We start from the raw sequence: 72,089 nt of genomic DNA, 5'->3' as shown, positions 1-72,089 counted from the left end.
CCTTTCTGAATGTGTAGCCATGAGCTCTGTTAATGCTTTGGTTGTGTGTGTATGTATGGTTTGCCTGTTACATAAATATGTAGATGTGACATCTGTTTTGTATGATCTACATGTGTATGTATATGTATTACTCCAAGATTTCACTAGTACATTATAGGAGGTTACCAGTTTCAAGGAACATATCACTTCAAAATATTTCCTGACAAATCTTAGCCTATAAATATGCAGTTATTAGACACTGATTTTCTTTCCTCATCTTTTCATGCCCAGTTGAAAGTGATATCATTCCTAACCTCCTACTGTTCACCAAACCAAATATCCATGAATGTACATAACACAGGTAGCAAGTGGTATTTGTTCTTATAGATTCACCACTTGAAGTTATTAATATCAGCAAAGAACACTGTATTTTTCTGACTATCCCATGAGATTGTGATCAAAACTAAGGACTCATTTCTAAAGAACCTTTTTCTCTTTGGATAACAACATAATGTCATATACCTAACATGGCTTCCATTTGTGTCATATAAATTTCAAAGGAAATAAAGGCAAGACCAACCTGATGCAATGACTGCTTTCTTCATTACTGATGAGGGAGGGACAAAGAAAAAAATATTTCTAACAGGCTTCCATCTGGATATCACAGAACCTGAAGTCTAAATGTTTGCCTGCACTAAACTACTCTTGGAAGTGGTTGTTTTTCTCATTGCTATCATGTTTTGACAGATTATGGCATGACACTGACAAGTCAAACTTATGTATTTAAATAAAATAATGCAAGAAAAATGATGAGTGACATAGTTTTGTTTTTGCAAGCACAAATCCATTTGATATGTGTGTATTGTCTTCATCAAGATCTCTAAAAGAGATTAAAGAACAATTTAAAGATTAATTAATATCTAGGACACATGTTCACTTGCTATCTCATTTAATCCTCAGAAGCAATTATATGATGTAGTTATTATACACATTTTCCAATAAGTTGACTGAAATTTAGATGTTGAGTGATTTTCCCAAAACTATATAAAGCTAGTAATTGTTGGAGTCAAGATTTTTAACTCAGGATTTAAGACACCAAGTCCAAGGTTCTTTCCACAACACCACATTGCATCCTTATACAACATTCAATATTCCTTTTGACAGAAAGGCAAGGCTGAGAAAAGCTCAGCATGTGACTCAACATATGACTCTGGGGTACCAGGGTGGATTTCCAACTTATGAAGTTCATTGGAAGATAAGGAAGCAGCCAGGAGAGCAGCTGTAAATCCCTAAGTGTCATTCAGCAGAAAACACCTAGAGACATCAATTTTAGCTTTGTCAAAGTTGTATTGACTTTTGGTTTAGTTTTCCTTTTCTGGATTTCATTAAAATATTGAGCAAGTGTAAATTAAGAAAAACAAGAATAAATTCAAATTCATTTTTTAAAAAACTGCATGCATAAAGACCAGTATTTATTTTATCAATGCAATAATCTTTATAAAACAAGTTATTTCTAACAAGTTTTACATATCTTTTTAATTAAATTTGTTTCTGGTTCATTGGAGGAACTGATTATGCAAAAAGATACTTGGGTGTATTTTTATAAGCCAATTTTAATCTTTAACATATCTGCCTGTAAGTACAATATAAAACAATACCTAATAACAACTTTAGAGAGAAAACGGCCTAGGATTTTACTAGTGGCTCCTGTACTTACCAGATATATAATCTTAAGCAAGTTACTTAATCTGCTATATCTCAATTTCCTCATTTGTAAAACAAATTGAGAGGTAATAAAAATAGTATCCACCTCAAACATTATTGTGAGAATGAAAACCAGTTTGTGTGTGTGTGTGTGTGTAAAACTTACAACAGTAAGTACTGGCATATGGTAAGTACTAAACATGTTGATTAAACATACCAAATTGCTTTAAAATATACATCAATGTTACAAATTACTCTTTACTTGGAATCTGAATAAACACTATTGATAGCATGATGATGTTAACACAAAATTATCACAACCATACTAACTATACTGTCGGCCTTTATAGTGTATAGTTCTTTGATTATACTCTATAACTAAAGACAGTAAAGCCAGTTTTTCAGATTCATGGGAATAAGGTAGTGAGGAATACAGAAGAACTATAAGCCAAGATGAATAGATTTTTATATAGTTATAGTTACAGAGATATGTAGATGAAATAGACACACAAAAAAGAGAGCATTGCCATAGAGACAAACCCGCCCACTGAAGTGAAGGGACAGTTGGCCTTACCTGAGCACACCAAGGTTTCTTGACATCTTAAAAAGCATGCCTGGGCTGGGGAGATAGTTCAGTTGGTAGAGTGCTTGCCTTGCAAGCACAAGGCCCTGGGTTCGATCCCCAGCACTGCAACAAAAAAAAAAAAAAAAAAAAAAAAACTCATGCCTGCCCAGATGCCAAAGTTTGAGCTTTCAATATTAAAAGACTCATCCTATTGAATAAGCGACCCTCAATTCCTTTTCCTTTGGGGATTATTTTTATTTTATTTATTTTTATTGAAAATTGACTAATTATGGTTGTTTCAATTATTTTTTAATACAAAATTGCTCCCAAGAGAGAGTAAGCACACATAAATTATTTCATAAAAAGATATAGTGACTGGTCAGATTCTCCTTTTTTCTAGGAAAATGGAAGAGAACAGGACAGAAAAGTTGAAATCACATTTAGTAAAATGCATGAGAGAGGAAGAAGAAAGGCAGACACTGAAAGGAAAAAGTAGCAGGAAGGCCACTGACAGAGCACAGGACCAACCAAGCTTGGTTTTCCTCTATTCTCCCCACCAGACCAGGCTTGGCAAATCTTCTCTGTGAGGTCCAAAAAATAAATATTCTTAGCTTTGCAGTCAGATAGTCTCTGTCGCACTACTCCATTTTCTCACTGCAGCATGAATGCAAATCTAGATAATACTTAAACACATGGACGTAGATGTGTTCCAATAAAACTTTATTTATATATACAGACTGCAGGTGGATTTTTCTCATCAAAGAAATTCTGATCTAGAACAGTAAACACCCCAATTTTTTAAATAAAACCCTCTACCATATTGCTTCACTTAAAATTTAATTAGTAATAAATTTACTAAAAATTTCTTCTGTAAAGATATCCAAAAAAACATATATATACACGTTTAAACCTTTAATTGAAGTAAAATACAGGGTAAACATGAAATTCCGTTACACATATCTACATACAAACCTTGCAACATAAGCCCCAGGTGTACTTACACTGATATGGAATTTGTAAAAATTACTCTGGCTCAGAATTTTCTCTTTGAGACTCTCCATAACAGATTTCTTCACTTTAACAAGTAAGGAAAAAACTTTAAAAATATTAAGGAACCCAAATTCAAGCTAGCAAATGGTAAAACCAAATGGGTCTGACTCCAAAGGCCATGCTGAAAAGAGCTTTTAAGAATCCCCACCAACGTGCACTCCCTAGGGCCCATAAGGTAACTCGGACAACAGAAGCAACCATTCTGTGTAAAGCAGGATTACTGTGGCAGGGTTTTCCCTCCAGGGTTTCTTGATAAACACATCTATAATAGTATCAGGTTTCTAATCATAATAGTTACTTTGAATATTTCAAGAAACGTGGAATATATACATTCAGCCTGTTTTATTGTTAATCAGATTATTTCAATCATTGGATTTTGGAAGTCCCCAAGAAAACACTAAATATTATTTTTTAAAGTAGGATATATTAATACAGTCAGTTCTCAGTTTGTATAATTTGACTGTGAATTGAAAAATTCAGAAAAAGAACAGTAGAACAAATCAGACATGACTTTCCTATATTCATATATGAATAAACAACCAATGTAACTCCACATCATGTAACCACAAAAATGGGAAGTTATACTCCATGTATGTAAAATATGTCAAAATACATTCTACTGTCATGTACAACTAAAAAGAACAAATAAAATTGTTTTAAATATTCAGAAAAACACAGAAAGTTCCAAAATGCAAAATATGCATTTGCAGCACATCAAGCATTATTCTGAATCCGTGTGAATGAAATGATATGTGGGCACGCCCTGCTGTAGGCACACCCTGCTGTAGTCTCCCTCCATTTCTCAGATGCTAGTCTCTCGATCCTGTCTGAGAATTGTTTACCTCGTGTCTCATTTGTGTACTGTGAAGTTAAGCCTACAATAGTTTATACTGAGCATGTACAGGTTTGTTTTCATTGTTATTATTCCATTAACAACACAATATGACAACTATTTATAAAACACTTACATTGTATTAGGTATTATAAACAATCTAAAGGTGATTCAAAGTATAGGGGACATTGGACATAGGTTATATGCAAATATGATGCCATATTATATAAAGGACTTGAGCATTCACGAATTATCTGAAAAGTATCCTGGAACAAATCCCTCATGAATACTGATGAACAACTATATTTAACTTAAGGCTGTATATTAATAATCATGTGCCCTAGAGGGAGAAGGAAAAAAAATCTATTCAAATTTTGCTCAACATCAAGGAAAAACATAAAAGGTAAAGCCAAATCAAAATATTTACTGGTCTCTTACTTAAGTAACATGAAACATGTATGTTAATTAAATGTTTGCAGGAAATTCATAATGCAAAATTTAAAAGAATAATCAGTAAAGCAAAGAGGGCTTCAAATTATAGAACCACTTCTCACAAAAGAACCACTTGTCATAATTCACACAGAAACACAAGACATCACAGAGTACATTTTATTTATAAGGGATTATTTGGTTCCATTCTGAGAATAAATACAATATAGCTCAGGTATTCCCCAAGTTGCTGAGATTACATTATGACATTGATTTCTATACTGTCATCACATTATAACCTGGAAATGTGTTGCTTGCCTAGTGTATACCACCTCAGTAATGCTACTATAGAAGAAAGATTGCACAAGGATCATCACAAAAGACATTATTACTGATTACCCACACTCTGAAAATCAATTTTAACTTTGCATAATTTCTATTTTTATATCCAGATAATTTCTAATGACTAAATTAAAAAGCCCATTCTACACAAGACTTTACAAATTGTGATGGTAGGAAACCAGTGACAGTGAACTAATTTGAATAAATGGACAGCTAGAAAAGCTGGACAAAATATTAAAAGACAAATTTTCTACAGTGTTAAAAAGTAAAAAGACAGTGAAGAATTACCAGCATCTGGAGAGAATGGAGGACCAAAGAGAAGAACCTAAGCTACTTGTTCCTTGGGAGATTAGGCATGTCCAGAGGGGTCAGCTGTGAGGCCAAGAGATCAAACAGTGCTTTTCTAGTCTTATAGAACTAGAAGAAGAGGAGTTAGAGTCCAAGGAGTACTAGCTTTCTTTTGGCTAGTTCTTGCATGACATATTAGGATTTAAACACAAGTAGATTAATATTTACATTAAATGGAAACAAACTAAATGTTTTAATTGAGAAAAAATTACCAGATTTTGTATATATATTTGGTAATAAACAGACAAAGAAAAAATGATACAGTAAGTTGAAAGTAAAAGAAGGATAAATGTTATGCTGTTGCTATGGTTTGAATGTCCCCACCAAAATTCATGTGGAAATTTAATCCCTATGTCAAAGCACTAAGAGGTGGAACCAGGTGGAACTTTTAAGAGGTGATTAGGTCATAAGAGCTCTGCTCTCATGAATGGATTAATCCACTCCTGGATTAATGTATTGATAGATATTAATCTATTAATATCTGAAGAGTGAATTTTTTAAAAGACATTTGGTCTTGGTCTCTTCTCATTTTTATTTTTTCTTTTTAGTTATACACGATAGTACAGTATATTTTGACAAATTTACACAAACATAGAGTACATCTTATTTTAACTAGGATCTCAGTCTTGTGGTTGTACATGATGTGGCGATTCACTGGGGAGTATTTATATATGTACATAGAAAAGTTAACTCAGATTCATTCCACATCTCTCCCCCAGCCCTTTATTCACCTTTGTTTTATTCATTGAACTTCTTTTTTCCCTCCCACACACTTGTTATGTGTTAGCATCCACATATCAGAGAGAACTCTCAACTTTTGGTTTTTGGGGAATTGGCTTATTTTGCTTAGCATAATAGTCTCCAAGTCTATCCATTTACCAGCAAATGTCATAAAGTCATTCTTTTAATGGCTAATATTTCATTGTGCACATATACCACATTTTCTTTATCCATTCATCTGTTCAAGGACACCTAGGTTGATTTCATAGCTTAGCTCTTGTGAATTGTGCTACTATAAACACTGACATGGTGGCATCATTGTAGTATGCTGATTTTAAGTCTTTTGGGTATACGCCAAGGAGTGTCTCACCCACACAAAACTCACCATAATACCAGATCTTAAATTATACTACAGAGATATAATAATAAAAATGGCATGATATTGGAAGCAAAACAGACACGAAGACCAGTGGTTCAGAATAGAAGACACAGAGGGTTGGGGAGATAGCTCAGCTGGTAGAGTGCTTGCCTCGCAAGCACAAGGCCCTGAGTTCAATCCCCAGTACCGCAAAAAAAAAAAAAATGTGTTAGTAACAGAATAGAAGACACAGAGACAAACCTACTAAATACAGTTATCTCATACTAAACAAAGGAGCCAAAAACATACATTGGTGAAAATAGCCTCTTCAACAAATATTGCTGGGAAAACTGGAAATCCATATGTAGCAAAATGAAATTAACCTCTATCTCTCACCCTGCACAAAAATCAACTCAAAGTGGATCAAGGACTTAGGCACTAGAACACAGACCCTGTGCCTAATAGAAGGAAAAGTAGGCCCTATTCTTCATTGTGTCAGCTTAGGAACTGAATTCCTTAACAAAAAGTGCAAGAACTAAAATCAAGAATCAAAAAATGGGATGGAATCAAACTAAAAAGTTTCTTCATAGCAAAGGAAACAGCCAACAATGTGAAGAGAGAGCCTACAGAATGAGAGAAAAATCTTTGCCACCTGCACCTCAGATATAGCATTAGTCTCCAAGATACATAAAAAAACTCAAAAAGCTTAACACCAAAAAAAATAAATAGCCCAATCAATAAATGGGCAAAGGAACTGAATAGGCATTTGTGAAAAAGAAATATGATCAGTCAATAAATAAATGAAAAAATGTTCAGCATCTCTAGTAATTAGAGAAATGCAAATCAAAACTACACTGAGATTCCATCTCAGTCTAGTCATAATGGCAATTATCAAGGATACAAATAACAATAAATGTTGGAGTGGATGTGGGGAAAAAAGGTACACTCATATATTGCTGGTGGGACTGCAAATTGGTGCAACCACTATGGAAAGCAGTGAGAGTCCTCAGAAAATTTGGAATGGAACCACCATTTGACCCAGTTATCCCACTCCTAAGTTTATACTCACAATATTTAAAATCAGCATAGTACAGTGATGCAGCCACATCAATGTTTATACCAGCTCAATTCACAATAGCTAAACTATGGAACCAGCCTAGGTGCCCTTCAACAGATGAATGGATAAAGAAAATGTGGTATATAGACACAATGGAATACTATTCAACCATAAAGAGAAATGAAATTATAGCATTTGCCAGTAAATGGATGGAACTGGAGAATATTATGCTAAGCAAAATAAGTCAAACCCACAAAACCAAATGCCAAATGTTCTGTCTGATATGTGGACACTAACTCACAATAAGTGGGTGAGAGGTAGGGAAGAATAGAAGAACTTTGGATTAGACAAAAGGGAATAAAGGTAAGGGAGGGAGAATTACAAAAGGAAAGATGGTAGAATTCATTAGACATTACTTTCCTTTGTGCATATATGATTACACGACCAATGTAATTCCATATCATGTACAACCAGAAAAATGAGAAGTTATGCTCCATATATGTATAATACCTCAAAATACATTCTATTGTCATGTATAATTAATAAGAACAAATTTTTAAAAGCAAAAAAAAAGAAAAAGAATAGGCATTTTAAGTACATGTAAAACTTTTATAAAAACAGACCCTCTTCTGACTTTTATAAAAACAGACCCTCTTCTGGGTCATAAAGCAAGTTTAAATACATATCTAAGGATTGAAATCTATAATGCATTCTCTGATCAACTAATGTAAAATGGATTTCTGAATCTTTAAAAAAAATTCTCTCTGTTAAAAATAAATCCAAGAGGCATACTTCAAGCATTTATAGATTCAACAATCTCAATAAAAATCCTAGCAGCCTTTTCCTTCGTTTTGTTTGTTTTACAGAATTTGAAAAGCTGGTTCTAAACTTTTATGGAAATAAGGGTCAAAATTATTATGATATCAAGAATCATAAAACTACACTAATTAAACAATGTGGTATTGACAAAACAATGGAATATACACACCTATGAAACAGAACAGAGAGCCAAGTTATACTATGGACAGATGATTTCTAACAAAGATGACATTGTAAAACAGCAAGGAAAGATAATCATTCCAAAACCTGGCGCTGAGACAAGTGAATGCCCATATGGATAAAAAGTAAAACTCAGCCCTTACCTCACACCGAACAGAAAAATATGAAAGGCAAATCAAATTGTTTGTAAAAAATATAACTAGGGAAATAGAGAACAGAAAAATCATGAAAGAAAGGGTTAAAAATCATGATACATTGAATCTGGTCTCCTTGTGCATTCATGAAAGGAAGAATTGATATATTGGAGTACAGTAGAGTTCAAAAATTTTAACTTTTCAAATAACACCAAAGAGTCTCAGATCCACAAAAAAAATCAGTGAGGAAAAAAATAATGCGATAGTAATATGGGCAAGAGACTTAAGTACTTCACAACAGAGGATATCTAAATGACTAATAAAGATGGTCTACATCACAAGTAATGAGGGGAACAAAAATTTAAACCACCATGAGATAACAGCAAGCAGCAAGAATGGCCAGAATGAAAAAGTCTGAGTACTACTTATATTTGAAAGTATGTAAAACAGTGGGAACAATAATACTGATAACAGGAGTAATGTTAGTAGAAATAATACAAAAACAATCTATAAACTTAAAATATATCTGTGTTAGCTTTCTGTTAGTGTAACAAATTCTTGAGATAATCAACTTATTAGGAAAAAAGGTTTATTTTGGCTTACAGGTTTGGTCTGTAATCAGTGGTGCCGCTGCTTTGGGGCCTCTGGTGAAGCAACACATCGTGATGGCAGCATGGCAAAATCATTCACCTCATGGCCAGGATACAAAAGAGATGGGAGGGGGCTGAAGTCCCCCCCCCATGACCTAAGACCTGCCACTAAGCCCCTCCTCTTAAAGGCTCCACCACCTCACAAAAGCACTAAGCTGGGACCAAGTCTCAATCACAGGGGCCTTTGGGGATCTTTAAGATATAAACTATAGCAATATGTATACCCTATGGCTCATCTTCTCCTCTTTTAGGTATGTAACCCACAATAATGTCTGTATATGTGCTTCAAGAGACATGTTCAAGAATGTTTATGGCAACATTATTCATGATGCCAAAAAACTGAAAACAATACAAATGTCAATAGAAAATGATAAATTGTAATAAATTCATACAATGGAATTCTATACAACTATGATAATGAAGCAACTGAAGTCAGACAAAAAACAGAATGATTTTTACAAACAAAATCATTGCGTTAAAGGAGTCAAATACAAAAGAATTTATAACAATTTAATTTACAAGAAGTTTTAAACACGGATAAAACTAAACAATAGGGATTACAGACATGTACTTGAGTACATCTGTAAACAAAAGCAAGTAAAGGGCAACAATATTAGTCAGGATATTAGTTAACTCTAGGAGGCATAGATGGGACAATTTTTGGAAGGAGATATGGAAGGGAACTTTTGCGGGAAGGTGACAACATATTATTTCTTGACCTGAGTGGTTTACCTGGATATTTCCTTTGTAATGAATTGTTAAACTGTATTTTTATTTTTACTTTGTAGACTATTCTCCATGCTTGCTATATTACCTAGTTTTAAAGACTTTTAAAATTGCCTTTCACATTAAAACCAAAGTCAAATTGTGTGTGTGTGTGTTTGTGTGTGTACATGTGTAGCTATTTGATTTTATAACAATGTGCTTGAAAATGAGGGAAAAATGGTTATTGCAGAATTAGCTTTAGGAAATATTCAACGACCATTGTACCAAACAAATAATAGTAATAATAGCAAATACAATAATAATAACAGCTAAGACATAAAGCACTTACTATGTGTCAAGCACTTTTCCAAATACTTATATATATTAACTCATTTAATCTTATGTCTTATAAAACAAAGAATAGAAATATCTGAATATATGTGCTCTCTTCTAACCAGAGTCATAAAAATACTGTTTGCAGAGAAATACAAAGCACAAGAAAAACAGCTCTGACTATAATAATCATCACTGCTCCCATGGGTGCAACCTTTCTGAAAGTCACAGGTCACAGCAAACAAACAAAAATACTTGTCAAGGAGTTTATGACAACCAGTCAAGAAGAGATTAGATATTTTAAAAGAAATCAAGTATCCGTCCATCAGCTAAGGGTGGAGCCAGTTAGAAAACATTACAAGTAAGTGAGTGAATTTAGCAGAAGCTTTTTTAAAAATGCAGATTAATAAATCTACCAAAGTTTTGGATATCTTTTCTCTTGTTTTAAAACTTTCATAATATTTGGATATAGAACATATTTCTTCTAATTTTTAAGATCCCAATATAATATCAGAGTGACTTTTTCTTATGTCAGATAATATCTCAAGAGAAATTAGGCTGACTTTGAAGAGTAATAATAAGAAATAGCTATCAAATGGTCCATGGTTGAAAAGATGCATTCCAATCAACTAGGACCTGATTAAATATGGAAGTATTACTGCTCTTTGAGTAACTAGAAAGGTATTTTAATTCTTTTTAATTATGAGATTAAAAGCTCACTGAGCATTATGTTTTAGTTTGTGACAACTTAAAGATACAGACTACTGTTTGGTAAAATAAATCAGTTTTCTTGGATACATGGGTTGGCATGGTCAGTCAACTTAGAATAGGTTGGATACTATATTTTTTCATTCTCTTTTGAATTTGGTATAGACACACTACTTGTTTGAACTCTTCGGCTCTTTTGACAAACAAAATAACTGCAGATGTAGAAAAACATTACTCCCATGACTCTGACTTAGGAAAAAAAATTATATGAATGAGGACCTTCTACACAGCAATGCTTCTTACAGAGTCAAAGTAATAGACATCAGGCAACATGTTGTAAAAAGGATGCTCTGCTAACTTTGACCAAAAGCTCACTGGATAACAATTCTGCTTCATTTTAATTTATTGAAAACCTTTAAACTTTATTTTTAACCTGTGTGTAAGAATATATATACAAGATAAAATCATTTAAACAATATCTGTTCTCTTTGTGAATTTAGGTATTTACATTAGAGAATATTAATTTATTTTCTCTTTTCTTTCTCTTTACTAATATGATATAATGTTTTTCACAACAAAATATTACAGTGATATAGCAAAACCCATTTTTTAGTGCTACAGATCACAATTGTATCTCTTTCACAAGTCAGGATTCTGTACCATATGATCCAAAATTTCAAGGTAATAGACTTAATTTAAATAAGAAAGTTTATAATGTATCCCTGAATTCATCAATTCCGCATTGAGCTATCTTCTGTACATCCTACTATGTATTTTTAATTAAATTTTTGTTTTTAGAAAATTATAGATTATATGCAGTTTTACTAAACAATATAGAGATCACACATACACCTTACCCATTTCCCCCACTGGTAACAAAGCTGTAATACAGTATCACAATCAGAACACTGACATTGATACAGATCATTCCTATCACTACAAAATCCTTCATGTGACCCTTCAATAGCCACACCTACTTCCCCTTGTGCTTCTCCTACCCCAAACCCAACCTCTAATCTGTATTCCATTTCTGTAATTTTGCCACTTCAAGAATGTTACTTAAATGGAATCATACTGTATTTAAATTCTGATAGTTGGCTCTTTTCAGCCAGCGTAATTCTCTTTGAGATTCATCAATACTATTGTGTGCATAAGCAGTTTTTTTCCTTATCTTGCTGAACAATATTCCATGGTATAGTATATGAAGAATATTTTTGTTGCTTCCATTTGGGGAGCTATTATAAACAAAACTGCTATAAACACTTATGTGAACATAAGATTTCATTTCTCCAGGAGAAATGTCCAGGGGCACAATTGATGAGTCCTGGAGCAGTTAGATTTTTGAGAAACTGTCAAACTATTTCCCAAAGCAGCTAACCATTTTACATTCCCACCAGAAATCTACTAATGGTCAAGTTTCTCTACTTCCAGGCCATTGTTTGGTGAATGTTATAATTTGGATCAGAAGTGCTCCCCAGAGTCTCATATGTTGAAGGCTTGGTTAGCAGCCAGTGATGATGGGGAGGAAGTGGAAACTTTAGGGGTAGGCCCAGTGGGAGGAAGTTAGGTTACTGAGGGCATGTCCTTGAAGGGAACATTGGGACCCTGGCTCCTTCCAGATCACAATGAGGTGAGCATCTTTGCTCTATCCTACACTCCCCACCATGATGTTCTGCCTTGCCACAGACCCAAAGCAACAGGACCAACTGACCATGGACTGAATCCTGCGAAACTGTGAGCCAAAATAAATCTTTCCTCCTTTTAAGTTGATTTTCTTGGGTATTTTTTTACAGCAATGGAAAACTAATACAATGAATCCTTATATTTTTTAGTGTCAGACTCTTGCTAGGAGATTAATATTTAGACAATGTATTTGTGTGATTTCATTTCCCTGTGAAATGATTTTTTTCAACTATAGATAAATAAAAGATGACAAGTTACAAAAATTAACAATAAAATCAAACCAACAACTTAGGTGACAATTACATATTCTATATTTACTCGACATGGTTCTCTAATTTTTATGAGTCAATTACTTATCACCCATTTAAGAAAAAATTCTTGACAAGATTACCTTCACCATGTTCACATCTCTTTGCCTTTTCTTAAAGGGGGGCTCATAAAGTCAACCTATTAGCATGAATAGGTGATTAAAAACAAAGCGCAGTTACTATAATCTATGATGATTAATTATACATTTCAAAATAATTAAAAGAAAAAAATTTGAAAGTTCTCAGCACATAGAAATGATAACACGAGATGGAAATGTTAAATACCCTGATTTTTTTCATTACACATTGTATACTTGCATCAAAATATAATACTATACCCCACAAATAAGTACAAAAGTCAATTAAAAAGTAAAAAATTTAAAAATAAATGTCAAAACAGTGCTATCACATGCATGCATCTGATCTGCTTTTCTTTCATTTTCTTTTTCTTTCTTCCCTTGCATATTTATTTTCCTTGTGCTTCAGATTATTCATCAAAACCAGTTGTAACCTCTCAAACACAACTGTCCACAGAAGTGTTACTAATCATATGAAAAGGCTCAAAAAAGAAAAAAAAAAGTTGCTAATCCTTCTAGACTCAACTCACTACCTTAAGAAATCCATGGGATTATATGCCTATTCAGTTATTTAGGGAGTTAAACCCAGGCTTAGTTATAATAAGAGCTTGCTAAAATGTCCTTTGTCCTTTTACTGGAATACACATTCTCACATGCAAAACAGAGAAGCAGGAAGCAATTGGGGGAAGAGGAGAGATAGCAGTACACACTGAGAATAACCAGAACTTGTACTCTTGTGTTTTGAGTTATCCTCTGCTTTCCATACCTTGAGAAGCATCAAATTAAAAGAATGTGACTCAAGACCACAAAAAAAGCAACCACATAGATTTACAGGCCTGCACATAAGTCCATGTAGTTGCACAGCTCCAAGCAGAAGGTTTATGTTCATTTAAGAGTGGAAAATTTTCAAGTTCTTCCAGAAGCACCATCTGTTTCTACTGGCTAGTCTTGGTTTGAATTATTTATTACAATAACCTCAGATTTATCTGGTTAACCTTTGGATTGCCTCCTAAAAATAACAAATATTTAGAATTTTTTAGTAGCATAGTAAAATATAATAATTGATTTTAACATTGTATTTAAGTGCCATAAGGGCTTTATCATAATAAAAATGACCAAATAAAAATTATACTGTTTATCACATTTAATAGGTTTGATCCCTACAGATACATAATTGCTCCACAAGATGGCGCAATAGAAATTTAAAACCTTTAAACATAATTGGTGCAAATTTCAAACTAAAGAAAAAAATTAAAATTGTCCACCAAACTTATCATAAGATATCTGCCTTATCAGTCTGTTAATGAGAAATAGAAAAAAAACAGAGTTCCCAAAATCAAGGCCAGGACTTTAAAAACTGACAAACAGTTTTCTAAGAATCTTTATGGTCTGGTAAGTCTCAATATCTTAAGAAAATATAAGTGACTTCTTAGAGGCAAAATTAAAGATAAACTGCATGCTATGAAAGGATTAAGTATAGAAGCATTGGATAAAATGCATTTCCAAAAGGCAACAGAGATATAGAGAGATGTGAAGTTACATTAATCTCAATGGGAGTTATTTTTCCAAAATGGAAAGAAGAAAATACAATTTTTGCATACTTAAGAATTCCACTTATCTTTGGACTTTACAGACTAGGACAACAAACTTCCAGTTAAAAGCAGACAAATTTAGAAAAGTCAATTGAGGACCTAATTACCACACCAAATTAAGTATAGATATTCCTTGACTTATAATCAGGTTTACACTTAAATAAACCTGTTTGAAGTTGAAGATATCACAGTCTGAAAATGCATTGAATCCACCTCGCCTACTGACCTTCATAACTAGAATCCAATACACTGTGGAGGACACAGTGATCTTGTGGCTGACTTCCCAGTGCAACCTGCTGCCACAGCCTAGTATCTCAAGAAAGTATGATACTGCAGATTAGTAGCCCAGGAAAAGGCCCAAATCGAAAACATAAAGTACCATTTCTGCTGAATGTGTATTGTTTTTACACCATAGTAATGTAGAAAAAAAATGCTAAATCCAAACTTCATAAGTCAAGAACTGTCTGTAGTTAATTTCCACCTTCTTGAACTAAGTCACAATGTTGGGTCTGTGCCAGCCATTAACACTGCCACTCCAATTAAACTGCATTTTCACAAGCCCTGGTGTCAGGAAAGCTCCTAATTGTTTAATGGCATTAGAGAGCTTCTATCTAGTGGCATGGGGCTATAGTTCCTTCTAAATGAAGGTATCAGTTCATTTTTTCTCTATTGGGGTTTTATTTTTTGGTCTAAGCTTTTCCTTCACTCATGCTTAACACTGTTTTTTTATTATTTAGAACCAGCAAAAACTAAGAAGCAATTATTCTCCATTTTCTTTGAAAATATCATGTTAGTGAATATTACCCATTTGAAATAGTGTAAATATTTAAGTTAGCACAAAGTTGCACAAGAAAAGATAGAATGGACTACCAGTGGCTCTTGAAAATATAAAAAGCAACCCAGAAGAGATGTCTAAATCCCACAAGATCATTTTTTTTTCCTAACGGGAAGTGTTTCAGAGTATGAGTCATATCTAACTTAGCTAGGAGTATTAAATCTTTAAATCTTAATCCTTTGGATCTTTATGGAGGAGAGTCCTTAAAGGAAAGCATTCCATACCTAACTCCCAAATTGACCTCTTCTGATTAAGGTTTAACATCAATTATGTGTGGCCATCTTGAAATTCTTTATTACTGAGCAAAATTTTCAGAATTCATTTTTTAATTCCCAAATTAAAGAGTCAATGGAGAGAAACATACATCCCCTTCTCCAGATTCTCCTTCAGTTGAGTGACTGTTCAGTGATATTTATTGGGAAGAGGAAATAATTGCAGTACAGCCTCTCCATTCTTCTTTCTTTGTTCCACAATCATTGACCACTGTTGAACCTCCTATATGTTGAGCACAGATGAATCCAGACAGGAAACAGGAGACCAAAATCAGATGCCCCAACATCCACAGCTGCAGTACAGCCCTGCCAACACCACCAGATCAGGAAGTTAGAGCACCAAATGGACAACACTCAAATGCATTTGAACATGACAGAAACAAAGAAACTCAGGTATTCTGTATTTAAGGATTAATAAGACACTATCCTTGCAAAGAATTAAGTTCCCTTTTGAGATTAGCAAACTGTGCCTGGTTCAGAGCAAGCACCCCACAATAACTGAATGCTCATAAATGATTACCATATCCTAAAAAATGTAACACGTGCTTATGAATTAGCCACAGAAGCTGAACCCACAGAGGTAAAAATTAGTTCATCATTTTAATAGCCACCATCTAAACCTCCTTCATCTTTGAGTGTTGGCAGGACGCAGAGTACTCACCTTCTAGTACAAGAGTGAAAGGGTCACTGGTTTCTCTGCCCAGTGGCAACCAGGACTTAGGAATATGACCTATGTCCAGCCAAGCAAATACATCTAATTTGATCTTTGAAGGAGGGACAAACAGAAACATATTCTAGTCATTGAACTTCTTGTCTCAAAAAACTATCCACGATACCTTTTAAGGCATTTCCTGTTAAGTATCAGTTAGGGATCTGATATTCCTGATGTTCCTTCTTGCCTTGCATTATATCAATGAGGTGAGAGATGGAATTACAGTTCAATGTCAGGTCTGTCCAATAGAAAATCCATGTTCTGCCCTTGGATCTAATTGTTCTTCCAACAAAAGTTATCTATGGTATCTAATGAGTAAATTGATCAAAAGGAATTTAGTTGGCCAAAAACGTTTTTAGTTTACTCTACAATCTAGGGAACTAATTTTATAGTCACAAGAGAGCTCTTCTGAAAATTTTTTAAGGCATGTTTTTAAAATGAGAATTTACTCTCTCATTCATATGAATGTGTTATATGAACTTCTCACCTTAAGAATCAGTTTCTATAAGAAAGCAGTCAACTAGAAAAATTAGCAACAGTGAAGAGTTAATGGATTTGACTGCCCTGCTTCACAAAGCTGATTTGGTATTTCATAAGAGTCTTTATTAAATCTTTATCAAATCACAAGTTAATATATAGTATATAAAAATATTTAAATATTTTAATTGGGTTTTCGTATTAGAAATTCATAAAGAAGAAGAAAAACAAGTGTAGAAAGAGCATTAAAAGGGGGATTTTATAGAATGGAAACAATAATTTCTAATCCAAAGTAACACAATTTTAGTTCAGTTCAATCAGATTAATATAGAAATATGCATTTCCACTGGCTAGTCTGATTTGAGACTCCATTATTGCTCACAGAGAAGGGCAATGAACTTATAGAGGAAAAAAATGAGAGGAAATGTTTATATTTAAATGGATCATATCTTCTATTAATGATGGCATAAACAAAATAATGACAATTCACTATGTATATAGGTCCTATTTTTTTTAGCCTTCAGTTAAGAATCTGATTCTAAGTCCAATATTGGCAACTAAGGAATTAATAACTTAGAAGGTGATTTTAGAGATAATATTTTTCCAAAAATCTCAGTCTAGAGTGATTAAAGAACTAAAAAAAAGGAGATTTTGAATAGAAAGAGACAGAAATAGGTGATACCTAGATATTCATATAAACTGAAAGTTTTCTGACCCAGTATTTAAAATAACACCAATTTTCCTAGATGTAGTTTCCAAGTCATAAGCACTGATGAAATTTGAGAAATATTCCAATTTATAATTTCTGCAATTTATGTCAAGGCAACAGGAAACCACAGAATGGTCCCCTGTGTAGGAAAAGTTTAAGTCATGTCATTAGTTATTAAGGTTGTACAAAACACATGTCAACAGCATTTACCACACCCATCCCAGTAACTACCAGTATTGGTTTGCAACTTAATGGTTGGCGATTTCAAAGGGTATCATGAAATTGTCAAAACAAAATTAATACTCCTAATTTTCTTTTCAGGAGAAAAAGTTGCTTTAAGGCTCTTTAAAAGAACTCAGGGAACATAGCCAAATAAGCAATAAAATATCGCACTTCACAAATTGCAGGAAATCAGTAATCTTTACCTATTACAGCTGAGAAAATTGATGGCTAAGTGTCAGGGAAACTGCTGCTTCTATCAAGAGATTACTCGCCTGATGCTATAGCTCCACCCAGTGGCAGTCGATGATGACCTAGACCGGCAGGAAAAGAGAGCAAAGAGAAGAGCACAGGGGGCTCTGTAAATGGTCAGATTCCAACCGCACCAGGACTGCCTCGTACCAACATGCATTATTTCAGAGTATCCAAAGACTTTCAAGCTGCAAAACCATTTAGAAGGAGGAAACTAAATCATTCAAGACACCACAGTTATGTCTACAATGTGTAAAGAATCCAGAGCAAAGTGAAAAATTAGATCCACTGTCCAGATATTTGACTCTACATAAACACAAACCCTGAGACAGACTGTCCCACTGTACATTCTTGGGTAACATACATCTGAGATTAGAATCTGAGCATTCTGCCATCATTGTGTTTTCTCTAACTGATTTCCATGACATTTCTTGTGAAATGTTATTCTCTTTGGAATGTAAGTTCAATGAAAGAAGAATCTTTATCTGTCTGGTTCACAGTAGTATCCCAGTCTCCAAACAGTGCCTGTCCCATATTATGTTCTCAGCACATATTTACTGAATTAATGAAGAAATGTGATTTCTCCAAAAATACATTAAACACGGGGTTTTTTACCCTATATTCACAAAAGCCTTTGCAAATCTAATAAAAGCAACAAACTCTCCCCAAATATAATTATGCATATGGTTTTAAGGGTTTCTTGGACTCCCTGTGTCTCAAGTTTAGGGGCCACAACCTAACAAGTTCTACCAGAAAGAAAGAGAAAGAAGAAAGAAAGAAAGAAAGAAAGAAAGAAAGAAAGAAAGAAAGAAAGAAAGAAAGAAAGAAAGAAAGAAAGAAAGAAAGGAAGGACCATGACTAAGTTCATAATTGGGTATTTAAGATGATCAATTATGTTATTTGATACCTGCATTACCTTAGCTAATATTATTTCAGATCCTGATATGAGAAGACCAATGCTGAGTTGGTTTTTTCTTTTTCTTTTTTCCAAAGTTAAGTGTTTTTTAATAGTAAAAATAAAACTAATGGAGAAAAACAAATTCAATGTATTTGAAAGTTCACACTTAGCATCAAAAAGTAAATGAGAAGAACACACAAGATAAATGAAACCATTTCATCTACCACTGCCTACTTCTGTCCTTTTTAGGGATGAACTTTAAAATGATCTTAATGATTCATACCTAGGACAAGACTGACCAGTTCCCAAAGACACCCTGGGATTTTACCATTAATCATGCTAGAAGCACCAGGTCAATGCCCAGACACTTCCACAAAACAGTAAGTCTCCTGCTCAAGATGTCTCGTCAGGCCACGTGTGGGCTCACAGCTCTGAACTCCTAATTGCTTCAATAGTTGTTCCACTTCCTTTTTTTTTTTTTTTATTGGCTCTTTTTGGTTATACATAACATTAGGATTTGTTTTGACAAAATTATAAAGCATCCCACCTCCCTTTTCTGTGTTCTAGGTCTTGTAACCTTTTCTTACCTGCATCTTTGTTGTAGAACAAAAGACAATTCTTCTCTCCGAGAGCATTTCTATGCACAGCAACCATCTACTTTAATTCAATTGAACTGTTATATCCACAACACTCTACTAAATATTTTGAGAATGGAAAAATGAATTAAAGGCAATGGGGATCTGTAAATGAAATTACTTTAAATATTCTGAAAAGGTAACTGCATAAGAAATACTTAAGAATGGTCTATCCTTCAAAAAACTGAAGAGTTCTATTATAATTAAAATAAACACTTCCAAAGTGTGTACAGTGGAATTATTTCTCTATTTTTTCTCAAAACAGGATAACTTTATGCTTGTTGGGTAAATTTATCATTTTCCTCATAATTAAACTTTTAATTTAAAATTTAAAATCTGAAAAGGCTGACAGTCATCACCTCAAGTATCCATGGGAGATTGGTTCTAAGTTCCCAACCCCCATGGACACTAAAACCCATAGATACTCAAGTCCCCTATGTAAATTAGCATAGTATTCACATATAAAGTATATAAGTCTCCTGTATACTTTAAATGATCTCTAGATTCCTCATAATACTTTACACGATGTAAATGCCATGTGAACAGTTGATATACTTGATTTTTTAGGGAATAATGACAAAGAAAAAAAAGTCTTCACACGTTCAGTACAGACACAAATTTTCCTGAATATTTTTATATGTGTTGGTAGAATCCACAGATGCATAACTCACAGATATGGAGGATCAAGTGAATAATAGTATAGTAGGGATGAACTAGCTCTAGGATCAAATATGTTTTACATCCAGGCTGCATCATCAATGAGCTATACAATGTAGAAAACTATTAACTTATTTGTGCATCAGTTTCCTTAAAAATAAGAATAATGATATAGCACATATACCATCAGGCTTTTGTGAAGAATAAATGAGATAAAATATGTTCGTGTGTGTGTGTGTATATGTGTGTATGTGCAGAGAGAGGTTGACAATAAAATTTCAGCACATGATCAGTAGTAACAGAACTACTAGTATAAGTCTTTCTCCAACAAGTCTATCATTTTTATTAATGGGAATAAATACAGTTGTGTATTGATTAACAACAGGGATATGTTCTGAGAAACACATTGTTAAGCAACTTTGTCATTGTGTGACCAACATAGAGCAAGCTTACACAAGCCTAAGTGGTAAACCTTAGTATCCTAGTACACAACTAGGCTGTATGATTATACCATCACATATAGTCTTTCATTGACTGAAATGTCATTATGCGGCTCACAACTATAAATCCTTCCTACCTAAGGTCGTTTTCCCAAGCAAACCAAGAAATCCAAATTTATTTACTTAGCAACTAATGCAATTTGACATACCTTTCTATTGGAATTTATAATGTGCCAAATTTTTCTCTGTGTGAAACATCATATTTTTAATCTGTCAGTTTCTGCAATACACTGCAAAAAGAGGTATGAGGAAATTATTCCTGCTACTCCTGCATGATAACAAAAACTTAAAATTTCATCTGAGCACAATTTTTTCATATACCTAGTTCTACAGCCCAAAAGTTCTATATGTTCAATTTTTTTGTGTTTATTTTCTCAAGTACAATCTATTTTTTCTCTATAGCTAGAGTGATTTTTTTTTAAATACTCAATTATAGTACTTACCTGCTTAACGATCTTTCAATGTCTGCACATTGATTTGGTGATAAGATGCTAATTCCTGCACACAGCCACCAAGGCCTGTATGACTTAGTTCAAACCACATTTCCGGCCTCATTGTTGACCACTGTCCCCTTTGACTGTTTATAACCTTTGCCACTAAACCTGCTCCCAGTAGCTTGCTTCCGACCATCAGATATGCTGTTCCTTCTGCATGAGATATTTTTCTTCCTGCCCCTTTCCCTCACTCTCCCTGTATATCTCTAGTCATCCTTCATGTCTCAATTTAAATGTTTCTTTCTCAGCAACAGGTGACATCTTCAATCTTCACAACATTTCATGCTTCTTCATAGTACTTAGAATGGTTGACATAAACTATTTGTATGGAGGGTTTTCTCAATATCTCTTATCCTAGTAGATTATAAACTCCATGAAAACAGCAAGTACAAACATCTTACTTGCTATTGAATCCCAGAAGCTAAACTGGTACATGGCACATACACAATAAATATTCATTCAATAAATGAATAAATAAGTGGAATTTTGTATTTTTATTCCCTTGCATTCTCTCAAGTTAAAACTCAAGAAGTTTTATGAGAGATTTAAATGCTAATACACCCAACACCATATACATACTTAGAGTAGAACAATGTCACACTCAATAAATATTTATTGCTTAATATATATTGAACAATATTATTAAGAGTCGATACTTAGTCATAAAGTTATAAAACATTTCATAAAAATTGATACTAATCTTCACTCCTTTTGAAATATTCCTATCAAATTTCCATTAAAAAGAAGGAAACTTAAATGGAAGCCCTCTATTTTGACATCTGTGGCATTTAATCACTATAATTCAGTCACAATGTAACTAGGATAGCCCATATAACTGGCTTGGAGAAGTTGATTTCATCTGTATTTTTCCACTGAATCACTCCACCTGCCTGTGTTAATAGAAGTCTATTATCTTTCTCTTGAGACCCACCCTTCCTTACTCTAAGCCACAGACTTATGGACTTTAAACACCTGGCTGATGGAGAAAACAAGAAAGCCTTCTGGGTCCAGTACAGCTGTTATTGCTTTCATTACCACAAGATGTCGCAGTTGAACACTGGATGTTCACAGCCTGATCGATGCATGTCTATCTTGCAGCAAAATCCTTTGGTCCCCATCCCAAGATAACTCACACTTGAATATAATTTAAAGATCTTTAATTTCCTACATAGACATTTAGTTTTTTTCCAAAAGAATAATAATCAGGTAAACACTGTTGAGTCGAGAGGGGTTGACAGCCTCAGCTACATCCTAAGCCAGAACCAGCCTATGCCATGACCTACAAGCCAGGGTTCCCCAGTTTGAATATATTTCCTTGATGCATTTTGTTGATCCACCCTGTGTCTGAAAATTCATATGAAATTTTTTGTCAAAAAATCTGGATTTCCAGTCTCTCTTGAATAATATTGCAATACCAAGTTTATATCTGACACAGCAATAACCATCTGAGGGTAAATTGCAAGTAACATCTTTCACCTACTACACAATAGATCATACAAGAGAAGCACTTCCTGACAGGCCCCTACCGGGCTTTGTGCATGCTGGACAAGTGCTCTACCACTGAGCTACATCCCCAGCCTCCACTCTACATTCTCTGATGTTGGTTATTACCTACCTACAGGTATTAAATTTTGGGTGATAGCCATCCAAAGACAACAATCTGGATGTCCCCTTTTCTCACAGGTTTCCACATGTGGACCTGTGGTCCTCAGGTGCCATCAAATGTCAGTCAAGGCTACTTTTGTCCTGTAGAGAGATCTCCCAGTTCTTTCCTTCCATAAGACTTACTGACACCCCCAACCACCCAGTACCAGCTACTGCAGATAAGGTCAGTTACATAATTTGCAAAATGAAAATGTGGGACCTCTTGTTCAAAAAACAGGAAAATGTGTCAGCAAAAGTACTACAATATAAAACTTTTCCTCTTTTCCATGGCAAATCCCCCTACACACACGTCCTGCCTTCCCTCTCTCTCTCAGTATGAATGATGATTTTATTTGCTATTTAAGGTCATGCTCCCTTAGGAATAGGGATATTTGTAAGACAGGTTCAGATCATCAAGGATGCTCAGAGACCCCTCCCATGACTCTGCACATATGGCCACCAACCACTAGGATCCACCTCCCTGTAGCCACCAGACTAATAGTCATGCCCTAATCAGAGGCAAGAAAGTCAGTCTCCTCTTTCCAAGAGCCCACCCCCACCCCCCGGCCCCTAACAGTGGTGGATGAGTAACACTAAAGGACCCTAACCTTCATGCCAGGTTGCATTCAGTACCAGGATGGGGTTGAACAAAAATTCTACCCTGCCTGTTCTCTTGCCAAATATATCATGGATTTGCTATCCTGAGGCAGCGAAAGGACAAGAGGTGGGCAATCAGCAGTGGAAGATCAGAAAGAGCCCTGCCCTAACATGCTGTGGGACGCATCAACCTGCTGTGTTTGTGGCCAGACCCTCATGAAGGGCGATGGATAATGGCAGAATGGTGCCCAGTCCAACACCTCACTCCCCACGAGTACAACCTGTCACCTCAAGAGAAAGGCAGCAGCAGTCACAGAGCAAAAGCAGGGAAGGAGAGGCTGCAGGTGTCAGGGCATGAGGGAGTGGGAACCGGAAGGAGTAGGAAGTAGGAGGAGGGACGGGAAGTGAGCTGGGACTCCAAGCCCGCAGAACCTGTTCCATTGTCCCACAGACTTCACTTGTAAGTACAAGTTCTAAGAACGCTATTAAAGATTTCAAGACAAACTGCAAATGTACCTTCCTGAGCAGGAGCTACTTTGTGACGATGTTGTTCCCATGCCCATGAAGTCAACCCTGTCAGCGGACCATGAATCCAGAGAGGGGGACCTTTTGAAGTCACAAGACATCTTGGCACACCCTTCCTCCCAAGCTACCCAGCTTACCTTTCAGAATTCAGCAAGGCACTCAAGTAACTGGTCTGAATTTTAAAAGATTGGTGTGAATTGCTTTGACCAAAGCAATAGTAACAAAAACGGCATGGTATTGGTACCAAAATAGACAGGTAGATCAATGGTACAGAATAGAGGGCACAGAGACAAACCCAAATAAATACAATTTTCTCATACTAGACAAAGGTGCCAAAAATATACATGGGAAAAAAGATAGCCTCTTCTTCAAATGGTGCTGGGAAAACTGGAAATCCATATGTAACAAAATGAATCTCTCTCTCTCTCTCACCCTGCACAAAAATCAACTCAAAGTGAATCAATAACTTAGGCACTAGAACACAGACCCTATGCCTAATAGAAGAAAAATTAGTCCCAAATCTTCACCACATCAGCTTTGGAACTGACTTCCTTAACATGAATCCTAAAGCACAAGAAGTAAAATAAAAATCAATAAATGAGATGGATTCAAACTAAAACACTTCTTCTCAGCAAAGGAAACAATCAATAATATGAAGAGAGAGCCTACAGAATGGGAAAAATATCTTTACCACATGCACACCAGATATAGCACTAATCTCCAGATATAGCACAAAGAACTCAAAAACACCAATTAATAAATGGGCTAAGGAACTGAACAGACACTTCACAAAAGAAGAAATATAATCAGTCAACAAACATTTGAAAAACTGTTCATCATTTCTAGTAATTAGAGAAATTCAAATGAAAACTACTCTAAGACTTCATCTCACTCCAGCAGAATGGTAATTATCAAAAATACAAGCAATAGTAAGTGTTGGCAAGGATGTGGGGAATGGTACACTCATACATTGATGGTGGGACTGCAAATTGGTGCAACCACTGTGGAAAGTAGTATGGAGATTCCTAAGAAAACTTGGAATGAAACCACCATTTTACCCAGCTATCCCACTTCTCAGTTTATCTACAAAGGACTTAAAATCAGCATACTACAGTGATACAGTCACATTAATGTTTATACCAGCTCAATTCACAATAGCTAAACTATGGAACCAGCCTAGATGCTTCTAAACAGATGAATGGATAAAGAAAATGTGGTATATAGACACAATGGAATACTATTCAGCCTTAAAGAAGAATGAAATTGGGGGGCCAAGATGGCGGACTAGAGGGCGGCTGCATTTCACGCTGCTCCAGGACGCAAGATTCAAAAGAGGATATAGTGAGAGACTTGGGACCAACTCAAAGCTGCCGGGTGAGTCTCTCCTGTTGGGGAGGCGTCCCGGATGGGGCGGTAGCCCCGGAACGCAGGGAATTTGTGAAGTGGAGTTGCTCGGCGAGACGCCCCTCCCCCCACTGGAGCGGTAAACACGGACAACTGGGATCATTGTAGAGGAGGCGGCTCAGCATAGCGCTTGGACTCGGAGCAGCCGCTGGGGCTCCGGGCGGCTGCCTGGGGAGGAGCTGCGTGGTGAGCTGTTTGGACCCAGAGTGACCGCTTCCGAACACCGGGGGGTTGCCCGGAGGAGGAGGAGAGGCCCGGCGGGTCGCTTGGGTCTAGGAGTGACTGCATCAGAGCCACGGGCGGTTGCCAGAGGAGGACCTGCGTGGTGAGCTGTTTGAACTCAGAGTGGGCGCTCCTGAGCGCCGGGGGACTGCCCGGAGGAAGAGGAGGAGCACGGCGGGACGCTTGGTCTGGGAGTGACTGCATCAGAACCACAGACGGTTGCCAGAGGAGGAGTTGTGTGGTGATCTGTTTGAACTCAGAGCTAGCGCTCCTGAGTGCCGGGAGGTTGCCCGGAGGAGGAGGAGGAGCGTGGCTTGTTGTTTGACCTGGGAGTGGCTGCATCAGAGCTGCGGGCGGTTGCCGAAGGAGGAGCTGCGTGACGAGCTGTTTGAACTCGGAGCAGCTGCTCCAGAACACTGGTGGCCTGCCTGGAGGAGGAGAGCGGTGGGACGCTTAGTCTGTGAGTGACTGCATCAGAACCACAGGCGGTTGCCAGAGGAGGAGGCGAGTGGTGAGTTGATTGGACTAAAAGCAACCGCTCCGGAACACCGGTGGCCTGCCTGGAGAAGGAGCGTGGTGAGTCACCTGGTCTCGGAGCCACCGCTCCTGAACACCCGGGCGGCTACCCCAAGGAGGAGGAGGAGGAACAGGGCGGGTCACTTGGACTTGGAGTGACTGCCTAGGGCTACGGGTGGTTGGTGGGAGGAGGAGACCCAAAGTGAGTTGTTTGGATTCCTAGTGACTGCGTCGGAAACCGGGCGGCTGTCCGGAGGAGGAGGTGTGTGGCGGGTCTCTGTGTCTCGGAGCTATTGTATGGGGCTCCAGGTGGTGGCTCAGGGGAGGGGCTGCATAGCCAGGCGATTGGTGCAGAGCAGGGTCCCAGGAGCTAGGTGGCTTCTTGCTGGAAGAGCCGCACAGAGACACGCCTAGGGGCGGAGCGAAGTTTCCAGGGCGGCGGGCAGATTCTCTGGGAGAGGCAGCCTAAGGAGACTCGCCTGCGAAGGGTGAGGCTCCCAGGCCCAGGACGTAGGTCCGGGCCCCTGGGATCGTTGCAGAAGAAGACAGCCCAGCCCAGGGGGTAGTTGTAGATTGAGGGGAACCTCTAGGAGGGCAACTGACTAGCGAGACGTCCCCACCGAGTGACTCTTCCCGGCCAGGGGAGGTTTTCCCACAGGGACAGTAAAGTCAGAGACATAGGCACAAACAGGCCTTGCCTCAGCCCGCAGCCTACTTCCCCGTTGGATGACCATTGGTCAACAAGTGGAGGCACCTCCGCCCACTAGCAGGGAATATACGCCACCTGAGGGTCACCACCCTAGAGAGGCAGCTTCTTCGTGGAGCTCTGCATTATCAACCTCCTCCAAGACTTCAGGCTACTGAAGGATAAGAGGGGATATACTAGCAATCTTCAGGGACATTATAAGTCGATAGAGGAAATCTGCAATATCTTAATGACCCACTGATCCCTGAACAATATGAGAAAACAAGGGAAGAAAATGCCCCAAACAAATCTAGATGTTACATCAATAAAATCCAACGACAGCATGGCAGAAGAAATGACAGAAAGGGAGTTCAGAATGTACATAATTAAAATGATTAGGGAAGCAAACGATGAGATGAAAGAGCAAATGCAGGCATTGAACGATCGCACCAATTGACAGTTAACAGAGCAAATTCAGGAAGCAAAAGATCATTTCAATAAAGAGTTAGAGATATTGAAAAAAAACCAAACAGAAATCCTTGAAATGAAGGAAACAATAAACCAAATTAAGAACTCCATAGAAAGCACAACCAATAGGATAGAACAGCTGGAAGACAGAACTTCAGATATTGAAGACAAAATATTTAACCTCGAAAACAAAGTTGAACAAACAGAGAAGATGGTGAGAAATCATGAACAGAATCTCCAAGAACTATGGGATATCATGAAAAGGCCAAATTTGAGAATTATTGGGATTGAGGAAGGCTTAGAGAAACAAACCAAAGGAATGAACAATCTATTTGAAGAAATAATATCAGAAAATTTCCCAAATCTGAAGAATGAAATGGAAAATCAAGTCCAAGAGGCTTATAGGACTCCAAATACACAAAATTACAACAGACCCACACCAAGGCACATTATAATGAAAATACCTAACATACAAAATAAAGACAGAATTTTAAAGGCTGTGAGAGAAAAGAACCAAATTACATTCAGGGGGAAGCCAATACGGATATCAGCAAATTTTTCAATCCAGACCCTAAAAGCTAGAAGGGCCTGGAACAACATTTTTCAAGCTCTGAAAGAAAATGGATGCCAACCAAGAATCTTATACCCAGCAAAACTTACCTTCAAATTTGACGATGAAATAAGATCATTCCATGATAAACAAAAGCTAAAGGAATTTACAAAAAGAAAGCCAGCATTACAGAACATTCTCAGCAAAATATTCCATGAGGAAGAGATAAAAAACAAAGAAGCAAATCAGCAAAGGGAGGAATTATCCTAAAGGAACTGTCAAATAAAGGAGGAACCAAGATGTGTCAAAAATTTTAAAAATGAACCAAATGACTGGGAATACAAATCATATCTCAATAATAACCCTGAATGTTAATGGCCTGAATTCATCAATCAAAAGACATAGACTGGCAGATTGGATTAAAAAGAAAGATCCAACAATATGTTGCCTGCAAGAGACTCACCTCATAGAAAGAGATACCCATAGACTAAAGGTGAAAGGATGGGGAAAAACATACCATGCACATGGGCTCAGCAAAAAAGCTGGAGTATCCATCCTCATTTCAGATAAAGTGGACTTCAAGTCAATGTTAGTTAGAAGGGATAAAGAAGGACATTTCATACTGCTTAAGGGAAGCATAAATCAGCAAGATATAACAATCATAAACATCTATGCCCCAAACAGTGGCTCATCCATATATGTTAAACAAATCCTTCTCAATTTTAGAAACCAAATAGACCATAACACAATAATACTAGGTGATTTTAACACGCCTCTTTCACCACTGGACAGATCTTCCAAACAAAAATTGAACAAAGAAACCATAGATCTCAATAACACAATCAATAATTTAGACTTAACAGACATTTATAGAATATACCATCCAACCAAGAGCGAATACACTTTCTTCTCAGCAGCACATGGATCCTTCTCTAAAATAGACCATATATTATGCCACAAAGCTAATGTCAGCAAATACAAGAAGATAGAGACACTACCTTGTATTCTATCAGATCATAATGGATTGAAGTTACAAATTAATGAAAGAGTAAAAAACAGAAACTACTCCAACACCTGGAGATTAAACAATATGCTACTATATGATGAATGGATAACAGAAGATATTAGGAAGGAAATTAAAAAATTCTTAGAGGTAAACGAGAACAAAGAAACAACATATCAAAATCTCTGGGACACTATGAAAGCGGTACTTAGAGGAAGATTTATTTCATGGAGCGCATTTAATAAAAGAAGTAAAACTCAAAAAATAAATGACCTAACACTACAGCTCAAAGCCCTAGAAAAAGAAGAACAGACCAACACCAAAAGTAGTAGAAGACAGGAAATAGTTAAACTGAGAGCTGAAATCAACGAAATTGAAACGAAAGAAACAATACAAAAAATTGACAAAATAAATAGTTGGTTCTTCGAAAAAATAAACAAAATTGATAAACCTTTAGCCACACTAACAAAGAGAAGACGAGAGAAAACCCAAATCACTAAAATTCGGAATGAACAAGGAAATATCACAACAGACACGACTGAAATACAAAACATAATTAGAAGCTATTTTGAAAATCTATACTCCAACAAAATAGAAAATTTCGAAGACATCAACAGGTTTCTAGAGACATATGAATTGCCTAAACTGAACGAGGAGGACATACACAATTTAAATAGACCAATTTCAAGTAATGAAATAGAAGAAGTCATCAAAAGCCTTCCAACAAAGAAAAGTCCAGGACCAGATGGGTTCTCAGCCGAGTTCTACAAAACTTTTAAAGAAGAACTCATTCCAATACTTCTCAAAGTATTCCAGAAAATAGAAGAGGAGGGAACTCTCCCAAACTCATTCTATGAAGCCAATATTACCCTGATTCCTAAACCAGACAGAGACACATCGAGGAAAGAAAATTTCAGACCAATATCCTTAATGAACATCGACGCAAAAATTCTCAACAAAATTTTAGCAAATCGCATACAAAAACATATTAAAAAGATAGTGCACCATGATCAAGTGGGTTTCATCCCAGGGATGCAAGGTTGGTTCAACATCAGGAAATCAATAAATGTCATTCACCATATCAACAGACTTAAAGTCAAGAATCACATGATTATTTCGATAGATGCAGAAAAAGCATTTGATAAAATACAGCACCCCTTCATGCTCAAAACACTAGAAAAAATAGGGATAGTGGGAACATTCCTTAACATTGTAAAGGCCATCTATGCTAAACCCATGGCTAATATCATTCTTAATGGTGAAAAACTGAAAGCATTCCCTCTAAAAACTGGAACAAGGCAGGGATGCCCTCTTTCACCACTTCTATTCAATATCGTCCTTGAAACTCTAGCCAGAGCAATTAGACAGACCAAAGAAATTAAAGGGATACGAATAGGAAAAGAAGAACTCAAACTATCCCTATTTGCTGATGATATGATTGTATACTTAGAGGAACCAGGAAATTCCACCAGAAAACTTTTAGATCTCATAAGTGAATTCAGTAAAGTAGCGGGATATAAGATCAATGCACATAAATCTAAGGCATTTTTATATATAAGCGATGAATCTTCAGAAAGAGAAATTAGGAAAACTACCCCATTCACAATAGCTTCGAAAAAAATAAAGTATTTGGGAATCAATCTCACAAAAGAGGTGAAAGACCTCTACAATGAGAACTACAGAACACTAAAGAAAGAAATTCAAGAAAACCTTAGAAGATGGAAAGATCTCCCATGTTCTTGGATAGGAAGAATTAATATTGTCAAAATGGCCATACTACCAAAAGTGCTATACAGATTCAATGCAATTCCAATTAAAATCCCAATGATGTACCTTGCAGAAATAGAGCAAGCAATTATGAAATTCATCTGGAAGAATAAAAAACCCAGAATAGCTAAAGCAATCCTTGGCAGAAAGAGTGAAGCAGGGGGTATCGCAATACCAGATCTTCAACTCTACTACAAAGCAATAGTAACAAAAACGGCATGGTATTGGTACCAAAATAGAAAGGTGGATCAATGGTACAGAATAGAGGACACGGACACAAACCCAAATAAATACAATTTTCTCATACTAGACAAAGGGGCCAAAAATATGCAATGGAGAAAAGATAGCCTCTTCAACAAATGGTGCTGGGAGAATTGGAAATCCATATGCAACAGAATGAAACTAAACCCATATCTCTCACCATGCACAAAACTAAACTCAAAATGGATTAAGGATCTCGGAATCAGACCAGAGACCTTGCATCTTATAGAAGAAAAAGTAGGTCCAGAGCTTCAACATGTCGGCTTAGGACCAGACTTCCTCAACAGGACTCCCATAGCACAAGAAATAAAAGCAAGAATTAATAACTGGGATAGATTCAAACTAAAAAGCTTTCTCTCAGCAAAGGAAACTATCAGCAATGCAAAGAAAGAGCCTACAGAGTGGGAGAAAATCTTTGCCAATCATACTTCAGATAGAGCGCTAATCTCCAGAATCTATAAAGAACTCAAAAAACTCTACACCAAGAATGTAAATAATCCAATTGACAAATGGGCTAAGGAAATGAATAGACACTTCACAGAAGAAGATGTACAAGCAATCAACAAACATATGGAAAAATGTTCAACATCTCTAGTAATAAGAGAAATGCAAATCAAAACCACCCTAAGATTCCATCTCACCCCAATTAGAATGGCAATTATCAAGAATACAATCAACAACAGGTGTTGGCGAGGATGTGGGGAGAAAGGTACACTCTTACATTGCTGGTGGGGCTGCAAATTAGTGCAGCCACTCTGGAAAGCAGTGTGGAGATTCCTTAGAAAACTTGGAATGGAAACACCATTTGACCCAGCTATCCCACTCCTTGGCCTATACCCAAAGGACTTAAAATCAGCATATTACAGAGATACAGCCACATCAATGTTCATAGCTGCTCAGTTCACAATAGCCAGATTGTGGAACCAACCTAGATGTCCTTCAATTGATGAATGGATAAAGAAAATGTGGTATATATATACAATGGAATATTACTCAGCCATAAAGAATGATAAAATTATGGCATTTGCAGGCAAATGGAAGAAACTGGAGAATATCATGCTAAGTGAGATAAGCCAATCTCAAAAAACCAAAGGAAGAATGATATCGCTAATAAGTGGATGATGACACATAATGGGGGTGGGAAGGGTTAGTGTTGGGGTTGGAGTTGGGTTTAGGGAGGGGGGCAGGAATGGAGGAAGGAAGGACTGTATAGATGGAGGGGAAGGGTGGGAGGGGAGGGGGGGAAGGGAAAAAATGGCAGAATGAATCAAACAACATTACCCTATGTAAATTTATGATTACACAAATGGTATGCCTTTACGCCATGTACAAATAGAGAAACAACATGTATCCCATTTGTTTACAATAAAAAGAAAAAAAAAAAAAAAAAAAAAAACAAGAAAAAGGGAATAAACATTTTATTGATCATAAAAAAAAAAAAAAAAAAAAAAAAGAAGAATGAAATTATGGCATTTTCAGGTAAATGGAGGGAGCTGGAGAACATCATGCTAAGTGAAATAAGCCAAATCCAAGAAACCAAAGCCCAAATGTTTTCTCTGATAAGCAGATGCTCTTCTGTAATGTGGGGAGTGAGTAGGGAAGAATGAAGGAACTTTGGATTGGGCAGAGGGGAGTGAAAAGAGGGGAGGAGGTGTGGGGGTGGGAATTATGGTGGAATGAGACTACAATACTGGTGTGACTGCACCATGTACAGTCAGCGGAAGGAGAAATTGTGCTCTATTTGTGTACAATGAATCAAAATGCATTCTATTGCCATGTATAACTAATTTAGAACAAATTTTAAAATAAATAAATGAATAAAATGATTTTTAAAAACTGTGATCAATATTCCCAGTGTTTATTCAGATGTGATTACTACACTTCCCACTTTTTCCTTTTTTTGGGGGGGAGCGGAGGGGTCTCCAAGATAGAACCCAAAAGTGCTCTACCTTTACACCCCCAGTCTTTTTTTTTTTTTTTTCTTATTTTTGAGAAAAGGCGTCACTAAGTTGTTGAGGCTGGCCTCAAACTTGGCAATCCTCCTGACTCAGCCTCCCAAATTGCTGGAATTACAGGCACGTGCCACCAGGCCTTGATTTCTCTTTACTTTTAACTGGATTTGGTAAAAGAGAGAGCTAATGTAAATGCATATTTCTCCAAGTGTCAGAAGAGGGAAAAAAAAGTAAACAAGAGACATTCTATTATGGGAAGCTGTCAAATTGTATTGACTGAAGTCTTCCAAAAACCACCCAAAAGTTACAATACTAAAACAATCAGGCTAATACTTAATGGAGACTCTTGGCTTTTCTTTCTCAGTGTAATGGGCTAGTGAGAAACAGAGACAACCGAATTTCTTCCTTTGCTTTCCTCCTTTGTCTTTTCATCTATGCATGTTACATTGTGAATATTCCATCAGATTAACACATCCTGAACTTTGGCACCTCTTTCTTTTTTTCCATAACATTAGTTTTGTATGTTTGATAGTAAGTATATTTGATTGTGTTCCTGATCATTGTTATATTATTTGAATTTAATGCTTTGTTAATATCAATGTTGAGATCATTATAGTTTCATTGAGCATATTTCTTGCCATAACCTGTGTTGGTTAATGGCTCAGGCTATAGCAATAAAGATACTGGAAAAACAACATAGTATATTAGCTTTATATGGCATAAATCAGTGGGCAAACATTCAATTTTATTTTATGGTCTTTTATTATACCGTCATTCCCTTCCATAATGATAATGGTTGAAATATATGAATGCAACATGAAATACACAAATGGTTTCATATGACTGTTTCAATAGCAAGAAAACTGAAATTAAGTAAAAGAGAAAATTTTGCCATTTGCTCATTTGAAGAAATGTTATTACATAAATATGCTTAACCTAATTTTTGTATAACTCTTTGAATCTCTGCCCTATTTTTTTATCTTCTGCAGAAAAAATATTCTTATTAAAATTCTGCCTTCAAAGTTCTCTGGACGACCTCAATTCCAGGGGCCTCAGTGTCTTTCAATAACTTCCAACCTCCTTGATTCTCATGGATTTGCTGAAGTAAATCCTTCCCCCAGCTCCACTTTGAACCTTGCCTTCAACTCTAACACTTAAACCAAAAATACCCCTCTCAGAACACAAGTTCCTATATCGTGGCCAGCTCTCCAACTTCTAACCCCCTGTCTTAGACTTGAATTATGTATACTTGACTCCTCCTTTGTTCCCTCCTGACTTCAAGTCCTTCCCAGTCTAAATGGGACATTATGGTTTGCCATGTGTATTTCATTCCTCCCTAACAAGTTTAAACTCCTAGAACTTGTGTCTAATCTCATACGAACTTCAACACTATTTATCAATTTTTCAGTTGGTGTCTGGTCTTCTCCCACATGTATTACATAGATCCTAGAATGAATTTGAAGTTCTGTTCAATAAATATTTGAATGGAAATGTTCACTAATTATATCTTCTACAATTTTCTTTTAAAAGCATCTTGTAGCTCTTCCATTCTACTACGGTTTGAATGCTGTCATTCTCTTAAAATTCATGTTAGAGTTTAACCTTTCATGTGATAGTATGAAGAGGCTGGGTCTTTGGGGAGTGATCAAGTCATGAAGGCTCTGGTCTCATAAATAGGATTACTGCCCTTATAAAAGACTGAAGGGAGCTGTCTTGCCTTTCCACAATGTAAGGACACATCAATAAGGTACCATTTGAGAATGAGCCCTCATCAGAGACCAAATTAACAGAGACTTGATCTTAGACTTTCAGCCTCCAGAACTGCAAACAGTAAAATTACATTGCTTATAAATTATCCAGTATAAGGCACTTTTGTTATTGCAGCATGAACAGAAAAAAAAATCAGAAAAATTCTCAGAAAAAAAGAATCTTCAAGAAAAATAAAATCTAATTCTTCTTCATAAGAGTGATGCTGAAAAAGAGAAAACATGCATAGAGAGGAAAAAAAGCATTGGCTTATGAATTGGGAAATAGACCCGAATTTCCTGAAGGTTGTTTCTTCTGAAATCACTTGATTTTCACATTATTGCCTCCTAAAACAAATAAGGGAGAATTTCAGAAGGAAGCTTTGAGAATTTTACTTTATATATTGATAAGAATGTTGAAATTGTTTCCATTTATCAAGCACCTATTTAACAAATATTAATTTGACCTATGGATTTTTTTAAAAATTTATATATTTTTTTAGTTGTTAATAGACTTTATTTTATTTATTTATATGCAATGCTGAGAATCTAACCCAGTACCTCACCCACATGAGGCAAGCGCTCTACCACTGAGCCAAAATCCCAGCCCTACTGATTTGTTTTTTAAACTACAGTGGGTCATTTACCCATAGCAACCACCAGACCTGAAAATAACTGTTTTAATATTCCACAGAAAAAGTTCCTTTACCAGAATGAAGCACAGCCAGCCCATCCAATTGCACACTAAACCTAGGACTTGGATACTATTTCATTGCTCTGATGAAAAGATGATGAATGTGGTGTAAAAATGGTGATAGAGTGCCCATTTCTAATGAGGAATTTTGACAATCTATTAATAATCAATTTTCCATGGATTTTCCATTTGTTGTTTTCCCAGAAGATATGGTTGTGGCTTTTTCCACAGAGATTTTTTTAAATTGTCATTTTCAGTACTCTTCTATTCCTATAATGTATCTTCCATCAAACTGTCTGCCTGGGTTTTATCTATAATAAAGGATGAAACAATAAAGAACTCTAAAAATTTTCAGTAGCATTTACCAAAAGAAAACTCCTATGGAAGAAACTGTCTTCCCCTCTCTCTCCTATTTATTTATTTCTGTTTTTTTATGAGTACTAAGTAGCAAACTTTATTGGCCCTCTAGCAAATACACCATAAAAAACAAATAATTTTAAAGTTAAATTCCTGAAGTAGGGTTCATCTATTTCTAGAAATTCCACCATGTGAAAAGATGCCCTAAACTGATAACTGATGCTATAAACCTGAAAGAAAATATTTAGCTGAGCATCTGCAGATGCACTTTAGATGAAGTGCTCAGTCATGCTTTATAACAGCAACAGCAATACCATTAAGCAAAAAAGAGAGTATTTTTTAAGTCCTTGGAAGTAATTGTGCCTCATATTCAGAGGACTGATATTTACTAAGTTTTCCTGATGGTATTTAGTGCAAGGTTGACTGTAAATAAAGAGACCTGCCTCAGCAAAATATTTAAGTTGGAAATGTTTAGGGAATTACAGAGATTGTATGTGGTTATTAAAACACAAAGATACATATCTAAGGAAGTAGAACAAAAGCTGCTAATGTTTTCACATCAGTCAAAGAATGTAGTTGGTAATTATACTGTATGCATAAATTTACCTCTGTATGCATAAATTTGTCTATGAGGACACTGTGGTGAAGCTACTTCAGAATAAGCTCAGTGCACTGGAGCAAACCCTGTCCAGTGGTAGCTAGACACCACTCACCTACTAACAGTGGCATTCATGTAAAGCACTCACTTGCCTTGAAACTCAACCAAACAAGTCTTTTCTGAAGATTAAAAACAGGCAGCATTCACCAGTTGAGCTTATACTTAAACAAATACCAAGTATTGTGGCTCCTCCAAAAAACTAAACATATAATTATTATGTGATTCAACAATCCTACTTCTGGGTAAACACCCAAAGAATTGAAAATGAGTATTTGTGCCCTTGTGCCCATGGTAGCATTATTCACAGGAGTGAAATGTTGAAAACATGCCAAATGTTCATCAGCAGGTAAATGGATAAACAAAATTATTATTCAACCTTAAAATGGAATGAAACTCAGTCACCAGGTACTTAATGTGCTATGGTTTGGATAGGAACTGTCCCCCACAGACTCATGTGTTGAAGGCCTGGTCCCCATTGCAGCAATATTCAGAGGTTGGCCTTTGGGGAAGTGATTGGATTATAAGGGCTCTGACCTTCTCAGTGGGGTGATCCATTGGTGGTTAAATGGAATACTGGGAGGTGGTGGAAATTGTAGGCAGGTGGGGATGGTTGAAGGAAAGAGATCACTGGTCACTGTGGGTGTTCCCTTGTGGATTACATCCTGTTACTGGCCCCTTTGGTAATCATAATCATTCATGCTCTCTTTTCTCTTGCTCTTCCCTCTTTTCTCCCTTTTCCTCTCCTCTCCTCTCTTCTCCTCTCCTCTCTTCTCCCTCTCTTCATTTTCTCCTGGTTGCCATGAGCTGCATAGATTTCCTCTTTCAGGCCCTCCCACCATGATGTTCTGCTTCACCTCAGACCCAAAGCAATGGAACCAGGCAATCATAGACTGAAACCACTGAAACCATGAGCCAAAATAAACTTTCCTCCTCTAAACCGTTTTCCTCTGGTACCTGTCACAGCAATGAAGAGCTGACCAACATAGTATGAATAAACCTTGCGGACTTTGTGTCAGCAAAATAAACCAGTCACAAAATGACAAATGCTATATGATGCTATGTATATGATAGGTATCTATCAACCAAATGCATAGAAATGAGAATAGCCAGGCTCTAAGAGAGGGGGATAAGGAGTTAGTATTTAAAGGATAGAATTTCAGATTGGGAAGATGAAAATATCCAGGAGATGAATGGTGGTTAGACAACATGAGTGTACCTACTATCACTAAACTGTATATTTAGAAGTTATTAAAATGATAATTTTAAGCTATGTGCATTTTACCATTAATTTTTAAATCTTATAAAAGAAATAGTTTTAGTCATATAAAATGTTTTAAATTCAGATAAGGAAAAAAGTTCTTATAATTTTAGAAACCTAATGCAACTGCTATTACCATTGTGGAGAAAACCCTAATAGTGAACATACCATGATTATCACATTCCTCAAGAAAGAAACAGAAAGTGGAATGGTTTAAGCAAAATCAAGTTGAAAGGATCTTAAAATTCTCACATTTTACATATTAAAAAAAGAACAACCAGAGCTCCAGATGGATTAAGACCCAATTTCACAAATCTCAAAATATATTTTGACTTTTAAAGAGTGCTCATTAAATGCAAAATCTATTTTATAAATATTTCATCCTATGGAGGAAAAAAGCTAAATGAGTTCTAAATAAGTTAAATCTATTCATGGTAGCCAGTGCATTTCACATTTAAGTCTTGTTGAATAGATACAAATAGCACAAGGCCATAGTGCTTTAATAACTGGCAGATAGAGGGGGTGAAAGGACAAATTAGAAGACAGGCAAGCTCATGTAGGTAAATTTGTCCTGCAAGTGGTGATCATTTGGGTCAAACATTTTTCCTGATTTGTGTTTTTATCTCTTTTTTGCCATACATGTGGATTACTCATTATCCCATGGACTCTCAAAAGCCTGAAAGCTAATCTCTACTGTGGAAAGGGAAATTGATTAGCTACATGCACACTGAGAGCATGCATTGTGGCTCTCACTCAAAAAGAGGGAAAGAATCAATTTGATCTAGAGTATGGCCCATGGAAATTCATATTGAATTCATTCATTCATTTATTTTAAATAAATAGCTATGTAATTTTATAGATGCACTGTTCAAAGTTGAGGCTTATTAAGAGTATGTTTCTATGTCCACACAAAGAAGAGTATATGGGTGTTGTGAGTATGCACATCTGCAGCACTTACCTTACAAACCCACCCCAACCTGTGTTGTTCACATGAATAGTCACATTCACATCCCATGTACCAGAGAAAGGGTAAGCAATTTATTACTTTAAAAAGCAATATCATGAAGACACCTCTTGGCAAGGTGCCAGCATTATTAATGTATGATTTATCCAAGGGAACATGTTTTCATTCCAGTGACCCTTTACCTCATTTGTGCTGTGTTTTCTCCTTCCCTGGATGTTTATTATCCTCATGATCCTGGAAGAGAAGTGATTCATCTATTCAAAGGCAAACTTTTCAGAGTATTTGTTTGAGATCTGGGTGACTCATGTTGATGGCTTTCTCTCCTCTGACTTTGTCTTACTGGGTTTCCTGAGCACAATCTTTTCCACCTCTCCTGACGTGGCCATGCTCTTCCTTCGGAGGAAATTTCTTTCCTCAAACACCACTTTCTGGTGAGCATCTATTTCTCCTAAAAGTCTAAGTCAATAAGAAACCTCCTCAGAAAAGTTTTCAGGGTCCTTTTCCCACTTCTCCTTGTGTGACAGGGTGTGACTGTGCTGTTCTGAGGCAAACAGTCTTTGTTCTACTTCTCCTGCTACAGTGCAATGATCCCACGCTCAGAGAAGGAAGTGTGAGCTCCCCAACTGTTGCTCTCTTTCCAGGGAGAAATTTTTTCTTTATTGCCTCTGTGTTATCTACACCAAAACAGTGCCCAGTACTAACAGAGCCCTGATTCATTTTGAAAATGTTATTTGAATTTAAAAGGTAATCATTACCTCATTAGAGGAGCTGAGATTTATATCTGAACGTGTCCAAAGCTCATGATATTTTCCCTCCAAACTGCTGCCTTTGTATCAGTTCCCTAAACCTCATTATTTTCTTCCTCTTGACCACAAGACTAGACTTCATTTCCCAGCCATAAGTAAGTACAAGTAAAATATGCTATTTTAGGGCCTGCCCTAAAAAATGACCTCCTGCCAATCTTCTGTCATTGATTATTTCCCTCACCTGCTGGATAGAATCAGTAGATTCAGTAGGTCCCCCCAGATCGAAAAAGCCTGGTCCCTGAGTCACGTCGAGGAGGAGACCAAAGGTACTCAAGAAAAACTATTGTATAAGCAATAAATTATCTTGTAAATAAGTCATTGAACTGCTGAAAATTCTGAAGTTTTTATTTCATAGTTAACTTAGCCTGATTAATACACTACCAGAATTAAAATTTTCAAAACTTTTTTCTGATTTTTAAAAGTTATATGTACACTGTAGAGAATTTAAAGATAGAAAACAACAAAGAAAAATAATCTTTACCTCTAAGAGTTTTATGGTTCTTGTTGTTATCCATCATACATTTTCCCAGTGTTTGGGAAAGGAGATCGGAGGAGTTAGATACAGTAGAGAGAACAAAGAAATGTAATTTAAAATATAGAAATAGTGGTTTTCTTGGAGAGGAAGGCTATCTTTGGTCCTGTAATGAATTATTTCACTGTGAAGTGTTGGTCCCCAGGACATGCTATGGAAAGTATAAGAGTGACAAAATTAGGTTGCTTTGCCTAATTAAGTAGTGGGCTTTCAAGATTACCTGGGCAGTAAAGGCCAGGAATATGAGAAAGGAAAGGAGGATGGTGAGAAGAAAAGTCTCCATCAAGGTAGAAGTCCATGACCTGGGAGGGCAATGCCCGGGAGAATTCCCAGCACTGGAATTCCCAAAAGACATTTAAGACCAAGAATATTCAATATTCAGTCTTACAATGTTTGCCATGTGTCCTACTAAATTGTGGTGCAAAATCTCTGCCTTTATACCCCTGGAAGTTTAATAAAGTCTCATCTTTACAAATGCCTATATGAGTCGTGTTTCAAAAAAACCAAGGGCCAAACCAGGTGTGGTGGCACACACCTGTAATCCCACAAACTCAGGAGCCTGAGGCAAGAGGATCACAAGTTCAAAGCCAGTCTCAGCAATTTAGTAAGACCCTATGCAACTTAGAGAGATTCTGTCTCAAAAAAAAAAATAAAAAGGGCTGGGGATGTAGCTTAGTGGTAAAGCATCCCTGGGTTTGATCCCTGGAAAGAAGAAAGAAAGGAGAGGAAAGGAAGTGAGAGGAGAGGAGAGGGGTGGGGAGGGGAGAGGAGGGGCGAGGTAGGGAGGGAAGGAGAGGGGAGAGGTGGGGAGGGAAGGAGAGGGGAGAGGTGGGGAGGGGAGGGGAAAGAAAACCAAGGGCCAGCAAGAAGTAAGACATAATTGAATCTCAGTGCAAGAGGGACATCAGAGGAAGAGATGACCACAAGCAACATGAGAGTCCTCCCTCCTAAGTAACATGGGACATACTTTGCTCAGTTTTTGAATGTCTCTTTGACAATGTGCTTCCCAATGGTTTCCTGCCACTGTAGCATCACAGACAACCTTTCTCTATTTGGTGCCTTTGGGTTGTTTCCAGGTTTTCACTGTTAAGCATAGTTATTCAGCAAACATCCCTACATATAAAATTTGGGTCCAGGACCATTACTTCCTGACTTAGCTGACTTCTTTTTGTTGGAAGGTATAAAAAGTCACTCAAATATGCTTATGTAGAAAATTGCAACTTAATATAGAATGCAGGACAAATACAATCTTGTTTAATCGACCCAAGAGAAACTGGCACAGGGGACTGTAAAACCACCAGAAATTGCTGATTCAGCCGCTTCACTGAGAGGATACTAATTTTCACTCATCTCTGGCTCCGTATGTGTATATGAGAGAGACAGCGATGATTTTTAAAATATATTTTATTTAAATAAACCTACATAGTAGGTTCTGAGAACAGTCTATGAATTCCAAGTCCTGCCGGCTGCCCTGTAACTGACATGAGAAGGCTGTTTTCCTTACCTGCATGTGTCTCTTTTTCTCACATATATTTCTATTCCAGGTGTTACTCTGAAGGGGAGCCCTACTTCTTTCTATGGAGACTTACTCATCATCCTCTGCTTATCAACATCAGAAATGGCTACTCACTTCTACTCCATCTCTCTAACCTGAGTGCTAAGTCCCTGTGCAACAGCCCCTGCATTCTGCAGAAGGAGCTTTCTTCAGTGTCAGGAGTGCCACGGTGGCTGGGGTCTGCAGCTTCTCCAGCATCCCAGCCACCTTCTCCTGCCCTGTTGCCCACATCAGAATCTGTAGTCAGGCAAGCTCTTGGCTTCATTCCTGTTCACTAATATGATTTTTCTGCACTACTTGTGGTCCATGGAGATGTCTGTCTCTTTTATGAATTGTTCAGGTTCTTTCATTTCCAAATCTCCTTATAGCAATTATCTATCTTTGCTCTTTTTCTGAAACTCAGAGGATATGTCATAGCCCAAATTCACTGTGCTCCCCTGACCCAAGTCCCCTTGGCTTCACTCTTCCTAATACCTATTGACTTTCTCTCACCTTCATGCACAATGTGTTCACTGTTCACAAACATATAGGGGTCTTTCTCAAAGGTGCAGAGAAGGGAGACACAATCTGGGCAGACACCACAAAGATATCTTTACACATCCTTAAAATAAATTCCTAGAAAGGGAATTTCTGTCTCAAAAGTATAAACATTTTATAGCTTTTGATTTATATTGTAAAACTGCCTTCCAGAATGGTTAAACCAGGTTGTGCTTTTACGAGCACTATGGGAGAGTAACCAACACCAGATACTCTCAGGAGCTGTGATTAATAACTGGCATTTATTCAACATTACTTCTGATGAGTTTAGAGTTTTGCATTACCTTCCCTTTCATCATGGCCACAATTTATGGAAAACAATACTAAAGTAATAGCTTGATCTTTACTGGATGTGGATCACAGAGTTCTCTTGAAGAAGAGTTCTGTCATGTCGCTCTTTTTTTTTTTTTTTTTTTTTTTTGGACTGCCTTCAGGTTCTTGCATGAACACAAGTGGAATACAGGATGCCTAATCATTATTACACAGAACCAATGGACTAAGCATCAGTAGTTAAGTACAAATTTTACCAGAAAATCCAATACTAGATCCAGGTCACATAGCTTTTGAAAGACATAGGCATATATCTATAAATTTTTATTATTTATAACTTTTTGAACTAATGCTTTTATTAGAATACCCAATGTCAAATTCATGTGACATAGTTTTCTAAGGGCAACGTTTACAAGTAGAGCAACTGTGCTGGAATTTTAGAGACTGCATTGGGTATAACAGACTTAGTGAACTCCCACTCTTCTCCTAGCCTAGCTGGGCCTCTTCCTGGATTGACATGACAAATAACCAACCCTGTCAACCCTAAGGAATGAGGATGTGATGCTTGCTGAGCATAGCCAGCTTGAAAGCTCTTGTTCGTTTGTTTTCTGAGAATGTGTTCATTGCCCTTTTCTCAGTAAATTATAACTTTATGAGAACTGGGGCCAAAGGGCTCACTTCCACCACACCTTCATAGGACATCTGTTGAACTTTGGTATACATCATCTCATTGAATCTTCATAACAACACTTAAGTAAGTATTATTATTCTTTCCTTTTCACAAATGAGAAAAGTGAGGGTACGCACCTAACAAAAATAATCAATATAAACTGATCAGTGGAAGTTTATGGTTGATGTCGTCAGGATCCACTTTCTCCTGCTTGCAGGATTTGCATCTGGATTTTGTTGTGGCAGCAAGTTCTTCTTGTTGGTCTGTGGGATGCAGGTGGTGTGGACTTCACATCACCCATAGCAGTGTCCATGTGACTCAGAGTGGGCCAATCCATCTTAAGGCCATGAAAACTGACTCAGGGATGGGTGCTCTTAGAAGGACACAACTCCTTCCTCACACTTGATATTTTCCTTACATTTGAGGACATTCTAATATTGTAATTAGTCCTCTTCTCTTACTCCACCCAAAGGGAAGTGGAGATGTTTATCTGATTGTTACAGCTGAGAAGAAATTGCTGGGTGTGTTCACCACAACAACTCCATGCAGTCTCTTAAGAGCTAGGTTGGGAGACACCGGGTAAGTCTTAGTCGGGAAGGAAAGACTCGGGTCAGTCTGACATCGTCATAACCTGGTGGCTAAACTACAACACTCTCAGGTTACGTTATTAAACCCATCTTGCTCTCACACTAAAATAATCCTCTAAATTGTCTTTTACTGGCAATAAGGTTTTAGATAGATAGATAGATAGATAGATAGATAGATAGATAGATAGAAGTATAGAGACAGATATAGATATATAGACATAGACACCATTCTTTACATGGCCAGTAGATGGTGCCATGGCTTGGGAAAATATTAAAGATAAACCAACCAACTATATTAAATGTGAATCCTTGTTTAAAAAAACAAAAACAGGGAATGTGACAAGGAAAGACTAAAACCAAAGAAAGGTACCAGATCAATATCTGAAGACTTCTTTATTGTGGAAGACTCATATTACTCAAATTTTACACAGTTCTCTAGTTTTAACTTGTGACCAACATACTGCACAACCTAGCCAGATATATGACAAGGGATGGTTCACATGAATAGCAAGCCCACAGACTGAAGAATATTAACGTGGTTGTGAGTTAAAAAATGTTCATTTGCTATGAAGTATGTAGCTACTTTCATGGTCTCTAGGCAGCTCTTCTGCCATTAAAAATAGATAACTGTTACACGAACGCTTTGGTATATAATCCAAGCTGGATTAATTATTAAAAATATAATATTCTTCTATTTCTTCTGAATTTAAAATAAAGTTCAAATATTCTTGTGGATATCTGAAGTGTCTTGAGTCCTATATGCAGTGCCTAATAGATGAATATACACAGTGGATAATTCCGGCTACTTTAAGATATATAAGAAACGAAACCTAAATAGAAAATAAAACTTGAGGGAGAGAATAAGTTTAAAGGAGAATGTAGCCTAAGTTGGTAATGACAAAACTGAAATTCCTTTGAAGTTTCATGTGTTATCTTAAAATTATATGCAAATATTGCAAAAAGATTTTTTTTTTAATTCCTTGCTACCAGGGAAAAAGAAGGAAAACAAACTTTCTTCCCTGAGTCATTGATTAATGGATAAGGTACAATTACAGACAAAAACCTTCTCTGGAAATTATTCCCTAGAAATTCAATGCAGAATTAACTAAGCATGTACCCAGAGCATTGATGTAGAGTGCAGTTGCAAAAGGAAGTAATTTATGGGAAATTTATGGGAAAGGATATTTTCACTTTGAGAATTCCAGAGTATCATGGTTTGTATTTTGTTTGTTTCTTTGCTTGTTTTGTTAAGAGGGAAGAATGAGAGCAAGGGCTGGGGATATAGATCAGTTGGTAGAGTGCTTGCCTTTCCTACACAAAGCCCTGGGTTCAATTCCCAGCACCACAAAACAAAATTTTTTAAAAATGAGAGCAAAAGAGCTACTATTACTTTTTCTTGAAATTCTGAAAAAGGAAGTATCTGATTGCAGTGTTTAAAAGTCTACAGTTTTAAGTAAGGGTTTACATAGTACAATAATTGCAACTTTATACTCTCAAATCAGAGAGCTGGATAGTCATTGGGATTCATGGGGAAGCAAGAGAGAACTTCTAGTACATTCTAAGAGACATAATGCAGGATAAAGAAGCTTTGGGTGTCTGAGAGCCAGGGATCAAGAACCAGAAGAGGGAGCCTCTTTCCTAGCGAATGATGCCTTTGAACACCATCTTTGCTGCAGAAATAGCTTTAAGTAAGCCTCTGTCCCATTATTTTTTCCTTGACTTGGGGTACAAACATTTGATGAGGAACATTTTAGATTTAATTTGTCCTTAATGTTTTGCATATTAAAATAATTCACCAAAAACTTTCCATATTATCAAAAAAAAAGTCCCTCATCCAAATTGAAATGATGTGAATTGTTTTGTTTTAACTCTAATTTTCTTTCGATATTCAGACCTTAAAAAGATTGGTATGGTTGTGTGGAGATGTTCTTTTTTATAATTGATTCTCACTCTAACCTTTTTTAAATATTTAAAACTACAAAATATAAATCTGAAGAGTGCATATCTGAATTTCCTACTGTTATGAGTTAAAGTCAAGATGGGATTATATTCAAAAATTTTGGCACAGAAATACCTATATTTATAAAGACTTCCCAAAGTCTCCTGCATTAGTAATCCAGAATTTAAAAAATAAAAAATTTTTAAAAAATTTTTAAAAAAACTTGAAGGGGAACCACTGTTTCTTCAGGGGTAATTTTGGAGAAATTTGAGTCTAGCTCAAGTTCATAGAGGAAGGAAATAATAGCCAGCTCCTATACTTTTAGATGCCTAAGGGAACAAAACTGTTTTAGTGGTAGTCTTTCAGTTCCAATTCACCAGACTGATAATCAGGTTTGGAGAGTGGGGATAGGGGCTGAATTCTCAAGGAGTACTTTGTACATGGAGAACAAGCAATACAGAGTTTTTCAAGCACCTCCAAACAATCCTAATCTTTAGCAGCAGCAATCGCACTTGAATAAATCTGATGCATGTCATCCAGCATTTAATATTTATCTCCCATTCTATCCATTAAGCTTTCACTATCCCCATCAGTACAATTCCCTGAAAGGTGTCCATTAAGAGAGGCAGTACAGGATTTAGAATAAAACTGTCTGAGTTTGGATCTGGTCACTGCTACTTATTAGTTACATTGCTATAACGAGTGATTTAGCTTCGCTAAGCCTCAGTTTTATTATCCATAAAATGGAAATTATGATAATAATATCCACATCATAAATATCTAATGCGGATTTAAAGAGATCATTCGTGCATAAACTCTTCGTTCATAACATCTGGTGCAGAATGATTTCAAAGTTATGTATTAGCCATATTATTTGTTTTTCCAAGAAAAGGTGCTTCAGGACATGCCTGTTAAAGACTGCAGAGGCCCCGGATGTTACGTAGAAAGAACTGGAGCAGAACATCCCCCAACACCTCTGCCAAAAACAACTTGAAAGTTAAACTTTTGTTTTTGAATCGTGGAGGTTGAATGGCAATGAGCAAGAAATAAAGGTCAACAGCCATTTCCTGTGGAATCTGGCTAATGATGTGACATCTAAGAACTGGTTCAACTTGTGGGTGGAAATAAACAAATCTCCTTCTCTGCAACCCTACAAACCTACCTTTATTCTTACCATCATTTATGCCCAATTTCAGTTACGTTCCTAACAAATGACCTTCGGCAAGTTGGCATTTTTAAGGTCTGATCCTAAGTAGCCAGAGTACATATCATTCTGTGAATGTTGAATACTTCTATTTCCATTACAGAATTTTGTGACAATGATGAAGCAATTCCTTGATTTAGAAATTTGGACTTTTTTCCCCTTTTCACAGACCACTTCTTATTCTACAGTGTATTACGATACTATTATTTATAATGCATTTTTAGTCACTATCTAATTTTAAATCCTTGGGAAGAATAGCTTTAAGTCCCCCATAATTTCAGTTCTACATGTACTCTACCATGCATAATTTGTTTCAAACAAAACAAAGATTCCCATCCCCACAATCTCATTGCTCTTTTTTATTAAGTGAGCATGATTCATTTTACATGCGTCCTTTAAAGAAGCTCAGAGATGAAGAATCAAGCAGCATAACAAATGAAGCCTGTTCCACAATTAGTACCCAGCTCATATTCATCAGGGCTACTTGGAGAATTTTTTTAAATCCCTTTCCTCAAGCCTTTGCTTTTATCCTTTAATTTATGCTACACATCACCTAAATCGAAGTTGCCTACATATTCACATACTCTGAATTATTCATTCTCTCTCTCAGTGTCAGTGGCCTGGCAATGTCAACCAAAACACAAACCAAAAAGAATCTTCAGAAATACTGAGAATGTTTTCACTTAATCAAGCAAACACTTCGGTTTATTCACTGGTTCAAAAACTATTCATTGAATACCCTGTGTTTCAGGCATTGTGCTTGATGCTGCTGATATAATGACGAATAAGACAAGTCTGGTCTTGCTCTCAAGAGTCTTGCCGTTGGTGGAGGAATCAGAAATTAGACTAATAACCACAAAAATAAATATATCATTACAGATTATAGTGAGCCAGGCAAACAAAGGGGGGCTTATGTGGTTATAACAAGGGGATATCCAATTTACACTGCAGAATCAAAGACAGCCTCTCTAAAATAGGCTATGTAATTTGATGGTTAAGAGCCTCATAGGGGTTAGCTAGGTGAAGATCTGGGAAGAAACTATTCTAAGCAACACACATGCAAAATCCCTCAGACAACAAAGAGCTTCAAGAAACTACCACATTAAGAAACTAAGACAGTCCAACATGGTGTTTAGGGAGCAATGGGGAGAATTATTGTAAGGTAAACCAAATATTATATTATTTGTCTGAATTTACATTTTTAAAATCCAGAATATCTACTTTAAAAAGCATATCGCTAGATAATTTACAATGTTAATTTAAATTTCAAGTACCCAGCAAAATTATACAAATAAGCATCTTCCTGGCATTGACCTGGCATTTCCCACACTCCCACACACCACTCCACTAAACTCTGTCCCTGCTGAAAGATACCTACATCTTTTAACCAAATTTATCAAGTAACTTACACTTAGAGTACAAACATAGAACTGGGTGCTTTTTTTCCCCTTCTTTTAACTATGCACTACAGAATCTCTTTTTTCTGTTTTAACATCTTGAGTAGATTATATGGGTTAATGGTTACCTCCACTTATCAATGTCTAGTCTAGTATGATGTAATTATATTTTTATTGTTCTAGGGATTCTCAAGGGCATCTTACCACTGAGCATATCCCCAACCCTTTTTATTTTTTATTTTGAGACAGGGTCTCACTAAGTTACCTAGGCTGGCCTTGACCCCCAAGTCACTAGGATTACAGGTGTGTGCTTGGCTCTAATTTAATTTTTAAAACTTCATTCTCAGTCTGTTTTGTGTTGGTGTCTTTCCTCGTAGGCACCAACCCAATTTGGCCTGAGTGATTTGAAAATGAGACAGGCAAGTTCTGCCCATTCACTTTTCCTCCCCTGGGTTCCTTTGTTCTCTAGCGTATTGGTGAGAGCCAAGGCCTCAGAGGCTGGCAAGGGCTAGATCATGATAGTCTTCTGATGTCAAACTAAAGGTCTTGGACCTTATCTTTTAAAGGAGACATAGACAATATTAGAGGGGGGTTATACAAATAGGTTTTCATTTCAGAATGACCCCTGAGTCACACTGTGAAGGGTTGATTAGAGAGGGACAAGGTCAAGATCAGGATTACAAGAACTCTGGTCTCTTGAAATCTCCCTGACCTGGTCTCCTTATGAGGTTCTTCTCATTATCTTCTCTTAAAATGCCATGCAACCCTGCTGATTTTGAAAAACTGCTGAAAAATCCTTCCTTTGACCACCAGAGTGGAGAAAGTGACATTTCTGTTTTAGTAATCTTGACTTTAAGGGTAGCAAAATGTTAAAATAGGACCCAATTGTCTGGGGATTTCATCTGAGACTCTGAAGTCTGAGAAGATTCTAAACTGAGTTGCTAAACCCTGAAGCAATACATCCTAAGGAGACTGATTGTATTAGCGTTGCTCAATCTTCCTCCTCCATCTCAGTAAATATTGAACCTGAAGAAACCTACAAAGAAAACTGCTTTAAAAAGACTCCTGGATACTACAGAGAGCCTAGATTATGGAACTAGATGAGAAAACACTTTGCCTCACCTTAATTCAGGTGATAAGAATGTCTACAAAACTCTCAAAGAACTCGACCTACAGCCTCTGAAGATGAGGAGATCCACAGATGGAGTGTGCCTCTTGTATAAGAAGTCTAAAGCTACAAGGCTATGATGAGATTAGCCTGACTGTGAACAACAAAGAGGTCTGTGTTAGACAAGATCTACACTTCCATGAAAGTAGAAAAAAGTGGGTCTCTCAGGACCCAGATGTGGGTCCTGGAGCAGAGAGGCAGCCTAGGGTCTAAGAGGTCAACCTGGAGAAGTCAAAGGCCCACAACAGAGCAGTGTAATGCTGGAAGCACAGGGTTAAAGATATGGAAACATAACTTATTTAAAGGGAACTGCAGTCACAGATCCTCTGGTATGAGGATCTCTCAGGATAAAGATCACCTCAAGAGAAAAAGAGCCAATCATTGTTTATCTATCATCTTTGGCACACTTTTTATCTATGTCCCCTAACTTTGACCAGAGTACGTGTGGGACTCACTTTTAACCACTAGAATGCAGCAGAAAGGTTTACTGCATGACTTCTGAGGTTAGGTAAGAAAAGATAACTTAGATTTCACTTTGTTTGCTGAGGTATTAACTTTTGGAGCTCTGTCCACCATGAGGCCACCATACTTTGAGGAAATCCAAGCAACACAGAAAGGTCACATGAAGGTGTATTGATTTGACACTCTTGCTGACATCCCAGCTGACAAAACAAACAAACAAACAAACAAAAATTAAATACCGAAGAAGTGAGTGAAGACACCTTCAGATGATTCCAGCCCCAGCCCTTCCATCACCCATAACTATCAGGTCATCTCAACTGAGGCCCCAGACAACGAGCAGAGAAAAGTCACTGGAACTGTGCTTTGTCCAAATTCCTGATCTGCAGCATTTGTAATATCATAAAAATGATTATCTTAAGCTGCTAACTTTGGGGTGATTTGTTTCATAGCAAGAATAACCATAATAGAATTTTGCAAACTAATGACTGTCCCTGCTACTTTCTAGAATTAACAAGTTCCAACAGTCTTATCTTACAGGTTCAATTTTATCTTATATATGTGTCATAGGTTGAATTACATGCCCTCCTCCCCAAAATTCATATGACGGCCTAACCCCCAGTTCCTCAGAATGTGACTTTATTTGGAAATAAATTCTTTATAGAGGTAATCAAGTTAAAGTGAAGGTGATTTTGGTGGGCCCTCATCCAGTATGATTGGTACCATTATATAAAGGGAAAATTTGGAGACAGACACACATACAGAAAATTTGAAGACAGAAAGTCGTAAAACATAAAAATCGGCATCTACAAGACAAGGAAAGGATCCTAAAATAGATCCTTCACTTACAACCCTCTAAAGAACAAGTCCTGCCAACAAATGGATTTCAGACTTCAAGCCTCCAGAACTGTAAGACAATGCATTCTGTTATCTGCATAACCAAGTTTGTGGTACTTTGTCATAACATACTTAGAAAACTAAGACAGCATCCAAACAAAGACTAGCAAGCAGGTAGGACAGAGGCCAGGGCAGGGAGAGACAGATTGCCTAGAGTCACATAACTTCTTGTTGAGTTTGGACCCATGTGTGAGTATCATCCTCAGAAGTCCCACCAGGTAGTCTGCAAACCTATCTAACCCCACTGTGGTTAGGACCCAGTACAGCCAAAAGTGGTCATTCAAGCCATAAACAACTCTATAAACAACTCATTTCAATATCCAAAGTTTTCTTTGAGTTCAGACAGATTGAATTTCACCTTTTATGTAGTATCAGACCACTCTCAACCTCCCCAAGTACACTCTTCAACAAAAGCAGCATCCCTAGGATTTTTCCAACATTCTTCACATGCTGTAATTTCAAGTCCTTTCCTACCATGATTATTCACCTATGAATTTGAATCTATTTATGCCAAAACCAGAAAGAGATTTCCTATAACAAAACATTCATTGATATCATTGAATCGCTTGCAAGAGATTATCTTTACTATCACTGAAAGACAGGATGAAGACCCATTCCAGGATGTTTTAGAGAGATTACAACAGCAGGGAAGATACTAGACGTGTTGACCTCAAGGAAATCTTTAGGCTTTATTATTTTATAATACCTGAGACTTCATATTCTCTCATGAACTGTGTAATAAATGACATACAGAAGTTTAATAAAAGATTTGATAATAATATATTTTATTAAGGCTTTACAGAAGACAAAAGCTAGAGAAAAAGATTGAGAGCATTCCTAAAAATAAATGTCTAGTTGGTTATTAAAATATCTCAACTTCTCCTTGGATAAGCTATGTCTTTATTGAATACTGATATCACAGATGTTCACGAGAACATTTTGCAAAGTGCAAGCTGTGTGGAATTAAATGTGATTGCTTGATTCTTTATATCAATATGAAAGCTCAGAAGGTATCTTTTATAAGGTTAGTGCAATGACTTTTTCATAAAATCTATCTATAGCTCAATCTCTGGAATATTTTCTTTCAGTATAACATATTTGAATAAAGCTTTTATTTTTGAATAAATAATGAAAGGTTAAAAGGAAGTTCTTTGTGCCTAACTCAATGTATGACTAGATTTTATCTCAAAGCTATTCAACTTCCAGTTAGTTTTCTTAACCATGCTGCTTAGCAAGAGAACCAGTCTAGAGGTTGAGAATTCCTAAGACTCTGTGTGCTCCATCAACTCTTACTCTATTCATGTAGTTCATAAATGAGCTTCAACTGTGACACTTACTACCAAAATAGCAAAAGCAGAATGTCATACCCTCAGAGGACCAACAATGCAATCACAATTCTATCTTTCCTTAGGAATTAGGGGTACTACACAATTTACATACTTTTCACTCTGAAAACACTCTGGAAGAGTGGAAATGAAGGAGAAAATTGCCTGAAGACAATGAAGGGACTTTTTCACCTTTATAAGATTCTTCCAAAATGTGGCTTTACTTTTTACCCTAAAATAAATTTAGGTTTAAGATTAAAGATCTAAACAAAGCAAAACAAAAACAAACCATAAAATATCTGGGAAAATAGAGATTCTGTTTCAATATTGACAGGGAAAAAAGCTTTACAAGTATAACACAAAACACCAAAGTCATAAAAGTAAGCCGATAAGTGTAAATACATAAAATTTTAAGACACCCATATGGCAATAAACAAACAAAACAAAAACATTGGCAACAGAACATGAATAGGCCATTTACAAAAATGAATATAAAATATAAACATTGTTAAATTGCTAAATTTTATTCTTAATTTTAAGAATGGAAATCAAAATGATAAAAATGCATACTTATCCTATCAAATTATCATTTCTTATCTTAAACTGATAAAACCCAGTTTTGTCCTGAGTAGAGGGAAATAGGCCTTATCATACATTGTTAATGAAACCATGAATTATTGCACGCTTTTGATGGGTAATTTAGCATTATATGTCTGTAATGTTTTATATCAGTTCTGAAGAAGTATTGACTATTATCCATTTAAGTATTGCTTCTGTCCCATTATCCCTCTTCTCTTCTTCTGGTACTCCAACTATATGTATGTTAGCCAGCATAATTGTAAAGAACACAGCCGAACAATTTACACTGCAAGATCTCAAAAACTACTTTAAAACTCTAGTAATAAAGACAGTGGGTTAAGAGTGCAAGTAAAGAAAAACCATGGTAGGCAGAGATCTTGTTGATGCCTCACAAAGGTTCTTATTCACTGTTCACTGTTATTTAATCCAAACTGACCTAAATACTGCTGTGAAGGAACTTGGTCGTTATAACTTCAGTTACTAATCAGCTGACCTTAAAATAAGGAGATTATCTCAGATTATCCTAGTAGGCTCAATGTAATCACATGAGCCCTTAAAAGCAAATGAAGACAGAGGAGTTAATCAGAGAGATGCAACCAATTGGGAGAGAGGAAAGATTCTGAGAGGTGCATGACTTGCTGTTATTGAAAAACGACCATATGGAAAACATGAAAAGAAATGCACAATGTCTAAGAGTAAAAACTGAACCCCAACTGACAGCCAGCAAGCACATGGGGACTTCGGTTCTGTACCACAAGGAACTGTATTCACCCAACATTCTGAACAACCTTGGAAGCAGATACAGCTCCAGTGCTTCCAGATAGGAGCCCAACCCAGCTGACACCTCGATTTTAGCCTTAAGCAGAGGACCCAGTGTACCCACTGCACCAATCTCTGACTTACAGAACCATGACAGTTAAAAAATACTGCTTCAAGCACTAGATTTGTGGTAATTTGTAATAGAAGCAACAGAAATATAAGTTTCAAACCAAGAGAAAAGAGTTATAAACAAACATAAACATGTAAAGCAAAAGTGACATTACAGTAGAGTTGAAAAATGTTGTTCTTTTCAATAACAGTGCTGAGTCAATTTGATTTCTGTGTTTTTTAAAAATGTGACTATACCACTATTTATTTTATACACAAAATAAATTCCATATGGATTTCAGGTTTTATTGTGAAAGGAGCTAAAAATGTGTTTAGAGAAAAATATGGAGAATATCTTTGAAACTTAAAGAAACAAAATGTTCTTTGAATAGGACTCAAAGAGTGAAAACTACAATGGAAATTTTTGAAGTTTTGGACTATCTAAAGTTAAATTACTTTCCTTCATCAAAAGACACTAATAGGAAAGTGAAAAGATAGTCCATGGAGTAAGAAAAGATACTCAAAATGCATATGTCTGATGAAGGACTAATATTCCAAATATATAAGGAAATACTGCAAATCAATAAGAAGAATAATCAGACAACCCAATGGAAATATGTACAAAAGACCTGGTTATGGTTTGGATAGGAAATGTCTCCCAAAGACTCATGTCCTTGAAGGCTTGGTCCCCAATGCAGCAAAGTCCAGAGATGGGGTTTTGGGAAAGTGATTGGATTGTGAGGGCTCTGACTTCACCAGTGAATTAACCCAGTGATAGCTGAATGGATTACTGGGAGGTAGTGGAAACTGTAGGCAGGTAGACCATGATTAGAAGAAATAAGTCTAGGTTATTCGTGGTCACCCCTGGGGACTATACCTTGTCCCTGGCTCCTTTGGCTTTCTCCTCCCCACCCCTTTCTCTCTCCCTCCCTCCCTCCCTTTCTCCTTCCTTCCCTCCTTCCTTTCCAGTTGCCATGAGCTTAGCAGGTTTCTTGTTCCTCACACTTCCACCATGATGTTCTGCCTCACCTCAGGTCCAAAACAATGGAGTCAGCTGACCATGGACTGAAACCTCTGAAACGATGAGCCAAAATATATCTTTCCTCCTCTAAGTTGTTCTTGTCAGGTATTTAGGCCACAGAGACAAAAACCTGACTAACACAAAACTGAATGAACATTTTACAAAACAGGACATGTATGGCTTATAAATTTATAAAATTTACTGAATTTCATTAGTTACCAGGGAAATGCAAATTAAAACACAGTGAGATGCCACTATACACCCACCATAATGACTAAAATGATAACATAGATGTGAAGCAACTGGAACTTTCAAATATTGCTAGTGCAAGTATAAATTGTTATAACTTTGAAAATTATTTAGCAATATCTACTGAAACTAAATATATGCATAGTCTGTCTCAGTAGTTCTACTCCTAACAATACATCCAACAGAAATGTAAATATTTGTCTACCAAAGGACAGCTTCTAGAATATTCACAGCAGCACTACTGGTAGTAGTTAAAACCTAGAAACCACACTTGTTTTCTAGTTATTTTTTTCTCAGCTCTGAAACTACTTTTATGTTCTCTGCTTTGTAATGCTGAGGTTAGAATTCTGCAAACCATACTTCTACTTTGCTAGATAAATCTGTGTTAGGTTCTACCAATGAAGGAAAGATAGGATGACTTAAAGAGAAAGAGCGAACTGAATTTCTTCCTGTTTTGCTCTGAGTTCTGTCATCTTTGCCCCAGAAGGGATTCTAATTTTTCTCTACACTTAAAAACCAGGCTGCTCATCCACCTTGGATGAGCACCACCTAGGCCCCTCAGGAGACCTTCAAGGTCCTGAAGCCTCAGCACATATTGAGCAGCAATACCTCTTCAGAGGCCTTGATTCCAGCACTGAAGGACTCCTCCAAATGTCTAGGTTCTGACTGTTTACACCTCTTCCCTTTATCAACAACCCCACAGACACTTCCTGAGCTCCCTTTTCTAATACTTTAATGTTCCCCTTTGCCTTTTAGTCCCCCACCACTGATTTAAACAGTTCTTTATTTTAACTTCTGTCATTTAAAATAACTGGTATGCTGATAGTCCATTCACAATATAAAGTATGACATATGTTTAATGTGAAATTTTTTAAAAGGAAGAGAATAAATGATCTCTACCTAATGATACTATAGCATTTCATGAGCAGTGATGAATGAAGGAAGCCAAAAAAGAACAGTATATGATATATGATCCTATTAACATAAAATATAAAAATAAGTAAAGCTGGGCTGGGGTTGTATGTAGCTCAGTGGTTCAGTACTTGCCTAGGACATGTGAGGCACTAGGTTTGATACTCAGCACCACATAAAAATAAATAAATAAAATAAAGGAATTGTGTCTACCTACAAAAAAAAAAAGTAAAGCAGATGCATGATACTTAGAAGTGAGGAAAGTATTACCTTTGGTGGGGAACAGAATGGTGGGAGGGTTTCTCAGAGTACAAGGGGTGCTTCTACAACACTAGTGACTTCTGTGCTTTGATATGGCTTTCACGACACAGGAATGTTCATTTTGCCAGAATCAATTAAGTTGTATAATTATAATGTGACTGCTTGTCTACATGTATAACATTCTTCCATAAAATATTTAAACAATAATAGCTATCAGTTTTAAGCTAAAGTTTGTAGTCCTATTGAATATTATCAGTAGCTTCATTTATGACATGTTTTTATATATTCAAAAAATTCAGGAATCATGAGTAACTTCTATATTTAAGGTTCAAATGTTTTAGAGTTTAAATACCATACAAAATAAGCACAGTACTTTCTTTTAAGTCTTTTTACTTAATGTGTCACAATGGTGTTCGTACTCTCATTTCATTTCTTTTATAAACTGTAGTGTACTGACTAAAACATCAGTCATGCCTTTATAGCACCCAGCCTGGTTTTATCACCATGGGTCTTTTTTTTTTTATAAGGATATATGAAAACTGGAAATGATTTAAGAAATGAATCATAAAATATTCTTGAAAACCTGCCAATGCTTTAGATCTTCATTCCCTTTCAGAAGACAGTCCTTAAAATCTGCGAACAATCTACAATGTACTTTCTTCTGCTTTAGTTATAGCTTTTTATATTCGTTTCCCACACTTTACCTGCTTGACTGTACTCGTTCCATCTTCAGTTTCCCACATGCCATTCACACTATAGGGTTGGGCTGCCTGTTTTCTTTGGCAGTGAACTGATTTGCAGACTAGATGTCCCTTCAGCATTTCCTGAAGAGTCACCCCTCAGTTTCTTCCCCAAGACCACATTCAAGTCCTGACCCTGTCTGATCTTCCTGCTCCTGCCTTCACATAAACAGTGTCCAAAAATGAAATTTTCATAGCCTGAACACACCTGTGAAATGAAGCGCAGTTGAAGATACATCACCAGCATGCCTCAGGATGTAGTTCATGTAAAATTTGGATGAGACCTGTTAAATTCATTTATTCAGTTCTGAGAAATCTCCAGCATGTCCACAAAGCCACAATGCCAGTCGCCCTTCCAGGAACAGGTGCTACGATGGAAACTCATGAGACCAGGATTTCAGCTTAACTCTGCTACTTTCTTAGTATCTGATCTTGAATACGTTATCTAATTGTTTTTGAACCGCAATTGCTTTATATGTAAAAACAGACTAAAACATTTCTGAGTTTTCAGAATTATCTAAAGAACATCAAATAAGTCTTACTGAGAAAACATGAGTTAAGCAGGGAAAGACATAGGCTTCCAGATAGAATAGTTAAGTCAACCTGCACCTATTTCCTCTTGTTTCTTAAATTCCACAACAATGGAGGGGGAAAAAAAAGAACAATTAAAAGAAGATAAAGTATAAGGAAAAAAAATGCATACTATGGTTTGGATGTGAGGTGTCCCGTAAAAACTCATACGTGAGACAATGCAAGAAGGTTTAGAGGAGAAATGATTGGATTATGAGAACCTTAACTCAATCATTGAATTAATCCCCTCATGGGAATTAACTGAGTGGTAACTAAGGTAGAGTGTGGCTGGAGGAGGTGGGCATTGGGGGTGTGGCTTTGGGGTATATATTTGTATCTGACCAGTGAGGTCTCTCCGCTGCCTGATTATCACGTGAGTTTCCTCATACCATCATGTTGCACCTCACCTCAAGCCCAGAGAAATGGAGCCAGCCTTCAATGGACTGAGACCTTTGAAACCACAAACCCCCAGATAAACTTTACTTCCCCTAAAATTGTTCTGCTCAGGTCTTTTAGCTACCACACCACACGGACCAATGCACAACAGCAGAGAAGAAATATCTTAATAGAAGAAGATGGAACAGAAATAACTAAGCAATGTAACTTCAGTGTCCATGGAGTGATACTAGTAAAGCTAACTTCTCTAGGGGCGCAGGACCAGGATGTACAAGTTCCCATGGGAGGTCAAGGTGAGGCTCTAGCTAAAATCGGGGCCTCATTGAGTCTGTATGTTTATATATGAAGCGATTGGCAGTCTAGGTCTCCTTCCCACTTCACCTCACCCATTGACAATCAGAGAAGCACTGAACTCATGAAACCAAAACAGAGCATGCAGGAATGGGAAGCTGAAAATAGAGGAGGCTAGTAAGTGAAAATTTAAGTGTACTGAATGCTGAGACTCTCGGTTGCTTCTTTCTACCTTATTTTCAGAACAACAGCAACTATTCCTACATGCCTACTCCTTCCCCATTCATGCCACATGTAAATATATGCAAAACACTATTGAGAGACATTGTAATATTTGGTAAAAAGAGAAAAAGGATCTTAGAAAACCTGGCAAATGACAAGATAAAAAAATCGTTAACTGCAGAAAAAGTATGAGTCAGAGATATGGTTTAGTTCACAAGGTGGATTCAGTGCATAATATTTATACAGTCATAAAAATGCAAACATTTATTTAGCCAAAATAAGTGCAAACATTTCATTTAGTCTAAAATGAACTTGTAATTACATTATGAGGGAAGGAAAGTGGTGAGACATTGGAATGCCCTAGGTACTGCCATTCGTCCTTTGGCAAATATCCTCACCCTTTCGGTTCTCTTAATCACAGAGACTGAAGTACTAAAATGACCACATTTTCCAAAAACTCTTTCTGTTACAGTTCTGGATGCCATTTAACTTACACCAAAACATGCACTCACTTGAAATGTGGAAGGCAGAAGTAAGGCAAAGGCCACTTCCTTGTGGCTGTGACTGCAAGGTATTTGAACAGATAAGAATGTTCGTGGGGGCAGAAATCACATTCCAAGGTGTATTCAGGACTTCGTAGGGGTGGAGCACTGGTTGAGGTGAAAGTGGCACCTTTTCACCCAACCTCTGCATCAACACTACTCTAACTGGTATGCTGCTGGACCAGTGCCTAAGTGCCTCAGCCCCTCCTCAACTGCTGCCTGTGGACACCAGCCCTAACAATTTGGTAATTGCCTAACTCTTTACACTGAGTCCTCAGAATGGTTGCAGTTCCATAAATCAAACACTGACTGATACAGGGAAAAAAAAACTAAGATCCAAATGACAAATTGGGAAACAGATGTAGGAGCACATTTCTTAGAAATCTAGAGTTACCAGGGAAATAAGATAGCAGTGGAGGTAATTAATCTTGGTGAGCAGGCTTAGGGATAGGTAAAGGTATATTCAATTTATAAATTATAATGTACATGTCCTAAAAGCATAACTTAGATTTTTCCCTCATTATCTAATCCTATTGTAATATTAAAGATAACATTACCATAGGGCAGTATTAAACATTTATTCATAGGTCAATTCTCTGTAAGTTTTCTTGCATCTTTTTAATAGTATTAATACAGTCAAAAGAAGAAGTATATCTGATCATTTTACAATATACCTTGCCATACATGCCTTCATTGACCACTAAAAAAAATAAATATCGGCTTTTCTCTTGCTTTTTCTCTCCTACTCACTCACTTTCTTTCTCCTCCTTGCTTTTCACACTCTCTCTCGTACGTACCCTTTCTCTTTCCCTTTCTTTTCTTCTCATTTTCTCTCTTACCCTGCAGGGAGACACTCTGTTTGCTTAATAAACTCCCTTATGTGATAAGAAATAAATAAATAAATAAATATCAGTATGTACTAATACAAGCAGAATGTCTTGATGTTTTCTTTTTAGTCCGTATACTTATCCTCAAATTTCTGAAAAAAATTTCAGGAAGCTTATGTTTCTGTGATCACTTTTGGATCTGCTTCAACTGAGTGACTATTTTGCACCTGCTGATTGTTATCAGCCCGCACAGATTCACATAAGGAGCTCAGTATCTTTCCTTGCTTTTCTCCTTCCCCCTATAAAAACATGCATGTACACATTTTCACACAGGCTTTTGAAAGAAGTCTCCTTTGCTGAAGTTTTGGAATGATAGAGGGAATTTACTTTGCAGAAATATATACATATGAAAAAGAAACTTTTAAATTCCTGCTCCCCTACAAATTCCTGTCATCATCTTCACAACCTAGCCTACAAATGCCTGCCATGCTGCTCAGGCTACTAGGTCTTCTCCCTCTTCTGGGTTGGGTTCCTTGTAGGGGGGAAAATAAAAGTCAGATTTCCTTATACAGAAAAACTGAAGTCATTCTGAACTTCTGTGCCAAATTCATCTCAGGGCCTCCTAGGACACAAAGAAACTTTGAAATGATTACTATCAGGTCAGAAACAGCACATTTGCAGAGCAAAACCAAAACTTTCTCCATTTTTGGTTCCAAGGTAGGTTGTTGGGAGAAAGATTTTACTTGAAATTACATGAAGATTAATTTCCCAGTTATCAAAACAATAAAATAATGAAGGGAATACCGACAAGAAATTATACTGTGCTATATTTAAAAATATGAAGAGATCTGTAACAATTCCTTCTGGATGAAGTACTCAGGATAAGATTAAGTAAAGAAACCCAATCTTAAAAAATAAAATCCTTACTTGTGTGTGTGTGTGTGCATATGCATGCATTTCTGTGTATTTCTATTTAATCATGTCTTAATGTTATTAAATGTTTTTCCAGTTCAACAAACATGTCATTGGCAATATCTCTCAAATTTCTTATAGCTAATTTCCACATCAGTAATCACTGTATTATAATATAAACCTAATATATTTTCACTTAGTAGGCTAGAATCTGAAATGGAAAAAGGACTAATTTTTTTTTTTTTTTAGAGTATGCTTCTTCAATGTTTCTTGACCCACTCTTCTCACCAAAGATTGAGGTCATCAGATGAAAAAAGCTGAAAACTGAAAAGTTAAACCCTCTGAATACCTGCTTATTAATTTCACTTATTAATGAGAAACATATAAATGAACTGGTACCTTTCAGGTTTTTAAAAACAGCTTTAACAATGAGGCATAACATACATACATCATAAAATTTACCTGATGTTAGTTGATAATAATCTTTGGTACATTTATACACTTGTGTAACAACCACAATTCAGATTTGAAACACTTCCAGTACTTCCAAAAAGCCCCTGGTGATTGTTGGCACTTTTATTCCTACTCTCAACTCCAGGTTACAACCTATTTGGTTTTTTGTCTCTATAGATTTGCATTTTCTTAAGATTTCTTATCAATGAAATCATAAAATATAAACTCTTCTATGTCTGGCTTTTTTAACTTTATATAATGTTTCAGCTTTCACCCACATTGTAGTATGGATCAATAATTATTCCTGTTTATTATTGAAACTGTTTATTGTGTAGATAGATATGCCGCATTTTATCATTCACTAGCTAATGGACTATTGTTTCTATTTTAGAGCTATTATAGATAATTCTGCTATAAACATTCATGTGCAAATTTTTGTGTGGATACACATTTCCAATTTTCTTACATATATATACCTAGAAGTGGAATTGCTGGGTCATACAGTAATTCTATATTTAACTTTTTGAAAAATTGCTGAAGTGTTTTACAAAGCAATTGCACCACATTTGCATTCCCGAAGGCACTATAGATTTCCAATTTCTACACATTTTTAAAACTTTGTATTGTCAGTCTTTTTATAGAACCATTTTAGTGAATATGTGATAATAGCTCATTGTGGTTTTATTTGCACTTCTCTAATGATGCATGACATTGAGCACCTCATCATGAGTTTATTAGCCATTTGTATACCTTTTTTGTGAAATATCTATTCATATTTTTGCACATTTTTAATTGTATAGCTTGTCTTCTGATTATTGAGTTGAGTTATATAGTCTAGATGCCAAAACTTTACTAGATATATTACTTGAAAATGTGTTCTTCCAGATTCAAGTATTTTTATTTTCTTAAGACTTCTTGGTTTTGAAATGAGAAAAGAATGATGGACTTAATATTATGTGAGAAAGTACTTAATCTCCTAATAATTTGGATCTTTTAAATTCTCAAACTATATAGTTTCTAGGTAATAATACAAATGAAATTTGGGAACTGCAATTAAAATATTCTCTCTAGAAGATAAACTGCATCATAGGAAAAACCTTTTATAATAATACATTTTGATATAACAATAGTGGTTTACAGCTAACTGGCTCAGGAGATTTGCAACAGTTTCAGTTTCCACGATATAAATACTCTCCCATGGACAATCTCAAGATATTGTTCATTCAACAACCAGTTCACAAAGTGTCTGAATATTTGTCTGTGAACTCTACAGAGCCAGAGAAGCTGCTCTACCATACTTCTGAAACCCATGATTACACTAGTAATATGAAGTCTTGAGTAATCTCTTTTAAAAAGATACTGCTTCAGATTTACAAGAAAGAAGGCACCAATTCAGAAAGATAGGTATAAAAATACATAAAAAAGAAGCCCTACAAAGGATGAAAATGAAAAAAAAAAAAATCCTTATTCTCTGGAGCAGAAAATGGATGCTATTTGATAACAGTGGTATCACTATCCCTAATCCAGCAAACCTGTTGTGGTAACTATGGAGAGTTCATTCTGTGTGCTTAGAATGTGACAGGCCTTCCCAACTCCCTCCAGAAGCAAATACACCTTTGGTGTACTAGACCAGAGTACTACACCACCTTATCCCTTTGCTCCTCTTTTTTTTTTTTTTTTTACCCCTTTATTTTGAAATAGTTGTATTTACCCATACTTTTATTTACTTTCCACATTTTTATTGGTACATTATAATTGTACATAATGATGGGATTTGTTGTTACAGTCATACTTGCACACAGTATAACAATATAATTTGGCCAGTATTACTCCCCAGCACTTCCCCCCTCCTGCCCCTCCTCTCAGCCCTTCCTTTACTCCTCTTGGTTTAGGTAAAAAGCAAATAATCCCATCCCTCCAGAGGCCTCGCTGGGGCATTTAAGGGAAGGAGCAAGAGACACTTCCTTTTCTCTGGGCTCACTAGGCATGAAGACTATATAAGCCTGGAGTTGTAGTTTTCTCAAGTGATGAATCACTCTTCACTCACTACTTAGCAGTCATGGGGTTTGGGAAGAAAAAATCAATTATACTCTCTTTTTTACAGTGAAAGATATTCCTCTTAGCTACAATGATTGAACCAGAAGTAATTCAATCAAGCAATCACGGCAAAGGTCAGGACTTTCAATTAGTGATTAGGAAAGATGTCAACTTTCTTCCCCAGGAAGTGACCCGGTTGCCTCTGGCCACCATGGAAAAAATCATGGAGGATAAATCTATTACAGGGATCATGCCAAAGCCTGCAGAATCCCAGAGAAGGAAGCAGAACCCTGAAGAAGCCATTCTTAAGGATAATTCTACCTGTTCACTTTTTAAAATATGAACAAAAAAAATGCTTTTTCTTTAACCAGTTTAAATTCGGTTTTTGCTGCATTAAAACCACTCTGTTGTATTCCACTTAATTTTTGTACTGGTGTTGTTTGTTTTGTTTTAACTTTTCTATGTCCTTTGATACTGCCAAAATTTTGTGTTCCTTGTACTTAAACCATTTACTCCTCTTTCACTCTTCAAAGCCAACCAGTGGATCTGCAGTAGCAAGTATGGGCAGACATGAACAATAGCACGTTGCTGGTGATCCAGGCTCATCTCTCCTTTTTCACCAGCAAAACTCTTCATGCTGGCCTGCATGACCAATTCTGGACTGCTAATCCTCACTCTAACCTTGCACGCCATCAGAATCCTTCATCTGCTAATTGTGCACTGACTCATTATGGGAAACTCCGACACCTCAGATGAGAGACACTGTCTTGGAGCCCAGGTCTGTGAATTGTCCAGGTTAAGCCCTTAGGACACATCTATCAATAGAGGAAATCAGAGAACTACAGAAGCACTTTCTACAGGTTCTTCCATTTTTTTTCTGACAACTCCATTTTAATCTTTTTCTAAAACGCTATTGGGGATGGTACAAAATCTCAGAAATAACTATCTTCCAAATTAACAAGTGAATTACAACTCCAGCAGAGAACATGTGGAATGTAGCTTTTGAGGCACCTCTTTAAAAGCCCCCTCTTCCTGCTGATGGGCAGAATCACAGTCTCTGGGACAGAAGTCCCCTGTGTTTCTCCTTTGCTAGCAAAGCAATAAACCTTCTTTTTCTTTTTTCTAAAAAAAAAAAAAAAAAAAAAAAAAAAAAAAAAAAAAAAAGGCTATTGGTTCCCTAAACATTAGCATTTACTCAGGTTTAAATGCCACACAGTAATCCTAATTTTAATTCCAGAGAAACTGACTGAGTGCTCTGCCCAAATCCATAGTGGCAAGATCAGGCTTAGAATTCAACATTCTAAAGTCCAGGAATGTTTGGTTACTTCCTGCAGCAATCAAAACGGTCTCATAATAGCCTTCATTGGATAATCCATGGAGTACTTTATGTTTAATTCTGGAGGCAACATTTTAAGCAGAATACTGATATAATATACATTCTAAGAGTGAGGGATCCTCAAAGGTATTCTCAGGTGAGGAAAGCAGAGGAATTAAGAATGTTCTTTCTTGAGAAGAAAACTCTTAGAAAACAAATAACTGTATTAAATATTTAAATGTATTGATTGTATAAAAGAAACCAGATTTATTTCATGTGCTTTATGAAGAAGATTGGGAGCAACGACTAAAAGGAACAATAAGTCAATCTGGGTTAAATGCATAAGAAAAGAGATTTCCAAAAATTAAAATTGTACCTAAATGTAACAAATTGACTTGTGAGGTAGGGAACTCCCATCTGTAAAAATTTCAAGGGGCAGTTAGATACCAAATTATGAGGGAAGTTGGAACTGGAATGGATCAGATAGATTACTTTAAATTCTCAGATCCTTTTTAAACTCTGGAGTATGTCTCAAGTGAAATACAATCAGTAAAACCTTAACTGATGTTTCTCAAACTTCAATTTGCCTAAGAATTACATGAAGAGCAAGTTAAAACACACAATTCAGGGTCCCACAACCCAGAGATTCTAATTCAGTAAATCCAAGGAGGAGGAGCAAGAGTTTGCTTTAACAAACTCCCAAATGATGCTGATTCTGCTGATCCAAAGATCATGCTTTCAATATCCCTATAAATCATAATTATTTATTAGGTATTTGTGAAGAGATGAAGGAAAATTAAAAGGCTTTGGCAAGCAAAAAGGGAAATGAAAAATAATGTGTACTTGGCATTCACATAGGAAATAAAACAGTGTAATGACTACTTCAAAGGAAAAGAATCCTTCCAAAACATAGGCCACATCCACCCAACAGTATGAAAACATTTGGAGAGGAAATTAATTGGTACATATGGCTGTGGGTGTTCGTTTCTAACCATCAAAGGCTTTCTTTTAAACATTTGGTTAAGTAATTCCTAGGAGATGGTTTCACTTAAACATCTATTTGGGACCCACTGAGATTCAGGTATCTCTTCTGCTATATCTAAAGTCATCTTTAGAAAATCTTATTATTAGACCAGCAACAAAAACCAGGGTGAATTTTCTAGTTAGGAGTAAAGGACAGTTGTTTGGGAAAAAGTGTGCAATTCAGTTTATGAATGTTTTTAACTTTGAAAGAGAGATCAGAGGCAATCATCTTAAAAATATAAGATCCCTAGTGGCAAGTTTAAAGGCAATCCTTATCCGTTCCTCAAGGTTCCTATCAAATTGCACTTTCTCATTGAGTCTCTCCTGATGCCATGCCATCAGCAGACTATGAACTCCAAATATTTATCTCACTTTCAGCTCTCTTAACATACTACTTACCATATTCTGACTTGTAAATGTTACTTTTATATATATATGTACATAGAAACATACAAGAAAGCTAGGGCTAAGGGAGGGTAACCAAGAAAGAACAAAGCTGGAAAGGGGCCTCTCCACAAGGCTAGGGAAGATTACCTTATTAAAGAAGATGCAGATAGTGTCCATTAACCTGTGAATGACTAAACAAAATATAATGGAAGATAGTCAAACCTCCATATTCATAGATTCAACCAACTATGTATGGGTTCCACATCCATGGATTCAACCAACTGTGAATCAAAATATCTGAGAAAAAATGCATCTGTACTGAACATGTACAGATTTTGTTCTTGTCACTATTCCTGAAACCACATAGTGTAACAACTGTTTATATACCATTTACATTATATTAGGTAATTTAAGTAATTAGAGATGATTTAAGGCATACAGGAGATATGCTTAAGTTAAACATATGCAAAAACTATGCCATTTTATAGTTTATATAATGAACTTAAGCACCTGAGGCTCTTGGTATCCAAGGGTAGAGGTCCTGGAACCAATTCCCCACGGACACCAAGTGACATCTATATCTATATGACCATTAAAAGGAATCAAGAGCTGATACATGCTACTGAATGCATAAACCTTACATTATTCAAACTGAAAGAAGTCACACACAAAAAAGCCACATACTGTGTGATTACATTAATATCAAATGTTCAAAACAGGAAATCTAAACAAAGAGTAGATTAGTGGTTGCCTGTGACTGGGGGTAAGAGAGAACAAGGAATGACTGCTAGTCTTCTTTCCTTATGAAGTATACTTACAGCCAGAGAACTTGTAATGAAAAAATAATTTTTTTTTCTTGGAACAATTAGGACATAAGGAAAACTGGAACGCACTAATCTTTGACTTCGAGTCTGTCACATTCTTATAAAAATGCCTATTTACTTTCATTTGTTGTTATGAAATTTGAAAACTCATGAAAACAAATGATACAATGGACAGGCTATGGGGCAAAATAACCAGGGGAATAGATGCTGGTCAAATCACCTTGTCTTGCCCTGGGCTTCCAGTTTCTTATCTGTAAGACAGGAAATTTGGAATAGATGATCTCCAGTATCATCATTGTTCTATCATTTGCGCAGAGAGCTTTAGAATTGAAATTTCAAAGACCCTTAATATTATGAATTTTTTAAATGGTAATAAGAATTATTTCCTGACAAAAAGTATTTACTAAAATGTGAGTGAAATGATATGTATTATCCTTTTGTTTTTTTCCTGATAGAGACTGTGTCTTTTTATTACTAGGTTAAAGTATAATCCTGCATATGTGTGTGTATTTAAATTACTATCATATTTGAATTTTTATATATTTTTAAGGATTCTTCACCCACTTAACAATTTAGTTCTTCTTTTCTATACATACTTGTACATACTTTGATTACATAGATTTCATTTTTCTCTGAATAAAGTTAAAATACTGGCAGCTAAAAAAAGCATGAGCTATTTCTGTCAGCCCTCTCCTGGGACTCTGCTCCCTAGTTAGGCAGTTATTTAAAATTGAGCAACTGCACTGTCTTTTTACCTAACAGTTATCATTTTGTAAGCTCCTGGCACTTTTCTTTTAAGAAACAACAGAAAATGAAGCAAACCTCCTTCAAGTGGTCAGTACAGTCCCTTCAAACACAGCAGCAACTCTCCTATCTATATTTGGACTTAAGTATATATTTAGATTCTTCATCCTAGGGAGCTCAGCGCTTTGCACTCTGAAAGCATGTGTTCTTCTATTAGTCATTTTAAGAAGCCTTTTTTTTTTCCTTCCCACTTGTAAAAAAAGCATGGGGACTAAGAAAAAGAAGTAATTCGATTAAGAGCAGGAAGAAAGGATAACTGGTAAGAAAGAATCATGGTAAATCAAGTCCCTTGATTCTGTTATAGTCATCTGCTCACAAAGCTCGCCCTGTCTGCCTTCTGTGTACCCATGGCACGTTACCCAGGACTTATTTGACTCGACTGTGCAATTTTTTTACTTAAATGTCAGTCTTTCTACTCTCCAAATTCTCCTACAATGGAAAGCGATGTATATTCCTTGAACAGCTCTTTTTACAATGATTTCATAAAGTGGAATCTCAATACAATCCTTGAATTAGATTCACCTGTGAGATCACACCATTAAACCATAGGAAATGGTTATTTCCTTGGGTCAAAAACTAGCAAGAATTCTATGACCCCAGCTTACAGGAATTTCAGAAGCCCACTGCTCAGTGGTACCATTTTTTATTCTGGTAAACAGGTCCTCCAATCAAGCACCACAACTTCAAGGGCTTTTGTTAACATTTCAGAGGGTTTGATTACATAATTTTCACTGCAGAGTTTTAAATTAATGAAAAGCATGTTAATTAGAAAAGCATTCTTCAAAATTAATTTCTTCCTGTCTTTTACAGATTTGATAGAAGAACATTAACAGGGGAGGGAAACAGGGACCGGGAACTTGTGAATGGAATGTTAGGGTGGAGCAATGGTGGTGGGGCAGGCTCCCAAATGACTGTAGTTAGGTTTCCTTGCAGAGATTTCTGGAGGATATGTTATGTTTTCAGTGTGTACCAGGGCTGGGAAATGACTATGTTAGGGTTAGTCAAGGCCCAAAACACTGTGATTCAGCGTATAGACTCAAGGTCATAAACATTAACTTGTGCGCATGCTCCCTTTTATGTAACCTGTTGGCAGTGTGCCTTCTTTTGTTTGGCCTGCATATTAAAAGGGCCTATGGAAATGGCCTAAGAAAGGGGCTAAAACTGAACTGGCTGCGGCCAGAAGCTGAAGCTGGGGACTGGCTAATGGCCGAGGCCGTCACTGAATAAAGCATGTCTACTATGCTCACTGCATCTCGCATCTTCTTCCACCTGCTGAACCCCGAATCTCTTTACTGGGTCAGAGCCCCTGCATGACAAATGATCCTTAGTCTTTCCGGATGTTTTAGAACTTTTGAAAATCTGACAGAAAATATGGACACACTTTCCAGAAAAATGTTCACACACATAGTCTTGCATATAATCCTGGCCTGTGAATAGATCTTTCCAACCCCACCAAGTCATCAATTAATAATTCCTAGCAGACCCAGAAGATGAAGAAAGTATTGAGCAATTGTCCAGTAATTCCAGCTATTCCCCAATTTTAGAACAAGAAAAAATGTGGTCTATTTGGGATCTACCCAGTCCACAATTTACCAGATGGTTGCTACTCTGCCTGTGTAAACACAATTAACAGGAAGAGCGCATAATACATTGTCCAAAAAGACACTTTTGAGAGTGAAAAGGGCACTAACAATTATAGCAAGACATTGGAACATGATCTATATAACGCCATTAAATATTCGAAGAGTTCATTTTTAAAATGTATCAGACCTTTCTTATCCAATAATTGTCCCATTTATCTGCTTTGCCTAAGGGACTAATGTCCACCATCACAAAATTAATGATCATATTCTAACTTTTCTTTTTAGACTTCAATTTGAAGTAAGCTAGTTAAATTCTGTGTCTCTCAACTTCCTTATCAATATACCCAACGTGGACTAGATGCTTTCTATCAATGTTGTTTCAAGTTCTGGCATCCTATAAATCCAATTTTAAAATAAAGACTTTTATCAGAAACGTTTCTAAGCAAAAAGGTTACTAAGCCATAAGGTTACTTCTTATGGGGAGGTGTTTTTAAAATCACAATATTTTTGTAAAAGACAAACAATTGATTAAAATCCCTCATAGTTTATAATCAAGGTTACAATTGGCAGTATAAATAATCAGTTAGTAATTTGTGTGTATGTGGTACTGGGGATTAAATTCAGTAGTATATTGCATCTGAGTTATATTCCCACCCCTTTTTACTGTATTTATTTAATTTTGAGACAGTGGCTAGGTTTCCAAGGCAGACTTGAACTTGTGATCCACAGGTGTACACCATTGTGTCCTGCTCAGTCTATGATTTTAAGGTGTGAATTTAACTATGCCAAACATCTCGAGTCTTTTCTCATGTCATTACCACCATTAAGTAGGTACCTTAGTCCTATTCTCTAGATAAGGAAAACTTGACTGGGGAACTTGACCGAGGTGCTAATAAATGACAAGACTGGGATCTTCATAGATGAAGTTTACACATTTACCAAGTACTATCTCCATTTTGAACTTGCCTGTCAATATACTTGTAACCCTAACATACTCCAAAATACCACATTTCCTAGACTTCATATGGGACATCTCTTACATAACCACTTGTGATTATCATAATGAGTGATAGTAGTCACAAGCTTGGTTGAGATAGGGGGAAACTGTGTAGTCAATAAGTGTTAGTACATGTTGAAAATAGTAAGTGTGCTGAGACTGATTAGGAATAGTTCATAATGAACCATGCCTTAGAATATAAAACAGTTACATTTGTAGGGGCAGTCATGATACCTGAAAGAATGTTTAAAACAACAATCCAACAACTACACTTTGCATTTTTACACATGATGCATAAAACCACCTGCTATAGCTTTTTAAATAAAACTTTAAAATATAATTGTAAATATGTACACATATTACAGTTAATGTGAAATTGTCAATCACTTTCAGCCTTATGAAAATACATTAGCACAGTATACTGGTACTACTATTGCTACTTTAAAAGATATCACCCTATATTATCTAAATACTACCTTTGGGTGTGTAAGCATGTGTGCCCATATATGTGCACACGCCCATGTGTATGCACACTGCAGATTAAACCCAGAGTTTGTTGCATGCTAAGTAAGTGCTCTAACACTGAGCTATATTCCCAACCCTAAATACTACTTTGGAGAAAATCATAGACCTTTATGGATTTTTAAACCTAACTAATGATAATTTTAAACATTTTAAACTTAAAACCTAATAATTAAAATTAGTGTGCAAGACCATAATGCAGACTTTTCTAGAGATACATATTTGGAAAAGTAAAGCAAAATTTGATAAAGTAAGCTAGACTTGGTGGTACACTCTTTTAATTGGGAGGCCAAGGCAGGAGAATCATGTGTTCAAGGCCAGCCTGAGCAACTTAGCAAGACCCTGCCTCAAAATAAAAACTAAAAAAGACTGGAAATGTGGTAGGGCATCCCCAGTACCATGAGGGGAAAAAAGGCAAAGGATTTCATTAAACAGCCAACGTGAATCACTTGACCAACACATCAATAAAAATTGTTGGATCCTCATGCAAGTTTATACGCTCAGGACAATACAATAACCAGTTAACAAACATAAACAATTGTAGAATATCTGCCTGAAGTTGCCCTCATATGAATCAGCCAAATTAGGCCTGAGACAAGACAGAATGAAGATGTTCTCCCAAAATAGAAGTCTCTGGAGATCCTGAAGATGTTCTATCAGCTTATTTTGATATTTTCTCAACTCTAAAATATTTATTCTTGGTTGGATAAATGTTCTATATTTCCTGTTAGACTTTAGAACAAGAGAACAAGGAGGATCTCTGGAATAAATGTGTTACTAACTAGCAAAAACACAGTAATAATAATAGTAGAAGATGTAAATGTTAAATTAGTCTATTCAAATTAATTATTCTTGGTGATTTGAAAGTTATAAACTTAAGGAAATAATTTAGAAAAAACATTGATTTTGTGCTTCTTAACTTAAGATCATATAAATCATGACATTCATCTTCCCGCAGAGTGAGAGTATAAATTTCCATTGGGAGATCATTGAAATTGTATCTAATGGCAAACCATTAGATAAATTGTTTCATGAAATACATCAAAATATAGGGTCCAAAACCAAGGGCAGTCTTTATCACAGGCCTGAAATCCTATTAAAGCAAAGGCAAAACTTGAAAGTTGTTTCAGCACACCACCCCAAAATTTAAAATGAGCTGGGAACAAGAAAAACAGAGGGAGGCTTCTTGAAGGCCACCCACACAGTGGCTGTCTCCCTGATCTCGGGTCTGCCTGTGGAGATCAGCTTCCACTCAAGCATGAGGAGCACATGGTGCTTCTGGAAAATTGTGAGTCAGCCAAATTCCCACCTGCACCAGCTCCTCTCTTCAGAGGCCCCAAAAACCCACAGAAACTAATGGACTCAAAGTGACAGCCAGAACCCCAGGGCCTGCCTGTCTTATAAATGGATCTTTAGATACATTGCAAAGACTCAACAGAGTGGTTGAATGAGACACCACTGAATTTTGAAAAGTCAAAGCTGAAAAGGTGCATTCCATCAGGAGAGGAGACTTGAAGCATAAAGAAATGAGGTTGTCCTAATTATAAATGAAGAAAACTAATATGAGAAATGAAATCCATTTCAGAGGAGTTAGAAAATGAAGAAAAATAATTGAGTAATATAAACCAAATTAAAGCCTTGTCTCTCCAGAATCATTAGTGAGTGAGTTATTACAATATGAAGAGTTTTCTGGAGAGTTAGGAGTTTATCTTTAACTAATACACACTTAAACCAAATTAAGCCATCTTGAATGCAAATCTTTCTAAAATCTATTACATGTTGCTTTGACTTTTTCAATACGATTATTCCAAAAGGCACATGTATAAACTCCAGTCCATGAACAGATGCTTAGTTGCATCGTTAGAAGCACATTAGAAATATAAAACTATAGAGAAAATATTCTTAT

This window comes from Sciurus carolinensis, chromosome 10, assembly GCF_902686445.1.
Source record: "Sciurus carolinensis chromosome 10, mSciCar1.2, whole genome shotgun sequence".
NCBI lineage: Eukaryota > Metazoa > Chordata > Mammalia > Rodentia > Sciuridae > Sciurus > Sciurus carolinensis.
The sequence above is the reverse complement of the archived record's forward strand: the minus strand, read 5'-3'. Positions refer to the sequence as shown.